At 37.1% G+C, this 68,541-nt stretch overlaps 9 protein-coding genes, 3 long non-coding RNA genes and 2 pseudogenes across 22 annotated transcripts in view; 4 read left to right on the top strand and 10 right to left on the bottom strand.

The window, feature by feature from the left end:
• Positions 1-2,175, bottom strand: part of LOC9311704 — a 3,007-nt gene extending 832 nt beyond the window's left edge. Inside the window, exons 1-3 of the mRNA XM_002877266.2 lie at positions 1,117-2,175; positions 843-905; positions 75-749 (exon numbers count right to left, since the gene is read on the bottom strand). Coding sequence (XP_002877312.1) covers positions 75-749; positions 843-905; positions 1,117-1,383 — 1,005 coding nt within the window. The 5' untranslated portion in view covers positions 1,384-2,175. The remainder of the gene's footprint in view (positions 1-74; positions 750-842; positions 906-1,116) is intronic.
• Positions 2,176-7,758: 5,583 nt separating this feature from the next.
• Positions 7,759-8,842, top strand: LOC9313382. Its single transcript, XR_002332135.1, has 4 exons — positions 7,759-7,896; positions 7,970-8,099; positions 8,195-8,465; positions 8,553-8,842. It is a non-coding gene; the product is annotated as an uncharacterized LOC9313382 (long non-coding RNA).
• A 426-nt stretch (positions 8,843-9,268) lies between these two features.
• On the bottom strand, positions 9,269-10,349 carry LOC9311705 (40S ribosomal protein S29). The gene is made up of 3 exons (XM_002877268.2): positions 10,194-10,349; positions 9,602-9,701; positions 9,269-9,513 (listed from the first exon to the last, which is right to left on the bottom strand). The coding sequence occupies exons 1-3, from the start codon at positions 10,253-10,255 to the stop codon at positions 9,505-9,507; spliced, it is 171 nt and encodes a 56-aa protein (XP_002877314.1). The 5' UTR covers positions 10,256-10,349; the 3' UTR covers positions 9,269-9,504.
• A 122-nt stretch (positions 10,350-10,471) lies between these two features.
• LOC9313383 lies at positions 10,472-11,666 on the top strand. Its single transcript, XM_002875591.2, has 4 exons — positions 10,472-10,796; positions 10,883-10,919; positions 11,244-11,327; positions 11,431-11,666. The coding sequence occupies exons 1-4, from the start codon at positions 10,506-10,508 to the stop codon at positions 11,481-11,483; spliced, it is 465 nt and encodes a 154-aa protein (XP_002875637.1). The 5' UTR covers positions 10,472-10,505; the 3' UTR covers positions 11,484-11,666.
• Positions 11,667-19,534: 7,868 nt separating this feature from the next.
• Positions 19,535-20,106, bottom strand: LOC110228614. The gene is made up of 2 exons (XR_002332083.1): positions 19,772-20,106; positions 19,535-19,669 (listed from the first exon to the last, which is right to left on the bottom strand). It is a non-coding gene; the product is annotated as an uncharacterized LOC110228614 (long non-coding RNA).
• A 151-nt stretch (positions 20,107-20,257) lies between these two features.
• On the top strand, positions 20,258-26,758 carry LOC9311707 (kinesin-like protein KIN-12E). Its single transcript, XM_021026393.1, has 21 exons — positions 20,258-20,697; positions 20,996-21,151; positions 21,244-21,327; positions 21,412-21,531; positions 21,615-21,728; positions 21,821-21,913; positions 22,332-22,421; positions 22,542-22,612; positions 22,687-22,761; positions 22,851-22,938; positions 23,051-23,109; positions 23,206-23,269; positions 23,361-23,426; positions 23,504-23,662; positions 23,792-23,896; positions 23,991-24,226; positions 24,314-24,383; positions 24,466-24,561; positions 24,682-24,741; positions 24,824-24,903; positions 24,986-26,758. The coding sequence occupies exons 1-21, from the start codon at positions 20,413-20,415 to the stop codon at positions 26,652-26,654; spliced, it is 3,840 nt and encodes a 1,279-aa protein (XP_020882052.1). The 5' UTR covers positions 20,258-20,412; the 3' UTR covers positions 26,655-26,758.
• LOC9311708 (putative F-box protein At3g44060) lies at positions 26,742-28,493 on the bottom strand. The gene is made up of 3 exons (XM_021026394.1): positions 27,474-28,493; positions 27,257-27,400; positions 26,742-27,171 (listed from the first exon to the last, which is right to left on the bottom strand). Exons 1-3 carry the CDS (start codon positions 28,374-28,376, stop codon positions 26,896-26,898), a joined length of 1,323 nt encoding a protein of 440 aa, XP_020882053.1. The 5' UTR covers positions 28,377-28,493; the 3' UTR covers positions 26,742-26,895.
• A 941-nt stretch (positions 28,494-29,434) lies between these two features.
• On the bottom strand, positions 29,435-30,918 carry LOC110228715 (putative F-box/LRR-repeat protein At3g42770). Its single transcript, XM_021026814.1, has 3 exons — positions 30,010-30,918; positions 29,786-29,929; positions 29,435-29,721 (listed from the first exon to the last, which is right to left on the bottom strand). The coding sequence occupies exons 1-3, from the start codon at positions 30,916-30,918 to the stop codon at positions 29,437-29,439; spliced, it is 1,338 nt and encodes a 445-aa protein (XP_020882473.1). The 3' UTR covers positions 29,435-29,436.
• A 1,453-nt stretch (positions 30,919-32,371) lies between these two features.
• On the bottom strand, positions 32,372-34,389 carry LOC9313384 (annotated as a pseudogene).
• An 88-nt stretch (positions 34,390-34,477) lies between these two features.
• LOC9313385 (putative phosphatidylglycerol/phosphatidylinositol transfer protein DDB_G0282179) lies at positions 34,478-36,230 on the bottom strand. Its single transcript, XM_002877271.2, has 4 exons — positions 35,897-36,230; positions 35,193-35,291; positions 34,917-35,077; positions 34,478-34,714 (listed from the first exon to the last, which is right to left on the bottom strand). Exons 1-4 carry the CDS (start codon positions 35,985-35,987, stop codon positions 34,607-34,609), a joined length of 459 nt encoding a protein of 152 aa, XP_002877317.1. The 5' UTR covers positions 35,988-36,230; the 3' UTR covers positions 34,478-34,606.
• A 4,004-nt stretch (positions 36,231-40,234) lies between these two features.
• LOC9313387 (chaperone protein dnaJ 3) lies at positions 40,235-42,790 on the bottom strand. Its single transcript, XM_002877273.2, has 6 exons — positions 42,462-42,790; positions 41,915-42,080; positions 41,685-41,826; positions 41,198-41,474; positions 40,902-41,100; positions 40,235-40,813 (listed from the first exon to the last, which is right to left on the bottom strand). Exons 1-6 carry the CDS (start codon positions 42,612-42,614, stop codon positions 40,485-40,487), a joined length of 1,266 nt encoding a protein of 421 aa, XP_002877319.1. The 5' UTR covers positions 42,615-42,790; the 3' UTR covers positions 40,235-40,484.
• Positions 42,791-43,770: 980 nt separating this feature from the next.
• On the bottom strand, positions 43,771-44,807 carry LOC9313388 (annotated as a pseudogene).
• Positions 44,808-46,594: 1,787 nt separating this feature from the next.
• Positions 46,595-51,427, top strand: LOC9311709. 11 transcript variants are annotated; one of them, XR_002331628.1, is made up of 13 exons: positions 46,595-46,960; positions 47,102-47,415; positions 47,502-47,631; positions 47,807-48,333; positions 48,619-48,749; positions 48,833-49,129; positions 49,419-49,497; positions 49,616-49,918; positions 50,097-50,246; positions 50,339-50,400; positions 50,481-50,773; positions 50,847-50,933; positions 51,027-51,427. It is a non-coding gene; the product is annotated as an uncharacterized LOC9311709 (long non-coding RNA). The 11 variants fall into 11 exon arrangements; XR_002331624.1 differs by having other exon boundaries at positions 50,484-50,773; XR_002331627.1 differs by having other exon boundaries at positions 50,512-50,773.
• Positions 51,428-66,330: 14,903 nt separating this feature from the next.
• LOC9311710 (UPF0496 protein At3g48650) lies at positions 66,331-67,729 on the bottom strand. Its single transcript, XM_021026962.1, has 2 exons — positions 67,536-67,729; positions 66,331-67,112 (listed from the first exon to the last, which is right to left on the bottom strand). Exon 2 carries the CDS (start codon positions 67,081-67,083, stop codon positions 66,481-66,483), a length of 603 nt encoding a protein of 200 aa, XP_020882621.1. The 5' UTR covers positions 67,084-67,112; positions 67,536-67,729; the 3' UTR covers positions 66,331-66,480.
• Positions 67,730-68,541: the final 812 nt, after the last annotated feature.

Consider the following 68,541-nt stretch of genomic DNA (forward strand, 5'->3'; position numbering starts at 1 on the left):
TCAACAAATGCATGACTAAATAAATCAAGAACAAAATATAGAAAACAAATGAAGCAAAGAGGAAGTAAACTAACCTTGAGTCTCTTGACCAGAAGCTCCAACTTGTAATTATACTTTGGTATATCATCTGCGAAAGAATCATATAAAGCCTCCTCAAGAGCAAGTACCACCTGAACAACATCCTTTCGGGTGGTCCCCGTACTTTCAGAACACAAGTTCTTAAGTACTACTTCTAAAAGCTCCACCAATATCTTGTCACGATCCAAATCACTGGATGGTAACGACTCTAACTTGTCCGAGATCGGCCTAGAACTCATTCTCTCACACTTCCTAACTAATCTTTTACGCCTCGGAATTGTAGTCATTTGGACTTTCTCAACGTCAACGAGATCACCAATTCTCGAAATCGTCCTTGCCACAAGAATATCAATCTCAAACTTTTGCTCCTCGTCAAAGCTTTCATCAGAGAACTTCATCATCTCATTGTGAACATTATCATAAACCATTTGCACGACGAAGCCGGAAGACTGAATACGGTTTGGAACTTGCTTATCATCCGGCACGAAATACACAAAACACTTGTACTTCACAGATTCAGCACACACTTCATCACAATGGAAACTGAAGAAAATTTCGCTTGAGTCTTCGGATTTCCACTCTCCAACATCTTTTTCTTCGATATCTTCTCTGCGGTAAAACCATTGCACCAACATTTTCACAAGTCCATCTTTTTCTCGTATATAAATATCCTGTCCAACAAACAATCAAAAAATCATATCTATTGTTAATTATGATATGAACAACTGAAAATTATATAAACATTTTTTTCATCTTTTTTTTACCTTGATGATCGCTATGTATTCCTTTTGGTTTGGGTTTTCTGGAACCAATTCCACAAAGTCTTCCTACGAAAAATGAAGAAAAATCTAATGTAAATGATACTACAATATAACTACACAGATAGAACAGAAAAAGAAAATATGTTACATAATGAATATCGTTTGTCTTATCACACAAATTTAAAAAATGTTGTATAACTAATCGTAACTCTTATTTTTTAAAAAAATAATTCTAGAAATTTTTTGTAATCAGTTCTTAAAACATAACAAAACTCACCAGTCTATATTCTTTGCCATGAAACTCGAATGTCTCGTAATGACATTTCTTGTTTCCTCCCTTACCAGTAAACTTAATCGGTTTGCCAATTGACTTCGCACAAGAATCACTCGGTCTCCAGTCGAACTTTGCTTTCTTCTTCACTTGCATGTCCTTACTCTCCTCCCTCTTCTGCTTTAACTTTGTGTCTTTGGTTCTTAACGTCGACAATGGAACATTGTCTTCACCTTCGCTCACAACCACTTCATTCGCTTGATGGATCGACATCTCTTTCGTTCACAACTTTCTTATGCGAGTCACAGTGAAATTATAAGTTACAAATCCGTTTTTCACCCTACAGTTGTTGAATCAGAAAGAAAACATTAATAACTATAAACCAATATTTATCATCAACAAAAAAAAAACTATATATAAACCAATATTATTCAAGTAGATTATTCATATTAGTCACTCAAATTTGTACCTGATTCTTATCCCACCAGACCAATGCTTGGATTGTCTTGGCTTCGTTTTACAAATAGATAGCCAAATATCTGGAATATGCTTTTCTCAGGCTCTTTCTTATGAACTGGTTTTAATAATTCTATCTATGCATTATTATATACTAGATTATATCAACAAACAATACTACAATACAAAGAATTTAGTTCATACAGTAAATGTGTTTTTTATTTTCCCATATTTAAATAGATGCATAATAAGAAATATAAGGAGGAAAATTGGGGAAATTAAGAAAGAGTTTTGAAATCACTAGATAATATCTATATAAAGTTTTATTTTTTACCTGTTAATAGCAAAATGAGAAAAAAATAATTATATAAGGGAGTCAACAACACATTTTCCATTTTTTGGTAAGTTAAATTACAGAGATTCTTTACCATTTGTGCAAGCGCATGCAATGTATTTGGTTAATGTTACCTGTACAGAAATAACGTTCTAAAATTGGATTATCACGAAGTCATATGTTTTTTTTACTTTTTAGATTGAACTCGAATTGTTTTACTTATACTAAATGACTGGAAACATCAAATAAAAGAGTTAAAAAATTATTTGAAGAATTATGAATGAATGAAATAATGCTATTGACGAAAACGTATGAGAATGCTTCCAGGTTATGGTCTAATTTAACCGGTGGTGAATATTTTATTTAGAATGTAGAGATAATTGGGTAGGAGACATCTATTTTTTGGCAAATAAAATTTTTGGTATATTGAAAAGAAGTCTAGGACAATGATATTCCCACGGTTTCTAATAGTTTGATGTTTTGGAGTTTTCACATATTAAGAACTCAATCATTGTTTAATCATTTTAACATTGTTTTTAATCTTAAATAATTTTAATAATTATCAACCAATAGTAGAGTAGTCGAAAAAAAGTTAATTATTTATAATCATTGTATCTTAAAGTTTACAATTTACTATTATAAATCAATAAAATAAAGAAAAATGCTAGAAAATCAATTTTTGTGGAACAAATAACAAAAGCTAGAACATCAATCTTTTAGGAATAGAGGGACTAATATTTAACTCATTTTCCTTTCCACTTTAATCTCACGCATCTGACGTCTTGTTTTCGTTTTTAATTTCTAACTCTTGAATGTTTATTTTTTTCTCATATTCATCTCTCTCTTAATTTTGTTCTAATTCATTCAAACCGAATAGAAAAACAGCGACGTGTTTACTATTCCCACTGTCGTACTAGAGAATTATAGAGTATATCTATTCGCCGGGAGATTCAACTTTTTAGATACAAATAGGAATCTACAACAATTTTCGGATCTCCACAAATAGATCTACAAAACATAGATGCAGATCTAAAGAAATTTATGGAGATGGATCAAGATTTAGATAAATAAACTAATAATACCAAAAGAAAAATTTTAGGGTGAAAAGTAAGAAGACGATGGAGCATATAGCCTATGCATGAAATAAATCGAAGCATGCTTTTTTCCTAGAAAAATATAAAATTTCATCAAAAATTCCAAATTAGTTAATGAATTTATTTATCTATAATTTTATAAGCTACTCCCTCCGTTTCGTTTTAGTTGTCGTTTAAGGTTTTTGCACACAAATTAAGAAAATCATTAAATTTTCTGTTTTACCTTTTATTAATATATTTTATAAAAAATTTCATTGGCCAAAACATTAAAACAGTAGGGATAAAACTAGAATTTTTACCAAACATTTGCATTGAAAACCTAAAACGACAACTATTATGAAACAACATTTAAATCCTAAAACGACAACTAAATTGAAACGGAGGGAGTATATGTCAATACACTTTCATAGAGTTATATATCAAACTATTTAGTGCTAGATTTAGTAATAGATTGCTACGTAATTAGGTTAGTGGTTTAATTTTTTTTTTAATTTTCATCCATACATTTTCGTTATAGATTCAAATTAAAGTCGGCCGCATTAGTAACAGACACTTTGTTCTGTCTATTGCGCTGTAAAGGTCAGTTTAATTGTTGAGCATTTATTAAATGTTAGATTATTTTTTTGGTTTTTCTTAAGGCCATATACTTTCCCCCCACGCGAAGATACAAAACATGTATTGGTTTTTTTGTAATAACTGTCAAATCCAAACCCCAAACCCTTTTTCAACCCTTATTTGGACATCATTAGAGAGAATCATCCCTAATGTCCTTTTCCTAATTTTATACTCCGTTTTTGTTTTTCACAAATTCACTCTAGGATGTATGTATACTTAGGGTTTTAGAGTCTATTAAAATAGGGAACTGTAATTTCTTTTTTTAGTTTCGGATTTTACGTATTGGCATAATTATATGATAAAGAGATGTAAATATTTGTAGGTTATGTAAAATGTTATTAGAATTAGGGTGATTGTTTCGAGGGTAAACATCATATCCAACGAGGATATAAATCATTTTTCGATGCATCATATCATCATATCTTTAATATGATGTTGGTATATATCGATTTGCTCGAGGTAGATGTATCGGAGTCAAGCGGCTTTCTACTCTGAAAGAAATTCACAGTATTAAAAATCCTGGTTTTCGAGCGAATTAATCGTAACGTCACAGTGTTACTATTGATGATCACGAAAATGGTTAACAAGGTCAGACGCTTTATAAGATCTTCTTTAACAAATAAAAGACCCATAATCCGATATGGATGCATCAAACCACTTTACTCTTCCTTAAATAATCTACGATAATTGGATTCACGAGATCTAACGCTGTTCCATTACGCCTAGAAAATCATGCAACATTTGGTTATTGCAAGAAAGGAAGAAAACTTGATTGACGTGAAACTTACATATGTGACCAAGCCAAGTCTGCTGTCTGTAATTCTTCCTACTGCTTATAATCTCAAGAACTAACAATGTGAAGCTACAGAAATTAAATTTCATTGAGAAATGGCCACGCCTTACATATTTGGGAGACATGTAACCCGCCGAAATGCTCAAGAAGATTGGTATATATATTGGCAAAATAATGGAGCACTCTTTCCATGGCGTCATTTGCATCTTTCCTGAGTTTGTGCTCGACAAGATAGAACCAGTTAAAAACACAAGAGCTAATTAGTACATGAACTATAGCCTAAATTGAGACACGGGTTTCGTAAAATCAAACTTTTTATTAGAAAATCTGTTTAGTACATGCACTTACAAGTTTCACTCAATAATTATCTAATCTCTCACGTTTCAAGGATCTAACTCAATCCACAAACCTCTCAAGACAAATAATCTCTTAGACCCCTTAAACGTTGAGCTTTGTCACAAGAAACCCAAAACCTTACTGTTTAAGAATTTTTTTGCTCTCTCTTGTGCTAATCTCTACAAAAACTTGGCACACTATTTAAAAACAATAAGTCGTTTGGGATCAATTAGTAGCACTGCTCTGCAACTCAACTCTGACCAAGGATCTTCTCTTCCTCTTCAGTTACGTTTTTCAAGCCTCCCTCTATCATATTTGGCGAGAGAGAAATGTAAGAAGACATGATGAAATCAGCTCACCTTCAACTCGCCTTACAAAGCTTATCGACAAGAATGTGCGGAACAGAATTAGCTCGATCAGAGACGTGGGAGACCATAGCTAATGCCTAATGCTCTGGTTCTCCACGCGACCTCCACCTTAATCAAATCTTCTCTGCATTTCTTTTCAGAACTTTACACTCTGTTTTCCTTTCAAAAATTTTAGAACAAACAAATGCATTTATTGTAAATAGTTTTTTGGTTGAATAAATTTTACATTCACTTCAAAAAAAAAAAAAAAACAATAAGTCGTGGTCATATAAGCGTAATTATTATTTAACGGATCAATACTAATCGTTAATGGAATTTGACATGTTTCCTTTTTCCACATGAAAAAGGAAATTTCTCTTCAAACTTCAAATATCCTCTCCAAACACTATCTCAACAACAGTCTATTGGATCATATATTGCCATGTATGTGTTGAGTTCCTCACTCCGGCTCCACGTCATTTAGTACATTGCTCTGTTGTATAACTTCCTGAGCTACTTGCCATTGGTACTTATGGGAGTCGAACGTCTTGAAGGTTTACTCAAACTATTATCATTCCATATAAGTGTTTATTGCCTTCACTATTTTCCAATGTTCTAAAAAGCGGTCTAGGCGGTCGCCTAGGCCCCGACTAGGCGCTAGGCTCTCATGCGACGCCTAGATAACCGCTTTGACCGCCTAAAACTACATACATCTTGTTTAATATTTTTTTAAAATTTCAATTAGAGTTTTATTTATATATATAGTTATAAATATTCTTATATTGTTTAATATAAATATAAATAAATGTTTTATCTAGTTTTTGTTTATAATTTTATAATTTTTAGTTTTATATAGATATTTTATATAACCTTTATATATAATATCATATTTATAATGTTTTATGTTATAAACGTCTAAACCGCCTAAAAAATCGTCTAGGCCCCGATTAGGCGTTCTAGGCGCTAGGCACTGGGTCACCGCCCGCTTAGCGCCTAGCGCTTTCTTGAACACTGCTATTTTCTAATTGAATCTAGTCAAAATCGGAATTTTTTTTGTTGAGGAGGAGTCAGTAATTTTACAAAACAAGAAGTTATATTCTTAAGAATTTTATATATATGTGGCTTCTGCTTCACATCTCTCTGATTTGTTGTCATATTCTCAAGAATTTCCAATGGTTAAGCTATAATTAATGACTACTCCTTGAATAAGATATAAGAATCCAAGGAATCAATGAGAACTTACGAATATAGAAGAAAGAAACATGAACTTAAGAGAATCAGTTAATCAATATGTCATTGCCTCCTCATCAATGCATCGTGTAATTGTAATCACATCAAGTTACAAGAAAAATGGCAATGAACAAGTAAGAGATGATACAACTTTATTCAGAAGCTTTTTTCTTGTTTTCTCTTCTTTCCAGTGAAAATAGCCATCAATTCATGTTTTGAGTTATCTTCTTCTCCGAGATTGTCAGAGAGTGTGGAAGCTTCTTGAACATTGCCCATACATCTCCCACAGCCATGCCGTCATTGGCTTTTTCTTCTATTGTTTAGTCCCTCAATAAGTAAAAAACACGCAGAGCTTGGAAAACTTTTAAGGTGGTCGGATCAAAACTCTCCTCAATGACCTCCTTGATGGATTTTTTGTATTTTTCTTTTCCATTGAAAGAGGTATTGAAGTTGAGCAAGGGGATTAACAACTCTTGAGGCACGCCTAGTTGTTTCAAAATGAATACATCTCGGATTATATTCTCCTGCTTACATGGTGGTGAAATCGTACTATCCGCCCGTAAAATGTCTCTAACGGAATCATTGTAGAAGCTGATAGAGCTTGAAGCTCCTCTGAACTGAAGAAACTGATCAAGTTTTGGGGGAATGGCTTTCTCAACACCATCTGCTACAAGATGGCGTGGATAACAAGTAATGTTTCTAGATATACGACAATGACTTCTAGTGAGATTCGACACGGAATCAGAATCTTCCTCTTCCTCTTCATCTTCCTCTAATATCAGTTGTGTAATTTTTCTAGTCCAACGATATAAATCAATGAGATTAGAGATTATAAAAGTCTCATTAGAACTCACGTGTGATGATGTAGCACTAGCAGAATTGGAAAAAGTAGATGCGTTTTGCTCTAATGATGATATCAAACTACACCACTTATGTAACTCCAGAGCCTTTCTTCCATGGCGTATCATCAGAGACCTCATTGAAATCGCGAGAACTCTCTATAAACACAAACTGCAACACAGAGGTTTCTTTCGAAAAACAATTTTGATAGAAAATTCTTTAGATAGAAGAAACCCTAGCCTATTTCTCGCTATGTCTCTACAAAGACAATCGTGACAACTAGGCTTCACCAAGATCATATATAAACCTTGAGAACTCTTCAAATCTCTTTACTAATTAAGAAGATCTAAGAAGCTTTGGTGTTTATATACACTTTTATCTTTTTCCTTTTGCTTAAAACACATTCCTTTTTATCTTGAGCTATTTCCTTTTGATTTAGGAAAAGGATGGTGATAAACAATGATATAGGAAAAGGATGGTGATAAATATGGGCTTAAATTCCAGGCCTAGGCCCAATTCTCAAGTAATCGGGACTCATTATTAACCCTTTTTTTTTTTGTATGAACTATGAAGTATGAAGTATGAACCGAACCCTACTCGTTTTGTCAGAGAGGGTTTCGATCACGACAAGTTTGTTTTGTATCAATCATCGTTCGATTCCAACTCTCAAAATATGCCTAACACTCGGATTAAGTCAAGATGTTTTGACGATCTCAATGATCACGAAAGACTTCAGGATAGGTAATATATCCATCGATTGTTCTTGTTCAATTTTGTTTTTCCCGATAACTCTCTGTGACTCTATAGTTTTCAGATTGGAGTGGGAAGGTTACACAGAGATCAAGATAAAAAGTGATGGAAATTGCCAGTTCCGTGCTTTAGCTGATCAACTCTACAAAACCTCGGATTGTCATAAACGTGTTAGACAAGAAATCATACAACAGGTAAATCACAAATCTCGAAAACTTTTTTCTAACTTCGCAGATTGTTTTTTTAACGTATGATGATGATTGATTATTGACCCTTTTTTCCTAATCAGCTAAAATATCATCCAAAATTGTACAAATGATTTGTTGATAAGATGGAATTCTCCGAGTATGTAAAGAACATGTCGAATAACTAAGTGTGGGGTGATGAAGTCACATTGAAAGCAGCTGCAGATGTTTATGGAGTTAAAATAGTACTCATTACATCGTTCAAAGATATCACTTCCACTGAGCTTCTTCCCAAGTCTCGAAAACAACCCGATAGAGTCATTTACTTGAGCTATCTAGCAGGGATAAATTACAACTCCATCCACAAAAACGAAGGTTTAACTTTCTCCTTATATATTGCTTGTCCTCTTCGTAGCAATATTTATCATCCTTATTAATTATTCGTATTGTTGGCTGGATTAGGTTTATATACAAAGGAGGAGACGGAGAAGGAGAATGGGAACGAGAAGAAGAAAAAGAAGAAGAACGATTTGTTTTCATGATCAGGACGATTTGTTCAAAATGTTTCTTCATAAGGTTTTTGGCCTTGTGGTTTATTGCTGAGAAGACAAATTATTTGGTCTTGATGATCAATGCTTTGTAGTTTGTTCTGTGTCTTGCATATAATTTTGTTACATAGGTAGAAAGTAGTTTAGACTATAGAGTTCTATGTAAAGTTTGAGATAAAGGAAGATGATGGAACACAATTAACTGATGATGAAGCATTTCAATTTCGTTACAATTGTTTTATATATGGCGTTTCAGCTACTTGTATTGAATTGTCCTGGTAATCGTAGGTGTTTTGGTTTTGTTATTGTTGGATTTTCAAGTCAATGATCTGCTTTCTTCCTTCTCTAAATTTTCACAATCTTTTGGTCTCAAGGATTTTGTTTTTTTGATAAACTGTCTAAAGGATTCTTTAAGAACAATTCATGATTTTGATAAGAAAAGTCAATGAATTCCACATTTTAAGTTTGGTAGTTTTGATTACGGGTCTCTTACACAAGAAACGTCTGTCCTAATCCAAATATCAAAAGTAATTGTTTGAAGCTTTTGTTGTGTCTAAAACAAGTGTTCTAAGAAGCCAAGATACTATTGCCATACGCTTTATCATATGGATATTTGGAAGAATCTTGTGATAGCTAATAACATGCAAATTATTGATCAAATTTGACTGACAACAAAAATACGAGAATAGTTAAAACATCATTGATCCAAAAAGATTATGCTTAATGAGAGGTACAACAACTTATAAACTCTCAAAATAACAAGGTTCTCAAAGTAAAAATATCAAAAACTACAAGAGCTTCAAAGCCAAACCCATCGATGCCATCATGTGTGTTTTATAAGCATCAATCATGAAGTTGGTGCTTGATCAACGGTACTGTAGAAACAGAGAACACAAAATCAGAATAAACAGATATACCAAAATAGAATGAAACAAACAGAAGTCGGTGGGATTGAAATTATACCTTGATGAATCCAATCTCCTTGGCGTTGCTGCGGAAACACTGTCTGCAGCAGTTCAATCCATACTTCCTGATCAGCCCGTGGGAGTTCCCGCACACACGGCTACATACATAAAACAATTGCATAATACAAAGTCAGAATCTTCAAATGCCAAATATAAGACATAACAAAGCTCACATACGGCTATATATATAGAGAAACCAAGTATAGCAATCTTATCATACATAAGTTAAATCACTATAATCAGCTACATACAAAGTCATAATCATAATCACATAGCTAATCTCAAATGGTGAAGACTGAAACCAAACATAACAATCTCATACATTAAGACAAGAATTTGCAAAATACAATTTCAGAAACTTGACTGCCAAATATAACACATAGCTAATCTCACATATAACCACAACACACAAATCATCAAAGCAAAATCTCTCTGTCTCAAAACACAGTCAGTATCAGATAATTCCCAAAACATAATCATAGAGGATAAGATCCATCATAGAACAAGGAAATGGTGTTCAAGTTCTATACTTGTAAGAACCAAACAAATCAAAGCAAAACGCGAGAGATAGAGAAAGATGATTGATTTACCATAAACGAGATCCAGGTCCGTACTTCTTCGGATGAGAGTTCCAGACATTGGAGTGACCCATTTCGTCGATTTGCTCACAGAGGAATAACAAACGGCGATTGAGAAACTCTTCAAAACCCTAGAAATTTTGGTCTCGATGAAGAAGGAAGAAGCTGATTTTTATAACTCATTGGTTTTATCGTAAATAAATAAATGGGCCATGTTTAAAAGGCCCATTAGGCCCATTAATGGGCGGATTCTTTTCTTTTTTCCTCTTCTTCATCCACATGTTCTTTGCTATGATCCTCTGAGTGTTTTTGTTTAATGAATCCATGGCCACTCGACCTCTCATCTCTCTGCAACTTCTTTCTTCTTCTTCATCTTCTTTGTTAAACCAAACACCACAATTTCTCTCTTATCAGAAACCAGAACTAATCAGCCAGCATAGAAAGTGGTCACGAACAAGTGCTCATCAATCCTCGGCTAGTCTCATCATTCACCCTTCAGTTCTCTTCCTAAGTAGCGGCTTCGATGGCGGTGGCGGATTCATCGATACACAGACTTTCATTGTTACTATCAGTCTCGTTGTAGCCATTGCTCTATCTCTCTTCCTTGGCTTCAAGGTTTCATATTGATTCAATGAGTCATTTACTTAAGAAATTTTAGTTGTTTTTTTTAAAATCTTTTAATGTCTTATTGATTGTTGCAGGGAGATCCAGTTCCATGTGAGAGATGTGGTGGAAATGGTGAATCTCTTTTTATTCTTACATGAAAATTTCATTTCTTGAAACTCTATCTCTATTCTTGCATTATGATTAGTAAATGATTAAATTTTTAGTCACCTAGAAGAATAAATCAGAATCCATTAGGTTATATGTAAGTTATCTTTCAAAAAATCCATAACTAGTTTTACTCTGTACCATGCTTCTCTTTTGATTGGATACTTATTTTATGAACTGTTCAATGGAAGTAAGTAATGGTTAAGATTATTGTTTCACAAGTATTCTCATTCCCTTTTCGAGACTAATTGTCTTTATAATCCTTTTTGTTTGATTGGTTTGCGCGAAAAGGCGGAACGAAATGTGTATTCTGCCTAGAAGGGAAGATGAAGGTTGAATCTGGGATGGTTAATTGCAAAGTCTGCAAAGGTTCAGGTACTTAATTACTTAACCATTTCTTAATCTTTTTTTCTTTTTTTGGTGCTATATGCAGTTGTTTCTTAATAACATATGAATAAGTTTTTTTTTGTTAATGTAGGTTTGATTTTTTGCAAGAAATGTGGAGGTTCTGGATATTCTCGCCGTTTATAAGTTAACTATTTTCAATATTCACATTGGTCCTTTGAACTATTATGATATTTATTCTAACTTGTTTATATAGTCATATAACAAAACTGTGGTGCATTTTCTTGTTTAATTGTCTGTCATCCACAGTTTATCAGTTTCACTTGTTACATCAGTTCAAATACGAGCAAGTGATTGGTACTAAAGAAATAGTTTCCTAGGCAAAATTCTAACGCAAGTTGATTCGAGGTACAAAAGATGTAAACTCATGAGCTTAGTTATGTTTTAGTTATTCTCTTCCTTAAAATCAGTCATATTTGGTTTTGATCAAGATTTTCCTGTTCATATTACCCTTATTGGAATAAGATTCTTCTCAAACATCAATATAATTTTCCACAATGTTACATTAGCCGGTATTTTAGAAGACTTGTTTACACATCAGCCTTTTTGTTTACTTGCGGGTACTATGAATTTAGCAGGCATTCGTTAGCCTAAGTACTAGGTTTGTAGTGGGTCAAATACGGATCAAAAATTTTAAAACCCGTATCTGATAGATGAGGTAGAAGGCATACCTAAAAGTTAGTGTAATATTTATATATTCTCAAACTAGAGACGACACACGACTCCAAGACCGAGAGAATGGATGTATAGATGGATGCACCTATCTTTACAAACAAAGTGATGCCCCATGCCCCACATAACTATTTAATATATGTATAGATGATTTTTTTTGCGCAAAATGTCAAAAAAAGCTTCAACTTATCGATTTCGTTAAAAAGGCTCAACTTGCATTTGACGAAATATATGTAGCTAACATTTATTGATTTCTCAATTAAATCGCGAATTTTTGTTGACTTTTCATTTTAATCGTTAACTTTGCCAAAATAAGATGATAAATTTGGAACAAAAATTTTGTTGGAGATGATTAATTTGAAGTTGAGTCTCCAATCAAATCGATTTCATAAGTTATTGCAAGATGTTATGATATCATGTTTTTCCAATCTTAGGTTCATTCACCATTCTAAAAGTTTCTTATTGTCTCACCCTAAATTCTCAAACCACCTTTTTAACTACAATATTATGGCAAAGGAAATCCATTTATCTGTAAGATGGTAGAGAAAATCTTTGTATTTTTTTTGTGTGTGTGTTATTTTTGTTTCTAAAATTTAATTGTTTAACTTGTTCTCCCATTGTTTTTATAATTCGTTGTAATTTATATTGAAGTTTACACCTTCTTTTCTTGGCCATCAACAGGGGCGGAGGTATAAGCATAACAAGGGGGTCAATTGACCCCTATGAATTTATAAAAATTATTTATTTACTTGTATATTTAGAAGCAAAACTCACAAAAATAGTTTAAAATTTGCTTATTGACCCCCACAAAAATTTGTTTCGAAATAAATTTTAGTCATTAGATAAAAATTGACCCCTATAACCATAATGGCTAGCTCCGCCACTGGCCATCAATCTATGAAGGATTATTACCAATATTCTTGTTCGATTTTAAGTAACTTGCAAATAGACGTAATATAGACCACTTTCAAAAAACTGTCAAAATTAATATTTAAAACAAAAAAAAACTATGCAATTGACCCTTTAAAAAATGTCAAAAATTAAAATAATAATTAGATGCAATAACCTTATCACACTACTCTTTTTTTTTTATATGAGGGGAACTAATCACCTTGTAACTAATGAATACAGAGATTTGATATTGTTATTAACTGCCCTAAATTCTCAGTGCGATGTGGTTTGTAGGTCATATGTGCCTATTGAATGAACATGAGTTTTTGAATATCAAATACGATACATATATTACTTCAGTGTTGTGGAACTGAGAAAATGAAGATGAAACTGTTTCAACAAATATTGCTGAAAAGAAAGTTGAAAGGTTTTTTGATGGAAATTTCTAAATTTATCATAGAGAGGTGCAAAGATTGCTATACACACTCAAATATATTTTAGGGTATGCATGAATTAAGATGGTCGTATTCTTTTTTTTTTGAGATGACTTCACGTTAAAGGATATGAAATTTGCTACAACTTTAAAACATTTGATTCTATTTTTCTTTTGTTTTTTTACCGTAGATGTTTTTTCTTTTAGCATGGAAAGTTAAAAAATATCTTTTTATTGTTTACAAAATACAGAAAACATTCCAAACAATCGTGATACGTAAATATAGAAAATTGAAACACATTCGATAAAGGGTTGGAAGTAACTCAGCTATACTTTGGTAGTCTTATAGGTAACATATATGATTTGTTAATTTCCCCTTTCATACATTTTTAGTGGCTATCAGCTTGATGCTGAAACTCCGGCATTTCTAATTTAAATAATATATGAAAATTCAATGTTGTTGAAAATGAATCTGAATCTTGTAGTTTTGTTGAAATCAATATATTCGATGCTTCTAGTAGATACTCATTACGCTCGGTCGGGAGTTTCACTCATCTTCTCTTCCAAAGTAATCGAGGAATACATGACGATATTTCTAAAAGCATGTATTCTTTGTAAAGCATGGATGAACAATTGTGGATCTTATTAGAGTAATTGGGATTGAAACTTATCGTATTTTTGTAACCAACTAATACATCTTTAAAATCTACTAGTAAACCAAAAGAAGTACGGAATCCAAACTAGAAATTCTAGTGAGCATCTTGGTGATGTAGAGGCTTCATATGTTTTTCTTAGAAAATCGAATCCTTCTTCTGAGTCGTTATAATCAATTTCGATGGCAACATATGGGTAGTGTAACTTCATCACAACTAACCATCTCCTCATTGTATCTTTAATAAAATGTTTGAAATGATATTCCTTTCTTTGTTCCTTACATGCGTCATGAATCATCAGATGTTCATCTCCAACATCAATGGATGTCAACATTGATTTGAGAATTAATCCTTCTGTTACCATATAAAACAGCATATCTCTAATCTACAACCATTAAAGTGAAACTTCTATAAATTAATATTCGATAAATTATTATCTCGTTAATTAATAACTTTCTCCTGTTTTAAATTGATAATTTGGTCCAAATATCACCTCTATAAATGAATAAAAATTATAAATTAATAAAATTTAGTAAAATACATTGATCTTAATATTATTATATATAGAGGTTTTACTATACTTGTTGCCTTAATTCTCTCTTTTTTACCAATCCGGATTCCACAGTTTTAATGGTATCATCTCGATACATAAAGGTATTCCAGATTATTGATTCGCGTTGAAAGACTTTGTGTAGATCTTGGATCATCGATCTTGTGTAGTATTACACGCTGAATTCCGATTGATGACAGTTGGAAAGTGGCGACTCCTTTAGAGTAGAAAGCAACATGATCTTAAACACCGTGATGGGTATAAAGTGGCTTGTGATGATATACCAAATCTTATTTCATCATTATAAAACTCAAAGTTTGATATACCTAGATCCTAGATTTGGAATTGAAAGTTATTTCCCGAGTTGAGGAAAGTGATGTCGCAATCAACGATTCGATGGCGGTTAAGGAGCATGATTTCAATCGTGAAATTAGGGAAGTCGCCTAGATCTACTCCAAGATCTAAGCCAGATTCTGGTCGGAAAGAGACTTTCACGGATGGAGAGAAAAAAGCAATGAAACAATGGAAGATTTGCATCAAAAAATAGTTTTGAGTATCATTTATTCGCCCAAAACTGTGCAAAAAGAATAAAGATTGAAAAAACTAAGTGGAAAGGAAAGCTGACCGACACCGGCCGGGAATGAGAGTTTAACGGAGAGGGTGTGACTGTAGGGATGCCTTGGAGAGATCGCCTCAGAGAGAGACAATTTTTTTTTGTTTTGTTTCAAAAGAAACCGTTTAAAATTCTTAATTCATGCTAGTTTAGCTATATGACCATTCATCATTTATCTATTTACATCTCTATTACAATCAATCCCGGCCTTTGATTGATACCTATGAAACATAGTTCCGGCTCTAGACAGATACCTATAAAACAAAGGTATTAAGCCTCGAATTTCCGAAGCCCATTTTGTGGGGAAAAGATTAATAAATTTTTTTTAAGGCCCCATTTTTTAGTCCCTTAGATGGAAATAAAATGATATAGGCCCATTTTTATTAAAAAAAAAAAGCGATTTGTTTTATTGTGTATAAAAAATAATTTAAGGCCCCATAATTAGTCAGATATAAAAAAATTAGCAGTTTTAATATTTTCTAAAGGCCCCAATTTTTTTTTATTAGTCTCTAATATTACCGGGTCAGCACTGATCACGATATATGTGAAACATTGATCACTTTTGCTCACATTTATGAGGTTAATTCAACGACATTTTGTTCAATTACACAAAGTTTTTTTCAATCATCATTAACTCCACTCTTTTATTAAGCTTCTTCTCCAAATATTAGTTTTAAAACTTTTTTTTTTCTGAATTTATTTTATATGCTATGAATGCGTATCGCATTTGATGTAAAAAAATTCATGATAAATTTTCGTACAAGAGTATAAACACAACTAGAAATAATGACATACCATGGAATTTAAAACATTAAACACGATAAACATTCACATATATATATATATATATGTATATCTTGTTTAATGTTTTATATACTCTATTCGACTTTGTTATAGATACTTTATAAATGGTATACCATGTAATATAATTTGTTAATGTTATACTCTATTTTAAAAAAATAAAATAGATTCAAAATGTTACTCTTAATCCGAAAGTAAAATCATAGAAAGTAAACAAATAAAAAATTCTAAACTATTGTTAGAGAGTTTTCAATAATCTTGTTGATTAGTACTTCATAATCTTGTAAAGTTTTCCAAACAATCTCTCTATTTTGATGATACTTTTCATGACCTTATTTTGTGAAGAAAAGTATAGAAAGTCATAAAACAACAACATAATAATTTATTTCATTAACAATCATAGATTCTTTTGTTGTAATTGAATAACACAAAAATTTTAGTGACTTTAAAAGTATGAATCTAATCACTCCAGATTTATGAAGATTTTATATTATCTTTTACAAATCTTAAATTAATAACACCAAACTTTAACAAATTTTTAAAAATTCTTGATTGAATAACAGCAGATTCTACATCTATACTAGTATTTTTGCAGTAACTTTGGTGACGGGTGGGTAAAAATGCTTCCGGATTATTTGGATATCCGACCCGTTTCAAAAAATCCTTCACAAAAAATTTGTTGGCTCGGGTTTTTATTTAACCCAACTCATACACCGGATATTCCATATTTAATAATTAAGATATTTAGAAGATTTGATTAAGATTTATAATTATGATTCTCCTATCATCTTTGTTTGATTTGTTTTTAGTTGTTTTGAATCATCATATAATACATAAAGTAAAAAAAAATCAATTTTTTTCTGCATATACTGTGATTCGAAATTTTAAAATGGACATATATTATTCAATTGACGAAAATGTGTGTTCAACGTTTTACATCGATTAAAATATTTAGACAATGATTCAGAATCATATCATAAATAAGAACATTAATAAGATAAATGAATTTTTTGGCCGGACGGGTTTGGCGGGACGGGTTTTTGAATCCACAATAATAAAAAGATTAAAATATCATTAATCCGCCGCTTCAATACGGATTAAATCCTTATTTTTTTAATACCACAAATATTAGACATATTAAATCAGTCTCATTTAGAAAAGATTGTATAAAATCAAAAATTGTCCCGTGGTATAATGTCCCGTGGTCTTAGAGGATGATATGATTTGTAAATTTTTATATATAATAAATAATCATTAAATTTTAAAATAAAAACAAATCACGAGACGAGTTAAGAAATAACGGAACGGGTTATATTTTGGAAAGGATTTATATGGCGGACGAACTTGAATCAATATCTTTAATACGGGTTAAATCCTCAGTTTATTAATAACTAGATAAGGACCTGTCCATCGGACAGGTTTAATTTTTTAAAAATTAAAATTAAATTTAACAAAAAAATTAATTAACAACGTTATAAGTGAAATTTTTCTTTCAAAAGTAAAAAAATATTTACTTTTTTACTGTTGCATTGTTTTTGTAACCACTAAAATTATTAATTCAAAATTATTTCGAATGAAAAATATATCACATAACAATAAGTCATATTATACTTATATGAAGAACTAAAATTATAAATATTCATCATAAAGTTGGCGAATGAAACCAAAGTGGTTTTGAATTAGACACGTTAAAAATATAAAGATGATAAATCGACTAAATCCCTTAGCCTTCCAAGCTAATGTTGCGAGATCGATTCCTATATACTTGATTTCAACGACTTTATGATCAATCAATAAAAATTGAAAAATTCAAAAAATTATAAGCACGATGATATATGAATCTTATATAATTTAAACATAGAAATTTAAATAAACAATTTTGAAGTAGTATCATTAAATTCAAAATATCAAAAACAAAGAAGAAGCATATATGGTTCTTATATTCAAGAATTTCAAATAAACAATATAAAACTTTACTTAAAGTCTTCACATATTTCTAATTAAAAAATAAATTGATATAAATAATGTAAATTTGTAATTTAAATCAGGACAATCTTACAATACTACAATCATAATTGAGGACAAACAAAAAACATAGTTAAGTAAAAAATATTACAAAAAGGAAAATTTTTTTGATCTCTCATATTTCTAATTGAAAAAATTAACTCAAATAAATCATATGAGGATTATTTTAATTAATTCATCACATATTTCTAATTGGAAAGGAAATTGAGATAAATAATATAAAATTTTAAATTAAACATGACACATGATAAAATTTTTGAATGATAACGGTTCATGATACTATTAATTACTAACTTTGAGAAACAAAAATATATCATATTAGTTATATAATAACGTATGTTTCTTTGCTAATAAATTTGCCTGATTTTTTTCTTGTTAAATTAAACTATATATTTTAAATATAAAAGCGTATAACTTTCTTATTATTATCTTTGGACATTTTTTAAATTTTTTTATAGAAATATTTATTATTTACAATTATCCTTATAATTATCGTTTATATTTTTAAAATTATTTAAATATATAATTACTTACAAATATTTTAATTTTTCTATTTTAAAAAAGAAATTTTTGTCTTACACGTGTCAAAATCTAAGATCGATAGATTTGCCACGTGTCATGATCCTATGAGTTATTAACTTTGAAAACCATACTTTATATAATAAGATAGTCTCATGGACTCGTGGTATACCGTTACTTAATAACAATTGTAAACTATAATATAAATAAATATGTTATAAGGAGATACAATTTACAATTAAACCACAAACTTTTAAAATATGTAAACTTTAAAATTAAATCATCCCGCGGTGTACCGCGGGTTAAAATCTAGTAACAATTAAAGTCATTAAAACTCCATTTAAACCACAAACCAATAACACCCCTTTAATGGCTATCAAATCTTGGAGAATCATGAATCATGAATTAATACAATACATTAATTCATTTTACATATGTGAATCTGTGTTGAGCTATATAATATATATTCATGTGTGACTATGTGTTGATACATTAATTTAGTTGATAATATTTTTTATCTGAATTTGAAACATTAATTTGATACATATGTGACTATGTGTTGATACATTAATTTAGTTGATAATAATTTTTTTATCTGAATCTGAACTTTATTCTTAATTCTTATCTGAATTTGCATATCTCCTGCACATTAGACATTAAATTTAGTAGCAAACAATAGATCTGATTTTTTGCATTCAATTCACTATAATGAAAAATATTGGAAGGAAATGGAGGCTATGAATGAAGAAACTAGATAAGCTTCTTCTAGTTCAGCAGAAGAAAGTTCAATTTTCTATGTAGATGAGCAGTTCCAGATTCAAGATGGAGAGAGTAGTGAGTTGGAGGAGATCATCTATCTTCAGAATTAAGAGGGCTACAACAAAGGTTACAACAACTATAAGCCAAATAATACCCATTTGTCTTATAGAATCACCAATGTAGCCAATCCCTAAGACCAAGTCTACCCTCAACAGCAGCAACATGAGAGCTAACCCAAACCGTTTGTTCCTTATAATCAAGGGTATGTCCCCAAGCACCAGTATCAAGGGTATGTCCCCAAACTAGTAAAACAACTAGTAAAATCATTGAGATGTAAACTCAAACTCCGATGAGAAAAGATTTCTTCTATTTCCTTCAAGTTAGAGACTTGGGAATCTGTGAAAGAGAAAAGGAAAAAAAAAAAAAAAAACAGCTTTCAGTGAGAATCGAAACTAGAACATTCCAGAGGAGGAGAGACTCGAAAAGACAAAAACCCACCACTGAAATTCGTCGAGGCTCGAAGATTCAAGAGGACCATAGCTTGAGATTGTGTCACATGTGAAGAAGATAGACAAATCTGATTTCGAGCTTTGATTGTGAAATCCTACACATAAACGACACCGGTTTGGCAAAAATAAATTAAGAAAAATAAAAATAAACGGATTTAAATAGATATTCATTTGAGATAATTAGGCTCCTCCATTTAACCTCATTTAACATTTTTCCACGTCTATATAGACAATTTTTTAACAATAAACCCATCTAGATAAAGGGGCTATTAAACCCATATTAACATCAGTACTCTTTTCTTTGAATTAATACATAATATCCGGTTCAAGTGTCCCCGGTTTGGTTCAATCATAACCGATGTAATCCTATTTAATGAATTAAAAAAATAGAAGAAGCGCAACGTTTGAGAAATCAAAAAGTAACGTTCCGATTAATTTCAAAAAACGCAAATAAATCTCAGCCGTTCATTAACACGCTCCCTTCACCCTCCGATCATATCTCGTCTTCTTCACAACGTTTCCTTTTGTCTCTCTCTCTCTCTTCCCCCTTCAGACCCAAATTTCAAATTTCTCTCTCTCTCACTGACTCAGTGAATTCTCATCTTCTCTCATCACCCAACCAAATCGAATATGCCGTTTATCTCCGAGACTGCTAGTGCCATCAAGCGCCGGTTCGGATTCAACGACCGTCCCGCTCCGTCGGAATCTCTCCGCTCTGTGCCTTGCACGCCGGAAGCTAGCACCGGCTCGAGAGAGAATCACACTCATCAGTCAACGGTTTTCTCTTCCGCGGTTCGAAGCATGCCTGAATTGGATGAAGATGGTGCGATTTGCGCTGGATCTGCTCAGATATCGAGGTCTCAAAGCTTTGAGTTCAATGAAGATCCCGCTTTCTGGAAAGATCACAATGTTCAGGTGAGATCTTCTATATCCTTTGGAGATTGATTGATGATGATTCGTGTTGATTTGATTTCGCCTAGCTTCTGTGTAGTAGTCACTGTGTTCTTTGTTAAATTGGTAGCTCTTGAAGAATCTTAATGTCAAAATAATTTTCGGATTTTGTTGTTTAACATATAATTAAGGACTTCACATTGATGAATTGATTTTGAGAATATTTTAGGGTTTTACGATCTTCAAAACTCGGAGTTCTGTTGACTTTTCTGGAAAAAGAAAACTAAGTTTGTTCTATCGTTTCTTGGAATGTTGAAAATAGGTTATTATAAGAACTCGTCCACTTAGTACTTCAGAGATTTCTGTACAAGGCAACAACAAATGTGTGAGGCAAGACAATGGTCAGGCAATCACTTGGATTGGGAATCCAGAGTCTCGATTCACATTTGATCTCGTTGCTGATGAGAATGTTACCCAGGTATTGCCGTTTGTTTCAGCGGTTCTTTATGCATTCTCTTTGAAGCTTAAGACTGTTTCTGAGAATCTGTTTGCTTTTATTTGTTCTTACAGGAGCAGATGTTTAAAGTGGCTGGAGTGCCTATGGTGGAGAATGTCGTGGCTGGTTACAATAGCTGTATGTTTGCTTATGGCCAGGTGAGGTTTATTTGTTCTCTGACTGTGAGTTTTATCTGTATTTACTTCTAGTGTTTCCAGTCTGATGATAGTCTTAATTTGCAGACTGGAAGTGGGAAAACTCACACTATGCTTGGAGATATCGAGGGAGGAACACGTAGACATAGTGTCAACTGCGGGATGACACCTAGAGTTTTTGAGTATTTGTTCTCAAGGATCCAAAAGGTTTGGTGCCTTAGATCTTTCTGTATGCATATGTTTTAGCTGTGAAATGGTGTGTTCTAATTTATCTGTCTTTTCTGTACCAGGAAAAAGAGGTCCGCAAAGAGGAAAAGCTACATTTCACTTGTAGATGCTCATTTCTGGAGATATACAATGAGCAAATCCTTGATTTATTAGATCCATCATCTTATAATTTACAGGTATACATACAAAATGTATCATCGAAACCTGTTATCTGAATGTTGTATTTTATGTGGGATTAACCAAATATTCTCTGCTATATTTTATGTAGCTAAGAGAGGACCACAAGAAAGGTATTCATGTTGAGAATTTAAAGGAGATTGAAGTTTCAAGTGCCAGAGACGTGATCCAACAATTGATGCAGGTAATTCATTTTTCTTCTCTTAGCTATTTTATATTAGGTGCACTTGGTCTGCTCTTCTAGGTTTTTCTGATTCTGACCTGCTTCCGTACTATTCTTCTTAAGTATAAAAGTTTGATCCTACGAAAGATTAAATTTCTCAAAATAACCTGTTATGTCTACGTTTAAGTTTCAAGCAAGTTTTAAGGAAAATATACTGTGAATTTGCTTAGTCAAATTAGTCAGTTTCCATGGAGAAGCTTTACACTATTTTCTTGAACTTCCATCTTTTCTTTTGCATTGATTTACTACTTTGCATGCTAGATGCTCTTTCGTTCCATAGTCAGAAAGATAATGCAAGAAGTAGTTGACAATTTGCTCATGTCATGCATTTAATTTCATAATAGCTTTCTTATGCAACTTCTACATCTTTTATGTGTAGGGTGCTGCAAACAGGAAAGTAGCTGCTACTAATATGAATCGTGCAAGTAGTCGATCCCACAGTGTCTTTACATGTATCATCGAAAGCAAGGTAATTAATTGCATTCAACTTGTTACTTGAGTTCTCAGGCTTTATTTCTGAAACTGTTATGATGTTTATATCTTTCAATTTCTCAAAGTAAAAGTTATCCTGACCTGTGTTTTCTATTAGTGGGTATCTCAAGGCGTAACTCATCATCGTTTTGCACGGCTTAATCTTGTTGATTTAGCTGGCTCTGAAAGGTAACATCAGCTATAAATTTCAAACATACTGCGCTTTCTCTGTTCAAGATATTCTGCTAACATCTGGAATATAGGCAAAAGAGTTCAGGAGCTGAAGGTGAACGCCTCAAAGAAGCAACCAACATCAACAAGTCTCTTTCTACATTGGGGTAAGAATACATCTTGCAGAAACTTCAAATATTCTAGTTTGGTCTTTGTTATACCATTTTAATGATTTGTGGCTACACTGACTTTGCAGGCTTGTGATCATGAATCTCGTAAGCGTTTCCAATGGAAAATCAGTTCATGTTCCTTATCGAGACTCGAAGCTCACATTTCTGCTTCAGGTAAAAAATCTTTTAAATGATGTCAAGCATGTGGCATAGCAGGAATTCCTGTATTATGGTTCTAGCACCCTAATTGCCGTGATCGTTAACCGTCCCTCTTATATATCTACAGGATTCTCTTGGAGGAAATTCAAAGACAATAATAATTGCTAATATTAGCCCATCTAGCAGGTAAACTGATACTCTGTGTTTGTTTATCAGTCCATGACCTTTCTGCCTGAAATATTCATTGGACTGTATCTCATGTTTCTGTTTTTGTATATTCAGTTGCTCACTGGAGACCCTAAGTACCTTGAAGTTTGCCCAGCGTGCCAAGCTTATTAAGAACAATGTAATGAAATTATTCCTTGCCACTGTTTGCTAAGTCATGGATCTGATATAGTTGCAAAGTTTAGTTGTATTAATTATATTCAACCCAACAGGCAATTGTCAACGAAGATGCATCTGGAGATGTTATTGCTATGCGGCTTCAAATTCAACAACTTAAGGTAGTTTTTTCGGCAAAGACTGTTGCTTTTAGTCTCCTATGAACTTGTTATTAAGTGTCTGAAATCGTATTTTACAGAAAGAAGTAACCCGCTTAAGAGGAATGGTAAACGGTGGAGTAGACAATCAGGACATGGACAATATCTCAATGGGTTGCCCTGCCTCTCCAATGTCTCTCAAGTGGGATGGGTTCAATGGATCATTCACTCCTCTGACAACTCACAAAAGGATGTCTAAGGTTTGAAATTGGATTTTCCCTGATAGGGAGTTTCTATAGGCTAAGCTATTGCTTTGTCTTAGGAATCTGATCTTTATTGTTCAACATTTGGTTTGTTTTTAATCATTTCCACTTGTATGGCTTTTGTAGGTTAAAGACTACGAAGTTGCACTTGTTGGTGCTTTCAGGAGAGAGAGGGAAAAGGATGCTGCTTTACAGGCTTTGGCTGCTGAAAATGAGGCCTCAATGAAATTGGTACGTTAGAAATAGATCCCTCACTTGAGATTCACATACTGTCGAAAATCTTTTATCATGAGTTCATAAACTTTTTGCTTTGTCATCTTCACAGGAAAAGAAAAGAGAGGATGAAATACGAGGGCTGAAAATGATGTTAAAGCTCCGAGATTCAGCAATCAAGAGTTTACAAGGTGTAGCTTCAGGAAAGATCTCTGTTGAAGGACATTTGCAAAAGGAAAAGGGTGACCTTATGAAGGAGATTGAGGTGCTACGTGCTCAAGTTGACAGAAATCAGGAAGTTACCAAATTTGCCACGGAGAATTTGCGATTGAAAGAAGAGATCCGAAGGCAAGAAGACTCTTTAAAACTCACCTACTTATGTTCCATCAGCTAGAAACAAATTTTTATTATGTTAATTTTTCACTTGCTACACAGATTGAAATCACAAGGTGAGGAAGGAGAACGGGATATCTTAAATCAACAGATTCAAGCATTACAAGCCAAGGTGAGTAATATATTCTGTCATTTCAAGACCTCAGAAGTTTGTTTACGATTTTAATTAGCATGTAACTTGAATCTATGTACAGTTGCTAGAAGCTCTTGACTGGAAACTCATGCACGAATCAGATTCCTCCATGGTTAAAGAAGATGGTAACATCAGCAATATGTTCTGCTCAAACCAGGTAAGGGCTTGTTTCTCTTTCATCTCTGCTGATGGTTCCTCACAAAGTCTGTTAATTTCTGGCACGCAAATAAGTTGTTTTCCTACGTTTTGACACTTGTTCTTGTTTTACTTTATCCAGAATCAGGAATCAAAGAAACTTTCGTCGATCCAAGATGAGAATGAATTCCTCCGGATGCAGGTTAGTCTTGCCTTGAGTCCGACTATTCAGTCAAGGTTTATGCAATTTGTCTAACTTTCTTGATTCGTTTTGTAAAATGAAGGCTATTCAAAACCGGGCAGAAATGGAATCTCTTCAGAAGTCCTTAAGTTTTTCACTTGACGAGAAAGAGAGATTGCAAAAGTAATTCACTGAACACAATATACATTTCAGTTTCAGGGTCAATTATTAAGCCTCAGCTCATCTCTTTGGATTTCTCTTGCAGGCTTGTCGACAATTTGTCTAAGGAACTTGAGGGAAGAATAAGATCCTCAGGCATGGTTGGTGATGATGATCAGATGGAGGTTAAAAAAATGGTTCAAGCCATTGCATGTGTTAGTCAAAGAGAAGCTGAAGCTCACGAGACAGCAATCAAGTTGTCGAAAGAAAATGATGATTTGCGCCAGAAAATAAAGGTCTTGATTGAGGACAACAACAAGCTTATAGAGCTGTATGAACAAGTAGCGGCAGAAAATAGCTCCAGAGCTTCGGGGAAGATCGAGACAGATTCGTCAAGTAATAATGCTGAAGCTCAGAACAGTGCTGAAATTGCTTTGGAGGTTGAGAAAAGTGCAGTTGAGGAACAGAAGAAAATGATAGGAAACCTGGAGAATCAGCTAAGCGAGATGCACGATGAGAACGAGAAGCTAATGAGTCTGTACGAAAATGCGATGAAGGAAAAGGATGAATTGAAAAGACTTCTCTCTTCTCCTGACCAAAAGAAGCCTATTGAAGCTGATTCTGATACTGAAATGGAGCTATGCAGGCAACTGTGTAACATTTCTTCTGAAAAGTCCACAGAAGATTTAAACTCAGCAAAGCTGAAACTTGAATTGGCTCAGGAAAAGCTTTCAGTCTCTGCTAAAACTATTGGAGTGTTCTCTTCGCTTGAAGATAATATTTTGGACATCATCAAGCTGTCAAAGGAAAGCAAAGAGGCCGAAGACAAAGTTAAGGAGCACCAGTATGAGTTAGGATCAATAAAAACTGTCTCTGATCAAACTAATGCAAGAAAGGAAGTTGCAGAGAAAAAGTTGTCCGCTCTCAGATTCTCACTATCAAACTTTGCATCATCAGCAGTTTACTTTCAACAGCGAGAAGAACGGGCAAGGGCGCATGTAAACGCATTTTCCGGTCATCTAAACCAGAAACATGAAGAACTCGATGTTCTCCGTTCTCACAAAAGAGAAATTGATGCTGCTATGGGTAAGATCCAACAATCCGAGGCAGAGTTGAAGAGTAACATTGTAATGCTGAAAATAAAAGTGGATGAAGAGAACAAGAGGTATGAGGAGGAGAGTGTTCTTTGCACGATAGATAACATTGAGAAGATCAACACTCCTCAGCGTAACGCTCTGCGTACAGGCAAAGCCACAGATTTGCTGAAATCCCAGGAAGAACAAACAAAGCTCCAATTCGAGATGAAGCTTTCTCGGGAGAAGCTGGCTTCGGTTAGAAAAGAAGTTGACGACATGACTAAGAAGTCTTTGAAACTAGAGAAGGAGATCAAAACCATGGAAACAGAGATAGAGAAGAGCTCAAAGACGAGAACTGAATTAGAAATGGAATTGGAGAACACAATTCAAGAGAAGCAAACTATTCAGGAGATGGAAGAACAAGGGATGACTGAAATACAAAACATGATACTCGAGATTCATCAGCTTTTCTTTGAATCAGATCTGAGAAAAGAAGAGGCGATGATCATAAGAGAAGAGCTCGATGCAGAGGAGTTTAGAGCGAAAGATGTGCACAAGAATATGATCGAAAGAGTCGAGAATGCGTTGAAGACACTGGAGAATCAGAACAATAGCATATCAGGCAAGATTGAAGAACAAGTAGAAAGTGTTTTGGGATTAGTTCACGAAGCTACGAGGTTGCTTGAAGTGTCTCACTGATAGAAGTGACTTGAGTCGTACATTAGAGATTCTGATTGCTTGCTGTGTATGAAATATTAAGCCATTTCTTTTGTTAGAAGCTCTAAATATTTTATTATGGAATCTAAGTGAGATCTCAAAATCACTCCTAAGAGAGGAGTAGATTTCTCATTCACAGCATAAGATATATGTATCATGAGGGTAAAGGAATCACAACTAACCAAACACAAACATGGTAACTAATAAGCTTGGATGATGATAATCACAGGACTTGTATCTTGAGCTTGGATGAAGATGAAGCTGTGGGAAGCTTCAACAGATCCTCTGTGAGCCGCACTTTTTTGGGGTCATACAGTGTAGGTGCAACGTTAACTTCCACAACTTCAAGACACTCCATATTCAGTAAGAAATGGCTTATGTGTTTCAGCTCTGTTTCACTTCCTTGATACTGCATGATACGCAGAATCTTTATTTGGTTATTCAAGGGAATTGGAATCCCCACAAACTGATGCCCTATAGATGTGAAACTATCCAGACCCTGAAGCATGGAGATGAGAGACTACTTTAATGTCATGCCACAGTCATATATATAAAGTAAGATTTGTTCATGGTTTGCTTCATACCGAGAGAATAAGATTTTTTAGGTTTGGAGAACGCTCTAGCAGAAGAGGCAGAAGCACTTTCCAACCTTGTCTTTTACTCGAAAACACTAAATCAACGAGGTTGTTGAACACGGGTAATTCATCTTTGCAGCATACCAAAATCACCTGAAACACACACAATGAATGTTTTCATGTTTCTAACCAATAAGATGATGAGAGACCATACACTGAAACTCACTTTGACAGTCGGAATAGTCAAGTGAAGGGTCTTGACGTTACGTATCCCACTGATGAGATCGGTCACATCCGCGTCACTTTTCACCTGGCGATAATCTTTTAAGAAATGAAGGTTCAATGTAGCTTTTGCAACTGAATCCAATTGACAACGTGGAGATTTACGCCGAGGATAATCAGAGTAGTAGAGGTCGGCAACATTAGGTGTGTCAAGTGTAAGAATGCTAGATTGATCAACATAATAACTACTATTAATGGTAACTGAGAGTTTCTTAATGCTTTTGCTGGATATGACGTATGAATGTCCTGGATAATACTCGTAATGTATGGTTAAGTCCTCAAGTGCAGGGCATGCAGCGAGAAGCACATTAGATAATTGATCATGCCTAAACCAGAAGATTGAATCAAGGAGGAGAACCTTTAGTGCTGGGAGAGATGTATCCGGAGGAAGTCTTGGGCAGTCTAGTCCTGTTCCCAGTGACAGCTTAACTAGTGTTGTGCTGGTGAAGACTTTGGATGGTATAGAAAACTCCCACCACAATTTAGACTTTACGTGTAGATGTAGATGGAGCTCAGAGACACCGTGTTCCAGGGCCTTACATATCCATCGGTCAACGTTATGTTCTTCTTCTTCATATATTTCAGTATGTTTAAGTGAGAACTTCTTTATATGTTTACCGCCTTGGAAAGCCAATGAACTGTCTACAAAATCATTGAAACTCTTTCGGATATCTTCGGGGCGCTCGGAGATGGGATCGTCAAAGTCAAGATTATCACTGAGAGTAAACAGAGTCCTCCACCTCTTTGAGAGAAGAGAGGTTGAAACAGCTTGTTTCGTGGGAAGGAAGGATAAGATATGGACAAGGAGATCATCTGGAAGACAATCCATCGAAGCCACGCAATCCATAGAGACAGACTATACAAGCTAAAGGTGAAAGCTTTTAGAGGTTCAATTTAAACCCTAATTGAAGTTTCAACTTTCAAGCTTTCTCTCCGTAGATAGATACAAAAACCCTAAGTGTTGATGAACTTTAAGCTTTCTTTCGAGAAGATAGAAAAATCATTCATCAAATTAAAACCAAAAATACTAAACTTACAGGATCGGCAACTTTAGATTGTTTATATGGTTTTGCCCTCGGTAGGGTTTTTCTTCAGGGAAATTGTCAGAAAATTATATTTGTGTTGAGGGTTCAAGAAAAGATGAGATGATATATAAATGCTATATCTGGTTCGGTTCATTGTGGGAAGCCAACTTCTCTCCGGTTCACCTTGGTTGCTTCTGGTTACAAATCGGATCTTGTTGGGTCCTAACTCTCAAGTCGGGATCTTCTTTGAATAATTCACTTCTTACCCATTATGACTTTCTTTTATTTTGATTACGGTTTATGATTGTGAAAAATGTTGATTTTGTTTTTTTTTTGGTCTGTCTCATATTTGATGTGATCCTTTGGATCCTGTTAGCATCTACAAAAACTGTCGTTGATGTCTTGTTTTTTAGGTATAATGACACTTTGTGGGTTTGCTACATTTTTTTCAGTTTCAATCCCGATCTTGTACCTGTTGTATTTGGTACTTTGGGTAATTTTTAGTTGAGATATGAACAACTTTGATAATGATAGTGAGCGTAACGTTGTTTCTTAGGACCCAAATTATATTGTGATTTCAGAAGAAAAAAAATTACACGAAGGTCACTGAGGCCCTAAGAGCCTTGCGAGGCCTATCCTTTGGTCTACAAAAACTTGAAGAGAGATTGAGACCAACTTTAACTGACTAGCTCTTTCTCTGTGGGCCAATTTCAGTACTCATTAAAGGAACCAAAGTGTCCAAGAAGCAAGAGCTTATGGAGCAATATAGCTCATAAACCCCTAAACATGGTGACTCATATATAAGTTGTTTTTTCTCGTTTTTATGATCACACACCATGGTAAATCATAAATCCCTAAACAAAAAACAAACTTACTATATGATCACTTGACTTGTATATTAAGCTTGGATGAAGCTGCAGGAAACTTCAGCAGATCCTCTCTGAGTTGCATCTTTTTGAGGTCATCCATTTCAGCTGCAACGTAGACTTTGACGACTTTAAGACACTCCATTTTCAATAAGAAATATCTAATGTGTTTCATTTCGCTTGGATATCCTTGACACTTCATGATACTCAACATCTTTATTTGGTTATTCGGAGGAATTCGAGTAAACCGATGTCGTCTACATGTGAAACCATCCAGACCTTGAAGCATCGAGAAGAGAGACTACTTTAATGTCATGTCACAGTCATATATATAATATATGATTTGTTCATGGTTTGCTTCATACCGAGAGAACCATAGTTTTAAGGTTTGGAGAACGCTCTAGCAGAAGAGGCAGAAGCACTTTCCAACCTTCTTTTTTACTCGAAAAAACTAAATCAACAAGTTTGTTGAACACTGGTAGTCGACCTTTGCAGCATATCGAAAGCACCTGAAACGCACAAAATGAATGTTTTTATGTTTCTGACCAAAAAAAAAAAAGATGATGAGACCATACACACAAGTACTAACCTCGACTGCAGATGAAGTCAAGTGAAGGGTCTTGACATTGCGTATCCCACTGATGAGATTTGTCACATCCGCGTCATCTCTTAAGAAATGAAGGTCCAATGTAGCTTTGACAAGTGAATCCAAGTTACATTGTGGAGATTCACGCCGAAGATAATCAGAGTAGTAGAAGTCGACAACATTCGGTGTGTCAAATGACATAGTGAGAAAACGATCAACATAATATCTACAGTTAATGGTAACAGAGAGTCTCGTAATGGTTTTGCTGCGTATGACGTATAAAGGTTCTGAATAATACGTATTATACTTGTGATGTATGGCTAAATCCTCAAGTGCATGGCAAGCAGCTAGAAACACATTAGAAAATTGATCATCCTTAAACCAGATTGAATCAAGGAAGAGAACCTTTAGTGCAGGGAGAGATGCATCCGAAGGAACATTTGGGATGCAAAAGCTGGATCCCAATGACAACCTAACCAGTGTGGTGCTGGTACAGATTCTGGATATGAAATGTGTGTATGTATCTATGCATAGATGAAGCTCAGAGACACCATGTTTCAAGGCATAACATATCCAGTGTTTAAAAACAACCACGCCACCAACACCAAATATTCGTTTATATTTTAGTGACAACTTCTTTATATGGTTACCGCATTGCAAACCCAATGTTCTATAAGCGAAATCCCGAAATTTCTTTTGAATAGCACCCCTTTTCTTCCATGAATCCTTTTCATGGTGCAAAAAGATGGGATCGTCCAAGTCTAGATTAGGACTGAAAGCAAATAGAGTCCTCCACCTCTTGGAGAGAAGAGAGGTTGAAGCAGCTTGTTTTGTGGTAAGGAAGGATAAGATTTGGACAAGAAGGTCATCAGGAAGACAATCCATTGAAGAAGACGGATTCAACTGTTCCATATCAAGAAGCTTCGATTTTGAGTCTTTGTTATTGATCAATTTGCTGCCCGGTAGGCTTTTAGGTTGTTTATATAGTGGATGATAGTGAAGCTATGGCTAGGGTTTTTTATGTAGCATGTGTAAGATATGTATTTCATTGTTTACTTTAAAGTTTTAACCACATGTCCAATGAAATTTAAAACCCCAAAACCCGAAAGGGACTTACATGATCAGAAACTTCTTCCACACGTCCCATATCAAGGTTCGATTTTTAGTTTTTTATTTTATTTTGGGTCTCCAGCTCTGTCGAGTTAAGATTATTGTTTATACGTTTTTGCTCTCGATAGGGTTTTTTGCTCTCGATATTGTTTATAAGTACTCGTTAATCACACACTAGTACTTTAAGTCCCACATAATTTAGAAGCTGAAAGCACAAAGATGCAATCAGACAGGACGTCTCATAGCAGAATTTAAGAGTTTTGGTATGGACATGAATCCCAAAACGTGATCTTGTTGGATGTTTTAAGTGATCGTCGGATCTTTTTTTGAATATTTCATGAAGAATCTATTGTTCATGTCATATTTGCTTCCTTGTGTTTTAGGTATAAATGACATTTTGCTACATTTGTTCTGTTTCATTCTTAATCTTGTATGAGCAACTTTGCCAAGTAAAGATAACTTCTTAGATAATGAGTGTAACATCCTACGACCCAAACTCTTGTGATGGCAAAGTATGTACAGGGACGAAGTCACAAGAAAAAGTTACGTTAGATGATATCTATATAGGCTCACACATGACCTCCTCCAAATGACAAGATTTTGTAAACTAAGCGTAAGTCTAAGCGTAAGTCTAAGCCTAAGCCTGATCCTACATTGGTGAGTGGGTTTTTGTTTTGTACTTAAATGAACCAGAAAGCATAAAAAAAAACATCATTGAAACTTTGAAAGAGAGATCAAGATATGTGGCCTCCAAAATATCTGCCTTCTCCTTTATTCAGCTGAGTTTGTAAGTCTCTGCTCCAAGTCATGCAGCTGTTGCTCCATTTCACACACCCGGGCACATTTCTTCTTGTTTCTTCTCCAACCAATCCAACATTAAATCTTTTTTTTTTCAAACATTAAATCTTACATTTGTATATCTCGCACATCATATCGACATACATCTACACATCTAGTTTTTATATATATTGACGTCTAGCAACAGGCCCGGCGGAGAGGGCAAGCCAGTGAAGCCACCGATTAGGGTCTCAAAATTTTGAGGGTCTTTTTACCTAAAAATTTGTTAAGTTTTCTTATATACAATAATTTTTGTAGGGCCTTTTAAAAATATTGTGGGTTTTTATAGACAACTACAACATTTTTTTAAGGGTAAAAATCTAATTTAAAAAAAATAAAATTAATAGACTTTAATTTTGCATAGGGCACCCAAATTGATCGGGCCGGCACTGTCTAGCAAGAACATCAGAGTTGTCCCTTTTTTTTTCTTCTGGTGATTATTCTTTAACAGAAAGACACTCATAAAAGGAAGCAAAGTTGTTCAATATAGCTCAGAAACCCATTAACCTGGTAAATAATAAGTTCTTTTTTGCTCGTGTTTATGATTCGCACCATAGTAATTAAATCATAAATCACTAAAACATAAAAAAAAAAAACTTAAATGACCTGTATCTCGAGCTTGGATGAAGCTGTTGGAAACTTCAACAGAGCCTCTGTGAGTTGCATCTTTTTGGTGTCATCCATTTCAGCTGCAACGTAAACTTTCACCACTTCAAGATATTCCATATTCAGTAAGAAATGGCTAATGTGTTTCAGCACGGTTGCACTTCCATGATATTGCTTGATACTAAGCATCTTTATTTGGATATTCAAGGGTATTTGAATCCCTACAAACCGATGTCTTCGTCCAAATGTGTAATTATGTAGACCCTGAAGCATCATGAGGAGAGACTACTTTAATTTCATACCACAGTCATATATATATATATAAAGTAAGATTTTTTCATGGTTTGCTTCATACCGAGAGAACCAGATTTTTTAAGTTCGGAGAACGCTCTAGCAGAAGTGGCAAAAGCTGTTTCCAACCTCTTTTTGTACCGGAAAACACTAAATCAACGAGGTTGTTGAACACCGGTAATCCACCATTGCAGCATATAGAAATCACCTGAAACACACAATGAATGTTTTCCTGTTTCTAACCAAAAAAGAGGATGAGACCATACACACAAGTACTAACCTCGACAGCAGAAGAAGTCAAGTGAAGGGTCTTGACATTGCGTATCCCACTGATGAGATCCGCCACATCCCTGTTAAATTTCTTATGCGCTTGTCTTTTTCTAAGAAATGAAGGTCCAATGTAGCTTTGGCAAGTGAATCCAATTGACAACGTGGAGATTTATGCCGACGATAATCAGAGTAGTAGAGGTCGACAACACTAGGTGTGTCAATTGATATAATGACGGGAGAATCAAGATAATTATTAAATTTAATGGTAACAGAGAGTTTCTTGATGGTTTTGCTAGATATGACGTATGATTGTACTTCATATTTCTCGTGATGTATGGTTAAGTCCTCAAGTGCAGGGCAAGCAGTGAGAAATACATTTAACAATTGATTATCCGTAAACCAGATTGAATCAAGGAGGAGAACCTTTAGTGCTGGGAGAGATGTATTCGCAGAAAAGCTATCAATGTATTGTTCTGTTCCCAATGACAGCTTAACCAGTGTTGTGCTGGTGAAGACTTGGGATGGCAATCCATAACCCCACGAAAATTCATTTTCTATGCGTAGATGAAGCTTAGAGACACCGTGTTCCAGGGCCTTACATATCCAGCGGTCAACGTCATGTTCTACTACAGTATTTCTTTCAGTATGTTTAAGTGAGAACTTCTTTATATATTTACCATTTTGGAAAGCGAATGAACTGTCCACAAAATCATTGAAACTCTTTCTGATATCTTTAGGGCGCCGCCAGGAGATGGGATCGTCAAAGTCAAGATTATGACTGAGAGAAAACAGAGTCCTCCATCTCTTGGAGAGAAGAGAGGTTGAAACAGCTTCTTTCGTAGGAAGTAAGGATAAGATTTGGACAAGAAGATCATCTGGAAGACAATCCACTGAAGCCACACAATCCATAGAGACAGAATGGTTCCTGAAACATGACAAAAAATAAAAAAGAGAGCGTTCAAGACAGTGTATACAACCTTAAGGGTCAAAGCTTTTAAGGTTCAATTAAAACCCTAAAGCGATATACTGATATACAAAGACTTACGATCGGTAACTTCTTCTCCGCGTCACAAATTTGGGGGGTTCAATTTTGAGTTCTTTTGTTTTTGGTGTCCTACTCGGTCAAATTTAGGTTGTTTGTTTATATGGTTTTGCTCTCGGTAGGGTTTTTGTTTAGGGGAATTGTCACAAAAGGGCAAAAAAAAAAAAAAAAAAAAAAAAACAAACCCTTTTTCCTTGTTGGGTTCGAATAGGGTTTTGAAGGAAGAGATTATCTTTAAAAAAGAAAAGCTTTTCCGGTCTAACTTGATTAGTATCTTGGTGGCCGCTAACTTGCGCAGTGGAAACGTTAGAGAGATTGGTCTGTGACTCTGTTTCATATAGATTAACTCAAGTCTCAAAAGAGCATTCTTTATTTGGACACCACAAAAGTAAACGAGAGAGAGAGAGAGAGAGATTCACAAAGACGCAATTTACACCATAAAACTTAACTAGCAAAGACCGCGGAACCTATTGTGATCTTGAATTTGAAGCTGATGCACGTTAGTCTTCCGCCATTCTTGTCGTTGATTGTCATCTTAAGCGTGTAAGTGCCCTGTTTAAAAGAGACTTATAGTTAGATCAGAGAAGCCATTCTAATAGGATAATGAATTTGAAGATTACCAAATGAAAAATGAGTCTCAAACCATTGTTCATGAACATTACCAGCATGTTCTATACAGTATACAGGTTCACACATAATTTTCGCATATAGATTTCTGGATAATAACTAAGCAAAGAGTGTTAAGAAATCTTACAGGTGGTGTAATTGAGGGGAGTGTTTGGGAATGAGAAAGCACAAAGCTGCCTGGTGCAACCGGGCAGGCCGTCTCCTTGCAGAGGTCATGAGTTTCGGTATGAACAGGAATCCCAAAGTATGAAACCCTGATCACTACTTTTCCTCCAGAGATGTCTTCGCCTGTTCACACACCGCACACAAGATTTTTTCAAGAAATGTCGGAAGAAAAGAATGTTCTATATATCTAATAGTGCAGAAAACAAGGAAGCAGGAAGATCATCAAAGGGAGATTCACCAGTAGAACCCAAAATCTTAAATGTTGCAGCTTCACCACTCACAACAGGGTCAGGAGAGATCTTCACACCCGTGACCTTAACGGGATCGAGCCTCTTATCTACAAAAGTGTCAGCAACAGTTTATGAATAAGATTCAGACTTAACAATAATACCAAGGGAAAATCCAGTTCATGACAAGCAAAACAAAAGACAAAGAATCTGTGTCATTGATAAACAAACATGGTAAATCGAAATTCTCCTGCAAAAGAAAAACTTAATGCAGTTCAAACAGAGAGAACAACGCTATTAACTGAAGTTTCTCTCTTCTGAAAGGTATTGCTAAAGCTGTAATAACATAACCAAGAAAGAAGAGAACAAACTGTATTTAGCATCTACTGAATTTTTGTCTGAGAAAAAGGCAAATTTAGTCACATGTTGCAAGACAATCTTTTCAACAGTAAGATCCCTTACTCATTACTTGCTTCAAGATAGTTTTCTTGACAAACCAAAAAGGTTTTCTTGAATAGATCAGACTAAGGTTACCCTCAAAATTGAAAGCAGCAGCAATTAGTGTTAAATCGAAGCATTGCCCCTATAAAGATTCAAACTTTAAGGAAAGTGAAGTGTTTTAAACATAGACAAGACTGGATTTATCCTACCAACGACCCAAAAAGAAACCCCTAATCTGATAGAAGACAAAGAAAGGAGAGTTTTGGGAACAAACCGCAGTAGGAGAAAGAAGTTGCGTGTAAAGCAGGTAAGAAGAAGAGTGATAAGAGGAGAAGAAGCAGAGGCTGAGCTTGAGAAATCGCCATTGATGAGTGATTGTAGATGAAAGAGAGAATTTGATGAAGATGAAAGAGTTTTGGGTTGTTTTGAGTCTTTTGACACAGAAATGGAATCCAACGGTCTCTGAACACATCTAGCAAATCTAATGGTTCTAAATTTTTTGATAAGAGAAAATGTTTTTTATTTAGTTGTTTTGACTTTTTGAGAAATTAAATTTTAATTTTTTATTCGTTAGAGGGTTTAGAATTAGGTGCACGTGGCTCATTACTTTTTTCTTTTTTTTTTCACTGAAAGATTTCATTATATAATACAAAGGACGTATACAAGGGTGGAATGCGTTTTTGGAATACGGTTTTGAAATACAAAAGCCGGCGGAAAACAAAGATATCCCCGGAAGCTAAAGCCCGATACACGGGAAACATAAGATAGGACTAAAGTCAAAAAGTTAAGCTCTCGAAATCATCGGGAAAGTCGGAGGAGAACAATAGACGCGGAACTAAGAGCTCAAAAGGCGCAGACTAGAAGAACTAAAACCGCAAACGGAGTAGAACCAAGGATAGAGGAAACCGCGAAGAAATAACCCAACTAAAAACGAATATCCCAAGAAAAGAAAGCCACAATCGCGAATCTTAATCTTAACCACCTAGTCTTCTACCGAACAAGTCTAAATCTAGAACTTTGCATCCCCACAAAAGGTTAGTCTTACAAGAACAGACAAGGAACAGACCACGAGAGAAAACCTACTTATTATTCTAAACTAGAGGCGGTGGAAAGAGACAAACTTAAAAGATTCAACGAACAAAGAAGGGATAAAACGAAAGCTATCCAAAACCTAGCCAAACACGACCAATCCCCGGAGCTTTCATGAGATAACAGAGAGCAAAACCAAGACCCCAACTAGTCCAAAGACAAAAGCCAACTAAACCCACCAACAACAACTACCACAAGCCAAACACAACCATACAACTATTAACATCCGAAAAGAGAAAAGCGAGATAAGCGTAAACCCGACAAGGACCAGAAACGAAAAGCCTCTGTCACCTTGCAACCACCGGCAGCCAAAAGCTGACAAAGCCACAACATATCATCCGCTGCAGAAAGCCACAACCCAAAGACACCACCACCAACTCCTGAAGCAGAGATCTTCCGCCACCAATTCCAGATTCGAGAACCATGCCTCTCCTAATCACCACCTTGATAACCATCGCTATCCCTCCACAAAGTCGATTTCGTTCTCGAGAAAACCAGATTTGGGAAGAGACAAAATTGAAGTCCATGCCGTGACGAGGAGAGGAATCGCCAATCTAAAGCACCACCCAACTCATCCTCAAGCCAAAAGCTCCATCGCAATCGAACCACCGCAACCTAGAAACCCATCTCGCCTTCTCTATTCTTCAATCAGAACCGCAACAAACTGAGAACAAAAAGCTAAACTAAAGCAGAGACGATGTGACCGGATCCGGTGCTAGGAGAGCCACCGCGATCCGGCCACAGAACCAGAAATTTTTCTCGGCGGCTGACTTCTCGAGAGAGAAACAAAACTAGGGTTTTTTACAAAAGAGCAGCCCCACGTGGCTCATCACTTAACTCGTTCTAAACAGAGAGAAAATAAGAAAATACTAGATGTTAACCCGCGGTACACCGCGGGCCTATATTTTTACTAAATAAAAAAATTAAAATTTTTAAGATAATCTATAGATATATAGTATACCGCATAACGATATTTTACAACTAAAAATCAAAATTTTAAGTTATATTTGTTTTGTTTAGTGTTTAAGATTGTATAATTATAGTTTGATTATTAATTCTAGGATTTTATCCGTAGTATACCATCCCGTATTAATATTGATCCAAATCCCTCCCACCATATAATCTCATCCCGTGAAATTAAACATCATTTTGTAATTTTCTTTTTAATAATAATTTTATTAAAACATTTCCTAAAGTATTATTTGGCTTTTATATGACTAAATATTTATACGAATAAGATACATGTTATTAAATTACTATCCCAAAGTTTAAAACTAAGTAAGTTTTATTAGTGGGATAAAATTTATACTCATTACTTATATAATTTATTATTTAATCTGAATATAATAAAGTTTTCTTTATTATATAATTGTTTGATAATGCTATATAGTGTTATATATGTGTGTTATAAATGTGTTAAAATAAACCAAAATGTGTGTTATAAATGTGTTAAAATAAACCAAAAAGACAAAATTTCGAAAGACAAATTAAATTACTCTAATTGTATAAAAAATAGTCAAATAATGTCTCATGCTTTACCTAAGAAAACAGAAAAAAAAAAAAAAAAAAAAAACTCGAAAAAAGAAAACTAATTTATGTTAAAGACGTGTAATTATGTATTGGGCCTTAATTAGGCTTCACTTGTCTTTTCTGTATTTTACCCTTTGGACTTTTAATTGAAAAATCTATGAAAAAACAGAAAATGTTGCATTATAAAATAAAATAAAAATCTCTTTTGAGAACCTTCTCGTCTTCTTCAACCGTTCTTATATGTTTCTGATTTTGGAGTTTTTATGTAATCAAGCTACTTTCACACCCAAGAAATGTAAGCTCAATATGATTATTATTGGTTTGAATACAATAAAAAAGCAAACATGAATTTTGTCAAATCAAGTATAATATATGAAAACAAATGGATGATACCTTGTTCACTGTGTCTATTGCTTTTAGTAAAATGGTGCATTCACTTAATGCACTTTAGGCTAAGCTCTACTAAATAGTCAAACATAAGATCATTAGCCAAAGTGAAAGTGAAAATATAATAAACGTATATAAAACAAAACATATAAATTTTTTGAGTCAGAAATTTTAATAAAGTACTCCAGCAATGGCTTTAGCTGAAGAATCTGCCTATACAAATCAGCAGCTCTACTAAATAGTCACATATAAGGTCGTTAGCAAATTGAAAGAATAATAAACGTACGTATAACACAACCAGAGTTAGTCAAATGAGTAATTGCCTGTTTTTGATACAAATTGGTGTCTCTATGTTGGTCTTCATCTTTTGCAGATATTTTATACTCTTAATGGCTACAGTCTCAAATATAAAAAGAGAAAAAGATGTCAAATATACTTCTTTTGTATAGCTTAGATATACACTTTGAAACATAAATAGTTTTTCAACTCACAAAATCTGACATTCCAAATCTGTAAGTGGAAAATCCATATTATATAGAAATTAACTTGTTACCAAAGCATCTAGCATTGAGAGTAGTCGTAACTCATCACCAACATGATCGACCACAAAGAATCTGCACACGAACAAAAAAAAAGTTAATAATATCCAAAGACTCTAGCGATGTATATGAACAAAAGAATTGATGAATATAAAAAAAGAATTGTATCTTTTTCCTCAAATTTCATAAAATGATTGACGTAGAAAATTCAAAATAGATTTATTTCTAAACGTATAAACAAAAATTCAAAGTTTAATCGAATCCAATTTCAAGAAATTAAATCAAACAACACATTAAGATTAGAAATTGGAAAGTTAAAGAATGCAACTGGTGTTTTGTGTGTTCAGAAGTAGTAGAAACAATCAAGTATTTATAGAGTTATGATAGGTTAGTAGGGTTTTGTGTTAGAGAATATCCAAAATCTTGATTAGCAAGGCGTTGATATATTCGAAAATCTTTAAATTATCACAAATCTAGAATATGCTACATATATTCCTAACCATTTTAGGATAATATCTTTAAATATCGTTTATCATGAGAAAATTTCCTAAATCTTTTAGGTGGATTGAATACGGAATTAATATAGTTCATTTTATTTAGGCAAGAAATGTGAATTGCAATTATTAGTTTAGATATATTATATATATTTCCAATTTAGGTGTTAATTAAGAATTAATGTGGTTTTAAGACAACATTCCTAAAATTCCTTATCCAAGATCCGGATAGAGTTAATCCCGAATAAAACCCGAATCCAAAAGACTTTTTGCAAAAATCCCCTGTAAAAATGTATATGTAGATTGTGACGTGGCATTAACCAAGCCACCACATCAGTTGTGACTGTGAGCTATGGTTTTAAAAGTCTATGGGCTTTAAAGCCCATCTAGCAGATATTATCACAACCACAGACCCCAAATCTTGGTGAAACATGAATCAATTATTTAATATCATCTTCTAGACTACTAATATACAACACAAGGCATAAATTTGAACATCTTATGACTATAGTGTAGCATTTGTAATGCGTATTTTAGCACACAATCATTGAACTTTTAAATTCGCATCAATATAGAAAAAAACACAGTATGTATTCTTAAACATTAAATTACTACATATTATCAAAACACAAAATTGTGTAATAAGGCCTTAATTTTAAGAGTCAGAGAAAAAAGATAAACAAGTTGATGTTCCACCGAAGTGGGCAAATTCTTAAACCGTACCAAACTCCCATAAGACTCCAATACACTTAGAATGAAAAAGCAAGAGACAAATGGTTGGAGCCAAACCCATGTGGGTAATAGTCTCTCTCTAAGGAGTTACTTACTGCTGAGCACATTGCACCCTTTGAGCACCACCCGGATGGTCATCATCTTCATCGTCATCGTCATAAGCCTCTCTTTGAGCTTGTGCCTTCCTCTTCATTTCATCCTCAATGTTGACATCGTGGAGCGTGGTCTCCTCGCATTCATCTATCTCCATGTCACTCAATTGAGTTGTTGAGGGTTTAGGCAGCACAGCTTCCAGTGCTTTGGTTTGATCAGGGCTCAGCGAGTCTGGGAACTCCACTGTGAAGTGGATGTAGAGCTTACCCTTCATGAATGGCCTCTGGTATATCGGCATTCCTTCATCGCTAATTGCCTTGTATGAATCTGTCAAATACATCATTATGAGGGACATGTTTCAATCAGAGACAGATAACTGTAAAATCAGATTATTACAGTGGGTCTGAATACATACCAGGTTTCACGACCTCCCCAGGATTAGATTTAATGAGAAGATTTCTGCCATCCAAGTGAGTCAGAACAAATTGGAAGCCACATAAAGCTTCTGTTAGAGAAAGTGTGTGCTCCACAAAGAGGTCTTCTCCCTTTCTCTTGAACTTCGGATGCTCTTTCTGCTGAAGGACAAACACTATATCTCCAGTGACAGTGTCGGGCTGTTCCAACACAGAAACATAAAACAAAAGGTTAGTCACCAGAAAAAAAAAAAACATATAGTAATCAAAGCTGGAGCAAATGTCTGAGAGTATATACCGCTTCATCTGCTTGTCCTTCGAATGTGATCTTCTGACTGTGTTGCATTCCCTTCTCAACATTCACTTCAAGCACCTTCTTCTCAGGAATCACCTTGTCTCCTTTGCATTGCGGACATCTGTCGCGATCATTGATTGTCTCACCTGTTCCTTTGCATTCATTACATGCATGCTGCATCTGCTGGATCATTCCAGGTCCGAGCTGCCTAATTGACACCTTCATACCAGAACCTTGACATCCACCACATTTCATGGAGGCTCCAGATTTTGACCCCTTTCTGCAATAATAAACAAAAAATCACAAATTCAGAACCTTTTTACCATCTGGGGTCCGAAAAAGTTGGCATTTTCTCGATCAAACTACAACAATTAACTAAAGAATTATTCTGAGATAAAGGGTTTCTGTCAAAGCTTCAGCTAGTTCATATTCTTATGAACATAGCTACACTGAAAATGTAAAAAAATGACGTCGAGTCGAATGTACTAACCCGTTACACTTTGAGCAGAGAGCATTCCTAGAAAGTGAGAGCTTCTTCATTGTTCCAAGGTAAACATCCTCAAGAGAAACCTTCAAAGGATGAACAACATCCTCACCACGCCTCTGCCTCCTTCCCCGGCTGCTACCACCATCTATTTCATAACCAAAAAAATTCAAATCAATGAAAAGCAAATCCTCAATTGTGATATCAGAGAATAGACATTGACTAAAGAAACTCACCTCCAAAGGGGCTTCTACCAAAGAAGGATGAGAAAATATCAAATGGATCATGTCCACCTCCTCCACCACCCATTCCTTCCTTGAGTGCATCCTCTCCATACTGGTCATAAATCTCACGCTTCTCCGGGTCACTAAGAACTTCATAAGCTTGAGCTAACTCTTTGAACTGCAATTACATATATGAATTACACTCCAATCAAAATCACAATTCACACATAACACCACAAACCAAACTCATACACTCCAATTCCTAACAAAGGACCCAACTTTAACCACTCAATTATCAAAACAAGACACACCAATCCATTAGTATCAACACAAAGCTCAAACAAAACATCTAAAGCGTCTTGGTCCACATAAAAAAAAAAAAAAAACCCTAACTTTCCTTCAGCAAAACTCTTTTAACTTTTTTCAGATCGGATCAAAATTCAAGATTAAGAAACTCACAAGACAACAATCAATCGAAAAATCGCAATCAAACGAACAAAACCCAGATCGAATTTGACAAAATCTAAGCGATAAGGAAATGGATCTAAGAATATTTCACCTTCTCGGGATCTCCACCCTTATCAGGATGGTTCTTGATAGCAGCTTTTTTGTAAGCTTTCTTGAGATCTTCTGGTGATGCGTTCTTAGGAACACCTAAGATCTCGTAGAACTTAGTGTTGTCGCTCTTCTTCGAGGGTCCTCTACCGAACATCTTTTCGCCGTTCTAACGAAAACCCTAGAGATTGAAGGGAGAAAGAGAGAGAAAAGAGACTCTCTTTCGATGGAGGAGACGAAGAAGAAGAGGTATTGTTTGGTTGATGTGGCTGCTGTTTCTGTGAGAGGACTTCTCTCTTATGAAGGCTAATTGCGTTTGCTTTTGTTTGAGGTTTTGTGGAGTTGGATGGAACTCTCTAGAACGTTTTATTACTTTCTTTTTTCCTTTTTTTTTTTTCTCTTATAAACTATTTTTACATATTTCTTTTCTAACAAGAAAAAGCCCATATGAACAAAAATTATTAATTTTGTCGAAAATATTTTTATTGAACAAATGGAAAACTATATTAGGAAAAAACGAAAAGAAAAAAAAATGTAAATTGAAGATGTTCTGTAACGAGTGATATGTTGACTTTTTTTTTTTTATTTCGACATCTTTTCTTGACAATTTTTGCTTTGTTTTATATTACAAAATAATGGTCTATAATCTATACAAGTACATGACATAATAACAAATTATAACATTTACGTAAGTTTTATTTAATGCTTTTCACATGATTAGAAATCTCAGTAATCGATTCCAAAAAAAAAAAACTAATTAGGGTTTTATTCGTTGAAGTAGAATTTTTTTTGTTTTGATTAAGAATCTGATAAGGATTTCGTTGGAGAAAAGAAAGATTTAACTTTGTTTTGTGATGAATATTATTTTCTTAAAACTTAAAAGGTATTTTATTTTGTATTTAATATTTTGTTTTGTGAAAAAAAAATAATCCATACTATTAAATATTAATTGAGAATGAAGTATAGTATTTTGTCAAGCCATTTGAACCGTTTTCTAGAAAAACGGCTTACCCTATTATTATCATGTTTGACAGAAAAAAAAAATTGAATCTTACCTTTCAGAGAGCCTGAGATCATCTGTATAAGGGTTACCATCTGAGAGTTATCGTCAAATCCGTGCATCCTCTGCTAGTTATCGTCAAATTTGTGATTATCTTGTAAGAATGGATATAAATTATAATATATAGCTAATGTATATTATTATAAGAAATGTGTATGTTTATGACAATAATTTAATAAAGAATAGCGTTTTGAGGTTATGTTAGTTAATAATTTTAACCATATCCAATGATTTTTTAGTAATAGTTTGAGACTATTCGAAACTAATTTATCATAGTGAGTGATGGAATTGGAACATTGGAAGTGGTATTAACTTAGAGATTTACAATCAGAGCAGCTATGAAGAATCTGCAACAAAGCGTCAAACAGTGCTTGGGAAGTTTCGCAAAGCCTTCGATCTCGAGAATAGCCATTTCACGGTAGATAACTGCGTAAGGTGCTTTGTATAGACCATCAGGATCTCCAATATCAAAAGCAGTCCAAAACAGCCAGAATGTGACAGGAGCGATTATGCAACCCATTGCTGTACCCAAAAGTTGAGTTACAAACATGGATTTTGCAGATGATAGTGTGAGGTAACCTGTTTTAAAATCCTGCATGAGATCCGCTACAGTTGAGACGATTGACATCATAATGCCACAGGCTGCTAAACCGGCAATGACTCCACCATTATATCCGTGAGCCCAGCTCCATAAGAATTGCAAAAAGCGAGACCCGAGGCAACTAAGTATGAACAGAGGACAAAGTACCATTTCAATGGTGGGAATAACAATGGGATTATAGCAGTTGAAATGGCTGCAAGACCCACATAACCAGAAACCGCAAACTCGAGGGGTATACGGTCCTTGAGAAATATGTCATCTCTTTTCTTCTTCTCCCGCATTAATTCTGAGGTCTTACTTTTATCTGAATTAAGAATGCAAAACGAACCTCTTAAGAATATATTTGAGACAGACGTTTTCAGTATGGTCATGAGAGGCACCTTATTAATAACTCTTACTATAACTAACAGATAATGCGATAGATGAAACAGAAACATATACAGTAGATATTTTGCACCTAAATTGTCGGTAAACACAAGTAGGTGGTGTTGTTTGGAGCTTTTGTTGCAGATTTCCTTCACAGTGACAATAATGATCTTAATGAGGTTGTAGAGACCGTCACCAAGGATGATAGCAATGGCGATAAAGACCTATAAGTATGGTAATGATATGAAAAACAATCAGCAATCACCACAAAGAGAATACCGACGAAACTCATCAACTTACATTAAATTCTTCCTACTTGATCTGTTTATTGTACCTTATATCAGTTGGATACCAGTCCCCAGCATGCTGTGATATAAATGGCCAGAGAAAACCCCAAGAAATGATAGCACCGAGAAGGACCGAACAGTTCACCAAATGGGGACATATCATACCACATCCAATAAAAGTAGGACTGAAATCAAAGTAAAACCTGCGCAGCAGAATTTAGGGCTCGTTACCAATTAGATCCACATATATAAACATTCTCATTTACAATAGATTATTGTTAAACTGTACTAAATTGGTTAGCTTACGTGTTCTTGAATAGCGTCAAACCAAGTGTGGGAAAGTGATCAAACCCACATGCATCTCCAATACCACTGAAGAACCACTTGAAGCAACTCCAAACTAAGCTAAGGCTCAGCTATTTCCCAAGACATTTAACTTGGTTTTTGAAGTGAATGATATTGGAGATAAATATTTAGTGAAACTCAAGCTATGTTTTGCAGGGAGGTGAAATTGATGATGAATCTCTGACAATTACCCTGCAAGCTCAGCTCCAGTGTTGTAGTGGAAACTGTTAATCAACATCGCTGTAGCGGTTGCATATGTAAGCTTGTAGTCCAAAATCATCACCTCAGATACACTATTGAATAAGGATCAAGAGATCAAACAATAGTGTTTTCTTGGATTATTGGTTTCTTAGACAGTTTTTGATTACAGTATTAAGATGCTACCCCTTGCGAAGTGGAACGAGACTGAAGAGACCGAGAAAGCTAACTACAAATAAAAACCCAGTCATCCACCACAATCCAGGGTATATAACATCTTCAGGATTGTTTCCAGGATAATCAGAACCAATGAGCTTATATGTCCTATCATCCATAGCTATCAAATACCAACCAAATCCTCCTGAAAAAACAAGAATTCAAGAAACTATATCAGATTAGGCACAATACATATCACTATCAGAAGACTAAAAAATCACACTTGATCATCATCAATCTCGAATAGCTACAGTTCCCTTCAGCAAAGTCATCAAGTGGATCCATATTAAACTTGCACAGTAGCTAGAATAACTTATTATATTTTGAATGATTCTCTCATCATCAACACACAGGAAACTAAACGTAATCAAATCAAGAAGATTAGTATTGACCCATTTTCAAGCAAGTAACGATTTTTACCGCTAATTTAGACAAGAAGCCAATCCACGACTTGACGAAGAAGAATCCGAGAAGGCCAGCAGCTACATTAAGCGAATGAATGATTCCGATTGTTAGATTGAGTTTATGTGTAATGATACAGAACAAAATCCCTAACAAGGCGCTAGAGATTAAGCCTCAGATCGTGATCTGGTCTTTCCACTCGGGTACATCTTTATCGTGATCTAGATTCGTTTCTAGTAACAACAATGTCTCTGATATCTCCCTTGACCTTGGAATCTCCGTCTCAATAACTACAAAAAGCTACTTCTTTTCCAAAAATTGAGAACTCCCGGCGGATTTCACCGGAACTTTTTGCGAAAATAGTCAGTCTGATTTTTTCAGTGATTCCTCTAGTCTCAGAGAAGAGCACCATTGGCCAAGGAAATGGTAGTTGATGACGAATTGGTTACGTTATTAATTAACCAATTTGTGTTCTTCAATAAAACCAAACCAATTTTAAACTAAACTAAACGGTTTAATGCGAACCAAAAGAATCAGTTTTGAGAATTTGGTTTTGTGAAATTGGTTTGGTTTAATTGAAGAAACACTCTTCAAAGTTCAAACGGTCAGAAAAAATCGAAACGAGTGATATAACTCGCGTAAGGCGTAAGCCTTGGAGACCAAGAGTCTTTTAAATTCACAAAAGTTACCAGTTTGGATTTCGAATTATGACCGTTGGGGCTCTCAGACGCTCTACCAAATTCTAACATCTCCATCTCCGGTGAAGTAATTGAGAAGCTGTAGAAAAGCGTCGAGCTTCCGTTGTCGTCGATCTCAGCGAAGAGGAAAGAAACGAAGCCGTTAGAGAAAGATCTAGTGCAATAGGAGGCGATGTTGAAGAAGGAAGATTTTTTGAAGGAGAAAAGACGAGATCCTGAGGAAGAAGAAGGAGAAAGCATTGATCGTGTTCGCCAGAGAGACTTCCATCAACGGTAACAATACTCGTTATACCTTCAGGATTCTTTTCTGGTTAAGTCCCCATCGTTAAGGTAATCGAGATTTGATTAATTTTCTTAAAGAGATTTTTGGAATTTGTATAATGAGAATTGAGTTTTTGTCTTGTTCACAATCTAATGGATCTATTGTTTTTTGGAGGTTTGAGTTATGATCTATCTCATTTCTAATTACAGCTGAAGAAAGAGGTACTCCAACTACACGACAAGTAGAGCAAGCTCGCACCGAGATTGAGAATCTTTGACGAATGGTTGGAGAAGAAAACAACCCGAAAAAGAGACACTATCAAAATTCTCAGTAGAATTCAATGTCTGTTATATTCACTTCACTTGTTAGTTTTACATAAAGCGTAGATGTTATGTCACTACCAAATATTAGTATGTCTTTGTCCAGGTTCCGATGGAACATCAATACCTCAAGCTGAGGGTGTCCCGTACAGGGGACTCTGAGAATACAACACAAACTAAGTTCACTGCTCCAATATATCCCTGTCTGCTTTGCTTTTGTTACATTCTTTTATATATCCGGTAAATTTCTTTGTATTTTGTGATAAAAAGTTTTAGTAAATATTTGCAGCGGGAGTTGGCCAAACTGGAAAGTGAGTTGAGAAGCCTGGTTAGGCTTCGATTGATTCTATCACAACTGCATTACTGACGGAGAAGGACCTCGAGGTTGAAATTGTAGCTCGATATAATCCAATCACCAGGTTAAGATCTTAGGAAATAGGTTTTACCATGGCTTCACTGTTATAAAAATCATCTTCTTTGCTATTGCAGTTACACTTATAATTTCTCTCTGCATTTATTAATTTTCTTGTACACATTCCAATTGACCTATAATTTTCTGGAGGATGGAGATATGATCTATATCAATTCTTACAGCTAAAGAACGAGGTATTCAACGTAGCACAACAACTAGAGCAAACTCGTACCGAGATTGAGGATCTTCGACTAATGGTTGGAGAAGAAAAACAACCAGAATAAGAGAAAATATCACAATCAGTTGAGTTAAATGTTTGTTATACTCACTGTTTCACTGCCAATTATTAATTTGTCTTTGTCTAGGTTCTGATAGAATATATCAATACCCCAAGCTGAGGGCTAAAGATGATAAAAATGATTCAAACTCGAGGATTCATGATCTTCAGAGGATGATCAGAGCTCTGCCACTGGTGGTTAAGCCACTATGCAGAGAGCTACACAGTTGAAATCTTGATTTCACTGAACGAAGTTAACAATTATTTTAATTATATTCCACAAAGTTTGATGCTGATCGTTTGTGTCTAGTTAATGCAAAACAGTTTATGATTTTTTCCTTTTTCATAGTCGTGAGTACGATCCAAGTGTTTGCGTTTCCATGTTATAATACCTTAAATGCAAACACAAAGAAACAATCAGCCTAGTTTCAGGTGTGCTTTTTCTCTGTGTATTACTGGCTGCATCATGTATTGCTTGTGTTGGCCTATTTTGATTGTATTTAGTAACTAATTTTGATTTGGGATTATAAGCAGAAAGAGGAGGCTTTTGTCTCTCTTATTCTGGAAATTTGTCAGTATCCCCTTGAGTAAATTTGTATCCTTGCTTTTTTATGGAACTTTCTATTTAAGAAAAAAAGTAAAACTGAACTATTTCAGTGGAGAACTGTTTTGATTGTAAAGATAAGCAAGAACACTGACTCCATTCTGATTTTGTAGGAAGCTAAAGAATCTATGAAACGAGAGGATAGCTGCTTTAAGAATAGGAGGAAGATCTTGAGACGCTTAAGGTGGAGCTCAAAAAAATGGAAAAGATGAATGACATCATGCCCTTGCTAGATCTACCTCTGGTAATCTACTTATTCTACAGTTCAGGTTCTGTAAAAATGATTCAAGATTATTTTTATAATCTGGCTAATCACATGTGTTGCAGAGCTTGTTGATGGTTGGCTAGCTTTGATTAATATGCTTGATGGAAGTTTCAGCTTAGTTTTCAGACCAATTTTCCCCACATATTACTACCAAATTTTTTGCATAATTAGTTCTTTGAATCCTCGCTTACTTGGTAATGCCTTGAGATATAATAGTAATTACAAATATGTTTACTATGTTCCTTTTCCATAATTACTACCTTATGGGAGAATTATATGTTTTTCTCATGTAGCCATGAATACCAGGTTACCATGGAAACGTCCTAGTTACATTGGAAACAAATTGGTATGTCTATAAGGTAAAAGAAATTATAAAGGCCTATAGCTAAAACAAATTGGTATGTCTATTTCAGTAGAGTTAAATGCTGCTATATACACTAGTAAGTTTTATAGAAAGCATGGATATACTTTTACTGCCATTTTTTAATTTGTCGTTGTCCAGGTTTTGCTAGAACATCAATACCCTAAACTTGAGGGTTCGTAGTACATGGGACTCTTAAAATACAACACCACTAAACCCTATATCGGCTCACTGTTCTAGTATATTTCCAAGATCAACTGAATAAGAGAAATGCTTCATGCTTTCAGATTTCAGGGTAGAGTTTGAATCAAGTAGCATTGCTATGCCTGGTCAGAGAAGAGAGGTCTTCATGGTATCCGGCCCTATGTAAACCCTCTTTCTCAGATATCTATTCGTCTTTAAAATTTTGCTATCTTGTGACGAGATGTTATGTTTCCTACATTTTTATAGAAATTTATTAACCCATCCATTGTTTTCTTGACAGGCTGGTGAACTTATTCATATCCAAGCTTGATCTTGATTAAATGATTATCCTTCTGCTGAAAGAAAGGAAGCTTCCAAAGATTATTGCCGGCTATGAACATAACATAGATGAGATAAACACAATTTTTCTTTTCTTTCTAATTTGATCAAACTTTTCTATTAGAAAATTTGACTTAAAGAAATATCTTCCAGGTTGTTTAAGACAGATTTAATCGCCTTGATAGCCTTATAAACTCCAATTTTTCGGGAGCAAGAGTACTTTGCAGTTCTGGCGACACGGCTACCTAAAGATCTCAGGAAAATGGTAAACACTCATATATTATTCATAATCCATTTTCCGTTCATGCGTTCTTTGTTTCGAGTTTCAAGTTTTTAAAGCTTTTCTTATAAAGTTCTTTATCAGCTAGGATCAAAGTATAAAGAATTTGAAATTATCTCCAAAAATTCCCAGAGCGCTGATTTCCTTTGCATACTCTTAAAAGGCATTCGTGAGGCGATTTCCCATATTCCCTTTGAGACCTACGATTATGTGTTGTGCTCTTTGAAATGTCTTCTTTTGGGTCCACTTTTGGCGACATGCTCATTTATTATCATGTAATGAGGAAAAGAGAACCTTGTGACATTTTGTGAAGGTAGTAGAGAAAGTTATGCCCTTTTTGAAGAATATCTATCAGTAGAAGTAATATATGGTTCAATAGTTAACAACCACCTTTGTTGTTATCAGTTATATACCAGGTCATGAGAGAGAAAAAGATTTCCGCTCACTGTTCTATTCATAAATTAAAGGTGTGTCTTTTCAATTATGTCTCAAATACTATCATTTTATTCTATGTTTGTTGCCATTTATGTGACTGTTAATTTTGCAGCAGTTGATTTTGTTCATGATCTTTCCCACAGAAGAACAAAAACTAATTTGTAGAAATGGGGGGCTCTGAAGTTTCAGTAACTAGAACAGTTTCAGCTCCTCCTTTCTTCTGGTGGGCCTGGTTTTCTTCCCATCACATACATCGTTATTGGAAACAAAGCTGATATTGCTGAGAAGGACGGAACAAGTGGAAGTAGTGGCAATCTTGTTGATGGGTTGACAAGCATGGTCTGCTTCCCCATAGTGATGGACTTCCTCTCTGAGAACTTCCCTTGCAATGGTGGTCTCATAATGGTAACCATGAATACATAACTAGTTCTTAATAGTTATATGGTATGTTATATAATATTTGTGAGACTATGTATAGGCCTTCAAGGAAACTAGTTATGACAAAGAAGCTTTGAAATGATATGAATAAGACAAATGCAGTTTCTGCGAGTATAGTAAGTGCCAGGTACTTGACAGTTGACACATCATGACTGTTTAAAACAGCTTAGATGTTGTAGTGTCTACCTAGTCTGGTTTCATTTCTGGATTTTTGTCTCAGTAGGGACGAGGACCAAGCGCAGATTAACCACATGTTCAGGAGCAACGGTTTAATGAAATGGCTGAACAGACTGATGGAAATTCTGAGGATAACTATTGGAAGCTGCGTTGGTAACTCCTTTTCCCTATGGCTCTGCTTTTTAACCGATGGAAAAGAGGTTGATACACCGCCACGCTGATACGAAAAACAACAATTGAGTTTTTGTAAGACATAGAGAACAAAGGAGCCTTAAAAGATAAGAAAGTGATTCATGTTTCGCAAATGTTACTGTGTGGAATCATTCAAGTGTTATTATTTTATAATTTTGATTTAGTTATATAATGAGCAAATTAGCTGGGAGACAAGGAATCAGAGAGAAATAAGTTTTTTAGTAAAATCCATAACAATGATAATTTTAGCCACTTTTTTTTGTCCATTTTAACCTCACGCGCCCCACCATCTCATTTCATAGTCAACCTATTACCTGAGACAAATGAATGATTTTGATCATTTTTCGAGATGGAAAAGCGTATTTTTTAACTCTACAAACTTAGCTAGCCAAGATATAATTGTTTTCGTTTACTTTTCTCGAATTTTTGATTGTCTATTTATGTTAATAGTGCTCTATTTTTCCAGAAAAAAAAAATATTTTTGCTCTATTCTTTCTCTCTTATCTTTTTGAATTATTAAACATGATTGAGTTTTGGAATTTATCGTAATTGATTTTTCATTTATTCAAGATTTATCATGCATCTTGTTAGTTTTTGTCTCTAATAACAGATTTGCTATAGACGAAAGAAATTGTGATTACATTTGATGATTCGATGACGTTGGTTCAACGACGGAAACCCGCTAGCGATGATGAAATTTAATCAGTATTATTGGGATGACGAATCACACCTAAGATGTAGTGATGACTTGATAGAATTTGATGCAGATCTGGTGACAAGTCGATGGAATCCGGCGAAAATTCCGGTGACAATTCGACGAAAACAGACGAAATCTTTGAAAAATCCGACGAAACTTATGATTCCAATGATATTTTGGTCTCTAAATAACGCTCTATATATGTGTTTACATGTATACAAAGGTTAATAACGCTTTATGTACGTGTTTATATGCATATAAATAAATTTAACCCTCTATGTACATGTTTATGTTATGCCCATGTTAATAACGCTCTATATATATATTTGCATGTATATATAGATCGAATAACTTAATACTATAACTATTTTTAACGCTTTATATATGTGTTAACATGTGTACAAATGTTAATGACATGTAATATATGTTTATAGCGTGCTAAAACTTCTCTAGTTAGAGAAAACAACGATTAATATTAGTCTCACTGTCAATAAATGTCTACTTGCATTAAATATATGTCAGAACTAAATGCTTTTGGACAAAAAGTCAACTAAGTTATTTTCACGCGCATGATAATATTCAAGACTGGTTTTTGTGTAATTTTTTTGAACTTTAGACCCAATTTTAAAGTAGTTTATCCATTGTTTTAGACTATTGTCTTTTAGCTAATTTGCTCTCCCAATTTTGTCTCTGAGCTAAGCACCCAATTTTCAATGTGTGAATAGAAATGTTTTTATTAAGAAATAAAAAAAGACAACAAATTAGACCACCTCCAACAAGGGGCTCTTACATAGGGCTCTTAACAATTTTGATATACAAAATAATAATAGAATATTATAAGGGTTCTTAAAAGAGGAAAGAGGGTGTGTAATATTTCTTATTTAACAGCCCATTTCTCCCTTTTTAAGAACTATTTCTCATTTTTTATTTATATTTTATTTTATATAATATTTTGTAGATCTTTCTAATATTAATGGTTCAATATGTTTTCTTTTTGTGCACAGATATTCTTTCTCTATTGCCAAAAACATTTATTAATCAAGCTTCCAAATTTTTCTCATTCTCTAAAACCTCTCCAAAGATTAGTGTCATTTTTTTTTTTTTTTCATCTACCAAAGATTAGTGTCAATAACATAGGAAGGCTTTTGGTTTGTGGAAAAAAAAAACTCATTAACATTTTGCCATGATGTATGGTGTGGAAGTCGAAACTAACACAATCGAGATTTGTCTAGGGTTTTAATTTAGGGATACGATTCGCGAGAATTCTCAAAGAACGACAGAATCAATTGATACCAAAGATGGTGTTCTTGATATTATTAAGAAAAAGATGACTTTGATCGTACAAGAGTTTGATCGTAAAAGAAAAAGATGTTTGTGCTGTGAGAGCTTTGCGTAGTGTAAATTCTAGAGCGATCTTGCTTGCCCCTCTGCGAGAGCCTTGAGTCTCTTTTTATAGGGGTGGTAAACCGCCTCTCCAGCGATATTCTCGGAAGATTTCCATTTATCTTGAAGTCGGCTTAGAATATCGCGGATTTTGGATAGTTTCCTTATTCTTCGGAGTTTCTTGGAAGATTTCCCGATTTGAGTTGATCCTTTGAGATTCTTCCTTATCATTTCCGGGTCTATCGGAAATGATCCTTCTTTTTCGGACATGACGCCTTGCTTGGAAATGATACTTTGAAGACGAATATTTACTAAGTCTTTGCCTCGGGTGACGATGAAGACTTAACCTCGGGTAACTTGATTAATCGGCTTGGAGATAAGAGATGCGCAGCTCGGGCTTCCGAGGGAAAGCGGCTTGGGCGCACAGAAGGAGCCAGCTCGGGCATCCTGGCATGAACCAGCTCGGGTACTTGAAGAGAGCCGGCTCGGGTTCACAAGCTGGCTAGCAGATCCCGAGCAGGCTACGGGCGTTTCCCGAGGCGATCGTTGTACTGGCCCGAGGTGAATGGCACCTTGCACCGAGGTGATGGCTCGTTTCCTCCGAAGTGGTTGGTACGATTCCCCGAGGTGATCCTCAGAAGTTCCCCGAGGCGTCCGAATCCGGCTCGGTGCTAGGGATGGAATCCGACCCCAACAGTTAGCCCCCCAGCTCGTTGATTTGAGGAGCAAACGATGAGCTTCACGACTGTTAGTCCGAGCCGTTTTAAACTTTGTTCCGAGCCCGTCCTTGTATCTCGCAAAATTTTCAATGTTTCAAAGATGGTTAGTGTCCTTCGGTGATTCTGATTCTCTTGACGATTCGAATCCCTTTGACGCTTCATCTTCTTCTGGCGCGTGTGACGGTTGAGATTCTACCTCGAGAAGTGGAAGAGTCCTCTGCTGATTCTCGAGACCCGTGCGGATGCGAAGTATCTTAATGTTAGTCACGCGCACCCGACGCGCCTGAGACTTGGGCGGATGCGAAATATTATTAAACTCGTGCGTGCCCGACGCGCGAAAGCATTCTATAAATATTCGACTCCTACTTCATTTCCTCATTTCGCAATCTGCAAGGAAAAATTCTAAGGTTCGCTTCTTTTCTCTCTGATCTTGATCTCTTTAATTTCCTTTGCTTAGTTTTACTTTCCGTCGTTCCTCCGCCGTGCTAGATCTTAGATTTGTATTTTTCTGATTTCAAAGTCTTGTTTCTCCGATTCCTTTCAATTTACCCGAGGCAAAAGATGTCACTTTCCGATTCGAGCGATTCGTCCCGAAGCAGACACATTCCCGTTCACGAAAGGAAGATGGTTTGGAGCAGTCCCTCGGAAGGACCCGAGGCTAGTCTTTCAGATCGCTCCGAGCCGAATGGAGATAGCGCAGCGGGATCGTCTTCCGAGGGCCGAGATTCGAGCCGATTTGTGGCTCGGGAAGATTCAATTGCGAACGTGGCTCGGGATAAAGAGTTTCCTGATGACCCCGAGGCAACGTTAAACGAGAGGAGGATGCGTCCTCCGGCTACGGATGAAGCTGGGGGTTCTTGCTGGAAGGACGTTCCCGAACCGCCTTTGCTCCTTGTTAAGGCCGAGGCGATTCATTATGACTCCGACGCAGAGGCAAGAATGCTTCGGGCCAGGATGCAAGCGGCTAAGGCTCAGCAGCAGAAGATGAAACGAGCCAGAAAGGTTAAAAGGCCTGACCCTCCTGGTTCTACGCTATCCACCGAGGACTCCCTTAGAGATTTGAGAGCTCGGTTCGGTTTCAGCAAAGGGGTCACTCTAAGGCTTCCAACCCCGAACGAACGAGCTGACAATCCTCCCGCGGGGTTCTTCACGTTGTACGAGGGGTTTTTTTATTTCTGCTTTCTGTGGTTCCCTCTTCCAAGGCTGATCGTTGAATACCTATGGTCGTTCAAGATCGCGTTAGCTCAGATCTCGACTCGCGGGTTGCGACACCTTGTTGGGATCTTGGTGAGGAGTTTCGAGGCGGATAAGGCCTTATCCCTCAGGCATCTGAGGAATTTTCTAGAAATTCGTCGTAACCCGGGTCCCTTAGAGAGATATTACATCTCGCCGAGTAAGAATAAGAAGATTATCGGCGGGTTCCCGAGCAAAGATGAGAAGTATACTGATCACTTCTTCTTTGTCGCGATAGATGAAGACTCTGTTCCCGAGGACTGCCTCGATAAAATTGTTACGAAATGGGGCATAATTGGTAGTTTATCCGAAGCGTTTGAATTTTCTTTTGTTGAGACTTGATCGATTTATCCTAACCCCATTTGCTTTTATTTTCAGATCGCAATCCGACGTTTCTTGAGTTCGTCCCCGAAGACCTTTTGGACATTCACGAGGAGTTGGCTTCCCGGAAGTGTCACTGGTCCAAACATTTTATACTCACTACTCCGCGGCGTGTCCTGCTCGTCATTATCATCCTCTTCGGATCACCGATTAAGCGGTTTCATGGAGATGCAGAAGGCAAAGATGACGCTGAGGGAGAAAAAGGCTGCAGAGAGGGAAGCGGCCGAGCAGAAAAGAGCCCTCGAGGCGATTTTCAAACCTTTGACCGAGGGGTCTGAAAGGCTCGAGGCATCCAATCCGCCCGAGGCGGATAGCAGGCCCGAGGTGGTTTTTGGCCCCAAAGGATCTGGGGTTGATCTAGCGGCTACTTCGGTTCCTCCCGAAGCGTCTGGTGATGTCCCAGCTGGGGACAGTGGAGTTCAAGCTCCCGAGGTCGAACATACCGAAGTCGTGGTTGGCTTGGCTGCTGGTAGACAGGCCAAGTCTAAGGGAAAACGTCCTCGGGGCGAACACTCTACCGAGAAGAGGAAGAAGTCGAAGAGTGATCACAGTAGCTCTCGGCCGATTTACAAGGACAAGGTGGCTTCGGCCAACCTTGTTGCTTCGTGTGCATGGCCGCTGTTGATGGGCCCTGAGAATTTGGCCGAGGCGGAAATATACGCCGAGACTTCGGCCAACTTTCTAAAGGTAATTGTTCTTTGAGCTTCTTGTTTCGAAGTACTTCCGTTCCTGACACGTTTTGCCATTTTATTCCCAGGCTTTCTCCTCGATGAACACGCTGGTCCGTTCTTACGAGTCTACGCATCGCCAGCACGAAGCTGCTAACGAGCAGTTCGAGATAGCCCGCGCGGAATCGGAAAGGAGAGTAACTGAGGCGACTGCAGCGAGGCGAAAGGCCGAGGCTTTGGTTACGGCCGAGCGGGAAGCAAGGCAGAAGGATGCCGAGGAGAACGCTCGAATTCGGCAGAAAGCCAAAGCGGAGATTGAGCGCCTCAACCGTCTGTTTGCCGAGGAGAAGTCCCTTCGGGAAGCCGAGGTTGCCCGAGCCAGGAAGGCTGCCAAAAGGGAGGTTACCGAAGAGTTCGCCAAGATGTTTCAAAACGATCGAGGCGAAGCTGGAACAGTTCGACCAGGTCGCTGATCGATACATGTACTTCTCCCTTGCTAAGGCTAACGCCGAGCTGATTGCCGAGCTTGAGGGGGGCGAGACGATCGAGGACGAAAAGAAAGAAGTGGAGGCATGGCAAGAAGAGTTTGGGGATGCCGAGGCGGAGTACTCTCAGCTTGCGGTCGAGCTGCTCGAAACTTTGAAGATTCCTCCGGTGTCGCCCGACTCCGTTCACGATAGCCTTGGGAATAGATCGGTGGAAGGTGAGGCGATCGAAGTTGGAGTTATCGATCAAGCAGGGACGAACCTGGGCTCCGAGGCTGCGCTTGTTCCTGACGAGGGGCTGGATAAATGATCCCGAGGCGTCCCTTCTTTTATGTTCTGGACTTGTTTTGATTCTTCTCTCTTTTTTTGTAAAACTTATGCCTGGACGGCTTTATCCATTTTGAATGCATGTTTCTTTAAATACTTGAATTGTTTTGTTCGTCTTGAGTTGCTTCCGAAGTAAATTCGGTACCAGTGTTAAGTAACTGGGTTTCGTAAACATGACTTGTTTATCGAGAAGTTAATCTTTTCCGAGTCGTTTTAACTTCCGAACCGAGAAAACGAATTATGCACCAATGTTGTAATTGGGTTTTGGTAAAAATGAATTTCGGTTCAGAAGTTAACTTTCAGGATTATTTTAACTTCCGCACCGTGATGATGAATAGCGTACCAGTGTTATGGCAACCGGGTTTCGGTCGTGTGGGACTAATCTTTATCGGTTGCGACCCGAGCTGATATAGTCGATGCCAGTGCTTAGAAGCGGACTGGGGTACCAGTGTTGAAGTTAACTGGGTTTTCCGAAGACAATTTATTTGGCAAGATATCTCCGACCGAATTGTCTCGAATGCTTATATAGCGCGTTGTAACCGAAGCGGTGAAATGAGATCTCTGTTCGTGGACGTGGCCATCGTCCGAACGAACCGTTGGCTTTGTGGGTCGATAAGGAGACCGTAAAGGTTCCCGAGATGAATTTTGGGATAGATGTCGAGGTGGATAAAAATGAAAATCCGAAGGGTAAAAACTTAGAAAATTTGAAAAATTTAGTGGGAGTATATGTATACGGACCCACTCCCCCCTTTTTTAATTAGGGGGGGTAGCTGAACTCGTCCGAGGACGAGCTGCCTACGTACCCTTTTCAGGGATCAAGCCACCCCGTAGTTCAAGTACATGCGTACCTTAGGTTCTTAGCGATAATATTTCCTTAGATGCATTGCGTTCCAGGATCTGGGTACCGCTTTGCCGATCATGCTGACGAGTTCGTAGACGCCGGGACGGATCACTTTTGCGATCGTGTAAGGTCCTTCCCAATTCGCGCCGAGCTTACCAGCGTTCTGTTCGGCGGTATTCTAGAAAACTTTGCGCAGTACGAGGTCTCCCTCGTGGAAACGGCGATGCTTCACATGAGAATTGTAGTACCGAGCTGTAGCATTCTGATAGTTCTGCATACGGACCAAAGCCAAATCTCTTCTTTCGTCAATTAAGTCTAGTTTGTCCAGCATCATCTGAGTGTTGGAATTTTCCTGCTCGGGGAGCATACGTCTTCTTATTCCCGGGATCTCGGCTTCGGTGGGAATCACACATTCCGTGCTGTAGACGAGGGCGAAAGGTGTTTCCCCTGTGGCCCGCCGCGGCGTGGTTCTGTGTGACCATAGTACTCCTTCCAACTCGTCGGCCCAGCGGCCTTTCTTCGCGTCGAGGCGTTTCTTTATTCCGTCGAGAATCGTTTTGTTCACCGCTTCTGCCTGTCCGTTTCCTTGAGGATACCGAGGCGTAGACTTGCTGAGGTGGATTCCATATTTCTCACAGAATCCCTCAAATCGAGCCGAAATGAATTGCGATCCGTTGTCTGTAACGATCTCGTAAGGTATCCCGTGGCGGCATATGATGTTCTTCCAGACGAAGTTCTCGACTTGTGCGTCTTTGATGCTGGCATAGGAGTCCGCCTCGATCCATTTGGAGAAATAGTCTGTTAGTACGAGGACGAGTTTCTTCTGCTTGGAGTTGTGTAGAGGTCCGATAATGTCCATGGACCAGCGCATGAAGGGGTAAGGCGAGGTGATGGAAGAGAGGAGCTCAGCGGGCTGATGAATGGTTGGTGCCTGTCTCTGGCACTTGTCGCACCGTTGAGAAAACTTCTCGCAATCTTTGACCATCGTCGGCCAAAAATATCCGTGGCGTTTGATCTTTATAGCTAGGGCTCTCGCGCCAGAATGGTTTCCGCAAGATCCGCCGTGTACTTCTTCCATGACTCTCCGAGCTTCATTTCCTTCGACACAGATAAGTAGGGGACCGGAAAATCGCCATTTAAAGAGTTCTCCATCGATCAGAGTATACCGAGCCGCTTTTGCCTTAAGATTCCGAGCTGCCCATTTTTCAGTAGGAACTTCTCCATCGGCTATGTAGCTTCGGATGGCTCCGATCCATTTGGCTTCGCTTCCGTATTCGGGCTCAGTTGCGTCCGTAGTTTGCTGGTTTAGCAGTTCGATATCCATTGCTATTATCTTCGATGCTCGGCTTTTCGATGAATTCAACCGGTATGATTCTCTTCAGATTTGGGTCGGAGGTTGAAGCTAGAGCAGCTAAGGCATCAGCCAATGTGTTCTCACCTCGTGGGATTCTGGTTAACTCGAACTCTCCGAACTGTTTCGCCAAGTCTTGCGTGAGAGCAAGATACGCTTCCATTCGTTCGTCGCGAGCCGCGTATTCTCCATTGAATTGATTAGCCACGAGCTGGGAGTCGCAAAAGGCTCGCAGCTTGTTGATCTTAAGTCCCCGAGCCAGCTTAAGTCCTGCTATCAGCGCTTCATACTCAGCCACGTTATTAGTCGCGTCAAAATTTAGCCGAAAGGATTGTTCAAGGATTTCACCCTCTGGCGATGCTAGGCGGATTCCGACGCCAGAACCTTGTTTTGAGGATGAGCCGTCGACGTGGAGGATCCAAACAGCGTTGGGTGACTCTTCTCGGGCGTTCTCTGTTGGCAGCTCGATGATAAAATCGGCCAGGACTTGAGATTTCGCGCATGTTTTGTTCATGTATTCGATTTCATACTCGCTGAGTTCTACTGCCCACTTGGCCAGGCGTCCCGATTGGCTCGGACTGTGCAGGATAGTTCGGAGTGATACGGGCGCCATGACGACAATTGAGTGAGACTGGAAGTATGGCCGTAGCTTCCGAGCTGACATTACTACGGCGAGGGCGAGCTTTTCAGTTTGCGGGTAGCGCGTTTCCGCGTTGGTGAAAGTTTGCGAGACATAAAATATCGGCTTCTGCTCTCCTCTGTCTTCCCTGACTATGACTCCACTTATCACTGTATCACAGACTGCGATGTACAGAAATAATGGCTCGCCCGGGACTGGTTTTGCCAAAACCGGTGGATTAGCTAGATACTTCTTCAGTTCCTGGAAAGCTTCTTCACAATGATCGGTCCATTCGAATTTCTTGTTTCCGCGCAGAGTATCGTAGAAAGCCAAGCATTTGTCAGTGGATCGCGAGATGAATCGGTTCAAGGCTGCGACTCTCCCGGTGAGACGTTGGACTTCGCGCTTGTTCTGCGGTGAGGGCATGTTCAGGAGGGCATCAATTTGCTTTGGGTTCGCCTCGATGCCACGGTGAGTTACGAGATATCCTAGGAACTCACCCGATTTTACTGCGAAACGACATTTTGCCGGGTTGAGCTTCATGTTGTGCTTGTTGAGCTGGCGAAAACAGTCGCGTAGATGGGCTATGTGATCGTTTTCTTCGAGGGATTTGACTAGCATATCGTCGATGTAAACTTCCATCGTCTTCCCGAGCTGCTCGGAGAACATCCTGTTGACGAGCCGTTGATATGTTGCGCCAGCGTTCTTGAGTCCGAAGGGCATGACTTTGTAGCAGTAAATACCTCGGTCTGTGATAAATGCTGTCTTCTCGCGATCGTCGGGATGCATGAGAATCTGGTTGTATCCTGCGAAAGCATCCATGAACGATAGCAACTTGTTCCCCGTAGTTGCTTCCACTAAGCGATCGATGTGTAGGAGGGGAAAACTATCTTTAGGGCAAGCCTTGTTCAGGTCGGTGAAGTCGACGCAAACTCTCCACTTGCCGTTCTTCTTTTTAACCACGACGGGATTCGCTAACCAGTCTGGATATCTTGCTTCGGAGATTGAACCGATCTTCAGGAGCTTTTCTACTTCGGTATTCACGGCATCTGCACGATCCCGACCCAATTTTCTTCGCTTCTGCTTGATGGGCTTGAAAGATGGGTCAACATTCAGCTCGTGGCAGATTACGTCGATGCTTACTCCGGGTAGATCTTCAGCCGACCAGGCGAAGGTGTTGATGTTCTCTTTGAGGAATGAGATGAGCTCGGTTTTTATCTCTTCGGTTAAGTCGCTACCGATTTCCACGCACCGTTCAAGCCATTCTTCGTCGAGGCTAATGGAGATTACAGGATCCGAGGTAGGCTTCTTCTCCTCGCGCGCCTCTTCAATCTGTAATTGCTATAACTGTTTAGATATAGCCTTTTCTTCACTCCGGCCAAGTTTTGATTTCTTGTGGTCGGTCTCAGCCTTTGCTTCAGTGACAGGGTTTCGGAGTTTGTGTGCCGCCATGAAACACATCCGAGAATTCTTCTGACTGCCCCAGATCGTTTTCACGCCATTGGGGGTCGGGAATTTGACACAGAGATGATATGTTGAGGCGACAGCTCGCATTAGATTTAGCCACGGCGTTCCCATTATGACGTTGTAGATGGTAGGTTGATCAGTGACCGAGAAGTTGACTATCTTTGTCACCCCGCCGGCTCGGACTGGTAATTGGATGGTTCCAAGCGTCATTAAAGTTTCTCCTGAAAACCCAAGGACTGGCCTCGGGGTCGGAGTTACCTGTGACATGTCGATGTTCATTTGTCGGAGCGTCTCGCAACAGATCACGTCGATGGTGCTGCCGGTGTCAATTAATACTCGGTAAATATCATGGTCTCCTATCGCTAATGTGACGACGATTGGATTGTTATGAGGCATGTCGAGCCCGTTTGTCTCGCTTTCTTCGAATGTGATCACGTCGTTAGGTCGATCAAAGCGTCTTGTCCAGTTGCTAGGCATCTCAGCTCGGCGTTGATAAGCTTTGATTGCCGCTACGGTGTCAGGACAGTATGGCGATCCACCCATTATGGTGAGAACCTTCTGCCGCGTACCATCTCGGTCTTCGTCTTCCGTTCCCCGGGTTCTTTTCTGAGACTCCTGGTTCCTTGGTTCGGGGTCTCTTCCCGGGTTGGTCTGCTCGGGCTCTGGCTCTGGCTCGAGGTCCTTAAGAGTGACGTTCGTCCCGAGCTCTCCAGCTAGGAATTTGGTTGCTAACTTAGCGCCGAGGCTTCGACATCTCGAGGTATGGTGGCCGAAAATTTTGTGGTGTTCGCAATATTCTTGATCATTGCTCGGTGGCTGATCCCTTGTCTAGGTGAAAGACTCTCTTCCTCGCCCACGGCCTCGGCCTCTGCCGCGGCCTCGGCCTCGGGGCGTGTCAATCTGGTAGTTATGGTATCCTAAGAAATTGCGCCCTTCGTGATGCGTATACGTACCGCTCTCACGCGTCTTCTTCTGGACCGGAGGTGTCGCTTGGGCTTTCTCGGTTTTCTCGGCTCGGGGCACCGGCTTCGTTGGCTCATGCCTCTTTGCGAGCAGCGCCATCTCTTTTTCGTGGGCGACAAAATCCGAGGCTCGATGCAGCGCGTCGCGAATTGTTATCGGTTTAGACAGGTTCAACTCTTTCCTGAATTCTGACTTGTACCAAAGAGCTTTCTTCAAAGCCGAAAGAGCGGCTACATCCGTAATTCCTTCGACCTTGGCTAGCGTAGATTTGAAGGTTGTGAGGAAATCTCTTAACGGCTCGGTGGGCTGTTGAGATAGGGACCACAGGTCCGCGTCAGAAGTTCCGGGGTCGATGAGCACGGAGTATTGCTTGAGGAACAGTGTCGACAGCTCGTCGAAACTGTCAATCGAGTTACGTTCCAATTTTGAAAACCACTCTAATGCTGGTCCTTTGAGGTGTTCCACGAATAGTAAGCATAGACCTGCATCCTTCTCCCCGGGCTTGAACCTGGCTCGGGCCACGGATATCACGAACGATTTAATGTGACACTTCGGGTCGGTTGATCCGTTGTAAGAGTCGATTTTGAACTTCCCCAGATTGGACATCGTCGTTTCGGAAATTCTTTTGGTGAAAGGCGTATTCCGAGATTCTTCCAAAATTCGGTCGATGTTAGGTGCAGAGGATGAAACGCTATGTATCTGGGTTTTGACGAGCTTCATATCAGCTTCCGCCTTGGCTAGGGAGGCTCGGATGCGCTCGTCTTGCAAATCATCTGGCTCGTCCGTCAAGTCCACTGCGTTTGGCTCGGTGGGATCATCTTGGTTCTCGCGTCTGGCAGGGTCGGCTCGGGTTGCGACTCTGGTGTTGTCGGTTGGTGTCGCGAACGTGAGTCTTGTTGGGTTGATGCCAGGCAAGTCCCTCCGAGCTCGTGGCGGCCGAGTCTGGAAACGCGTGGTTTTTGGTTGCCCACGTGTTGCGATTTCGTCGACTCGTTGCGCCAAGGTTTTGTTAGCTTTCTCTTGGTCGTCAACTTTCTTCTGGAATTTAACCATCAGGTCTTTCAGTTCGGCTAGGGTCGCTATAATCGTCGTATCGGCTTGAGGATTTTGAGGGTTCGGAGGGTTAGGGTTCCCTCCTCCGGCTGGTGGTGTCTGACGACCATCTTCGTTCATCGTCCTTTTCGGTAATCGAGTTCTGCGTCTTAGGGTAAGAGAATTCCCTAGTATTCCCCACAGACGGCGCCAAACTGTGGAAGTCGAAACTAACACAATCGAGATTTGTCTAGAGTTTTAATTTAGGGATACGATTCGCGAGAATTCTCAAAGAACGATAGAATCAATTGATACCAAAGATGGTGTTCTTGATATTATTAAGAAAAAGATGACTTGGATCGTACAAGAGTTTGATCGTAAAAGAAAAAGATGTTTGTGCTGTGAGAGCTTTGCGTAGTGTAAATTCTAGAGCGATCTTGCTTGCCCCTCTGCGAGAGCCTTGAGTCTCTTTTTATAGGGGTGGTAAACCGCCTCTCCAGCGATATTCTCGGAAGATTTCCATTTATCTTGAAGTCGGCTTAGAATATCGCGGATTTAGGATAGTTTCCTTATTCTTCGGAGTTTCTTGGAAGATTTCCCGATTTGAGTTGATCCTTTGAGATTCTTCCTTATCATTTCCGGGTCTATCGGAAATGATCCTTCTTTTTCGGACATGACGTCTTGCTTGGAAATGATACTTTGAAGACGAATATTTACTAAGTCTTTGTCTCGGGTGACGATGAAGACTTAACCTCGGGTAACTTGATTAATCGGCTCGGAGATAAGAGATGCGCAGCTCGGGCTTCCGAGGGAAAGCGGCTCGGGCGCACAGAAGGAGCCAGCTTGGGCATCCTGGCATGAACCAGCTCGGGTACTTGAAGAGAGCCGGCTCGGGTTCACAAGCTGGCTAGCAGATCCCGAGCAGGCTACGGACGTTTCCCGAGGCGATCGTTGTACTGGCCCGAGGTGAATGGCACCTTGCACCGAGGTGATGGCTCGTTTCCTCCGAAGTGGTTGGTACGCTTCCCCGAGGTGATCCTCAGAAGTTCCCCGAGGCGTCCGAATCCGGCTCGGTGCTAGGGATGGAATCCGACCCCAACATATGGTTTCGAATTGCCATCGCACTCCCACCTATTAGGTAAAAGCTTAGGATTGTATGGGACCATTTATCTATTTTGATTTACAACAAGTCTCATTTTGGGCAAACTCCATCTCCGAAAAGGTTGACCTGAATGTTGGCAATACCCAATGAGTTTTTTTTTTTCTTTATATATATATATATATATATATATTTAAGTTATGTGATGTAAAACAATATTGAACAAGATCAGAATTTTCATGCCTTAGTGCTGGAGCTTTGTTTTAGTGAAAGTATGCATTAATTTGAGATATATATCTAAGTACTAAAGTCTAACTTCTAGAAAAATGACAAAAAAAGAGTTGTCAATTATCTAAATGCACACTACTATAGTCTCTTATATCTTGGTATATTCTGGAAAAAAAAACAATGTACAATAGTTTACTTTGAGAAACCATTTCATTTTTTAAAAACAAAATAAATTTTAATTATTCCCACGCATCGCGTGGATCTCCTTCTAGTATATATATATAGCAACAAAATCAAAAGTCAGTCAACCTTGAAAGTGTACGCGGTCGATCTTGTTAACTTGGATCAGAAAAATCAACGTTGTTACGAAGATTCAAGGCAAACAAATTCAAAACGTTCTGCGTATACACCAAGTTTAAAATTAGCATCACGAAATTAAATTTAGCAGCTTAAGGGGTGCATTTGTTAAGATTAAATTTAATCCCACGAATATAACATAGTAATACTTAAAAGCAAAATTAAGGAGATAACACATATCAAGATTAAATACCACATATCAAAATCCTAATTAATTAAGAAACCTTGACTTGAAACATATCAAAATCAAGAGAAAATTACTTGAATTTTGGACAAGAGAATGTCGAGATTACTTGTGTCTCTGATCTACAAGTATTAGGTATTGGATAGTTACAGTTATAAACTTGATATATATAGCAACAAAATCAAAAGTCAGTCAACGTTGAATTTGAAAGTACGTGGAATAAATGTCGATGATCTTGTTGGTGGTTGGGACTCATAATGTGGAGCAGAAATCAAATTCAATGTAGCTACGTACGATTATAACTACTGAAATCAATTGTCAAAAAAGAGAACTCATAATCTGGAGAAGAAAATACAATCTAGTTAAGATTATAGCTACTTAAATTAAATAGTCAAGTCAACCTTGTAAATGTGTGACAAAGAATCAATCTTGCTACACGAGATTTTGAATCGAAACTTACTTCTTCTTCTTTCAATCTTATACAGTATAAAAATATCCTTGTCTTGGGCAAACGTGAACCCAAAACATGCCCCATTGGGCATTAAAGTCATGTTCTGAACAACGAAAAGCAAAAACATTAGCCGTTACAGAACTCTGTTCATCAAAGTCTCGACCTTTCTTAAACTGTATAACTTTAGAAACTCATTATTCAAAAATTTAAAACATGGGTTTTGCACACAACAAACATCAGTATAAAAGGCACAACAAACATCAGTATAAAAGGCACACAACAAACATCAGTATAAAAGGCACACAACAAACATCAGTATAAAAGGCACACAACAAGCACCAATTAATATGAAGATAGTCACCACTCTCCTTTCAACGATGACTTGTTCGATATCGTGTTCTTCGAACTCTGCATCGAGAGATTTTCGGACATTGATGACCCATTGAGCTTCGTCTTAGCTATGTTGATCAGTTGGTTTTCTAGGCAACATGATCTTTCATTTTAGAAGCAAAACAAGATCTTGTAAGAAGAGGAAACAGTTTTGTTTTTGGCAGTTTTGATTTCGTCACTCTGTTTCAGTTGTATTAAAACGGTCTATTAAGTTTCATCTTTGTTGTAGTAATAAAACGGTCAGTTTCGATTAATCCTCATTTACTTTTTATCAGTAACATAATAAATGAGATTTGGATACAATGCAATGATCATACAAGTACAAAGTAACTCATTATTCAAACATTCAAAATATGGGTCTTGCACACAACAAACATGAATATAAAAGTATTACCACATAGTACATTGATAGTTACCACTTTCCTTTCAATTAAGCTAAATTGCTTATGTGTTCCAGAACATCAACTCTTCCCTCAGCGACCACTTTGCTACACCTAGCCACATTTGTACCAACTTCCTCGATTTTGTCAGCAAAACCTTCAACATCCTTAATGATTTCTTGCATCACAAGTTTCACGGTCTCCTCTTCTCTTTGCTCCACAGCATCATCTACAGTCTCCAAGATCGGCTTGATCCTTGTTATTAACGTCTCAACTAGGCTCTTTATCGTCTTTGCCGATTCGATGTTGAGTTTTGCATTTTTATCCATCGATTGAAACAAACCAGTAAGTTTCTTGTAAGCAATCTCAGAGTCCTCGAGCATCTCAGTGACCCATTTCCATAAAGGTCTAATACTCGGTGTTGCCACTCCAATCACAACCTTAGCTGCTACCACAAGTGAGACTGCTCCAAGATAAATCCATATGGCGAGAACAGAGAAAAGTGCAGCCGCGAATCTCCTGGATTTCTTGTCATTCTTATGCTTCTTCTCAAGCTCTAGTTGCATGTCACGGGACTTGTTTAAAAGCATAAGATGCTCGTCGAAGATAGCCTTGTACTGAGTCGTGAACTCGTCACCAAAAGGATCTCCCATAGCTTTAACCTTATTCAGCTTCTCTAACGTTCCCGCGTACTTATTGTTTCCTCCAAAATCCGTGTCCCTCGACTCTCTTTCAAACTGTCGGATCGCAAGTCGAATGTTGAACGTGGTGGTTTTTGCGTTCGCGACGTATTTCTCGACGGTATTGAATAAATTCAAAGTCTTGTTGGTACGATCTCAAAATAGAGATCAACCACAGACTTTACTTCTTTGTTCTTCGAGAAATCATATTTGCTTTCTTTAATGATCTTGACCACATCTTGGCTTGAGACACCTAGAAATTCGCTGATCTTGATGATTGAGTCCTCCTTGGATGGTTTTCCAGTCTTGCCTCCTCGACCGGTGACCGTTTCCATCAATTTGTTCATTCGTTCGTGAAGCACAGAAATATAGGATCTGAGCTTTGGATCTTCTTTGCAAGCGGATTTGCAAGAACTCAGGACACGATCAGAGATAATTCCAACCAACGCCGCCATTGATATTATACTGGAGCTAGCCTGGAAAGGAAGAAAATTAAAGGCAAAGATTTCAGAATATTTTGCATACACCAAGTTTAAGTAAATATCACTGGAAATTAGCAGCTTAACAAGGGTCCATTTGTTAAGACTAATTTAATTCCGTGAATATAACCTTGTAATACTTATATAACAAATATCAAGATGAGATGAGGTTGAAGAAAGAGAAATTACTTGAACTTGGTTACGAATCTTGCTCAAGACAGGAGAATGTTGTGTGTCTGATCTACAACTGTTAGGTAATGGATATTACAATTATATAAGCAAAAAAACAACTAAAGTCAGTCAACCTTGAAAGTACGTGGAAAAAATAGTCGATCTTGTCAATGCGGACAGAAAATTCAACGGTTAACGATTTTATTAGAATTCAACCTTGTAAATAAATGTGTGGCATAGAGTCAATCTTGTTGTCACATCGGTTTAGAAGCATAGAGCATGTTTATCAATGAACTTCATAAAATATCATTAGCATTAGTTCTATTAATAGTTTATTCTTTGAGAAATTAACGGTGTCAAATAGATCACTGAGTGATCCAAATCAAAGAAAAATGATCCCCAAAATTATTTTTTTAATTGATTTAAGTCTATGATACTCTATAATATCATGACTAAACATGCTCTCTTGAATCGAATCTTCCATGACTACATAATAAGAAACAACTTTGTTTTTGGCTGTTATAATATCGGAAAAATGTCAAAAAAATCATGAACTTTCAAATTTGGGAAAATTTCGGCCCAAATCCTACAGAAGCTGAGCCGATTCAAATCCGCAGCTGCTGCTTGACTCAGTCGCCGTGACCGCCGAAACGGAATTCTTCTCTTCCCCCCACGAGTTTTAGCCATCATCAGTCGGAATTTCAACAGAGGGAAGCGAGAGAGAGATTGGGATTCTAGGGTTAGAAAATGAAATCGAAGCGTCTAAAATGGCGAGTCAAAC

The sequence above is a fragment of the Arabidopsis lyrata genome, assembly GCF_000004255.2.
Source record: "Arabidopsis lyrata subsp. lyrata unplaced genomic scaffold ARALYscaffold_5, whole genome shotgun sequence".
NCBI lineage: Eukaryota > Viridiplantae > Streptophyta > Magnoliopsida > Brassicales > Brassicaceae > Arabidopsis > Arabidopsis lyrata.

Excerpts from the sequence above, each read along its gene's own strand:
- LOC9311708 (XM_021026394.1), bottom strand. The coding sequence starts at position 28,376 with ATGGATTGCGTGGCTTCGATGGATTGTCTTCCAGATGATCTCCTTGTC. Across the intron at positions 27,401-27,473 it reads TGACTATTCCGACTGTCAAA|GTGATTTTGGTATGCTGCAA; the intron begins GTGAGTTTCAGT and ends TGTGTGTTTCAG. Across the intron at positions 27,172-27,256 it reads TAAAAAATCTTATTCTCTCG|GGTCTGGATAGTTTCACATC; the intron begins GTATGAAGCAAA and ends TCCATGCTTCAG.
- LOC9313387 (XM_002877273.2), bottom strand. The coding sequence starts at position 42,614 with ATGTTCGGTAGAGGACCCTCGAAGAAGAGCGACAACACTAAGTTCTAC. Across the intron at positions 42,081-42,461 it reads AGGGTGGAGATCCCGAGAAG|TTCAAAGAGTTAGCTCAAGC; the intron begins GTGAAATATTCT and ends ATGTAATTGCAG. Across the intron at positions 41,827-41,914 it reads TGGTAGAAGCCCCTTTGGAG|ATGGTGGTAGCAGCCGGGGA; the intron begins GTGAGTTTCTTT and ends GTTATGAAATAG.
- LOC110228715 (XM_021026814.1), bottom strand. The coding sequence starts at position 30,918 with ATGGAACAGTTGAATCCGTCTTCTTCAATGGATTGTCTTCCTGATGAC. Across the intron at positions 29,930-30,009 it reads TGACTTCATCTGCAGTCGAG|GTGCTTTCGATATGCTGCAA; the intron begins GTTAGTACTTGT and ends TGTGCGTTTCAG. Across the intron at positions 29,722-29,785 it reads TTAAAACTATGGTTCTCTCG|TCTCTCTTCTCGATGCTTCA; the intron begins GTATGAAGCAAA and ends ACATTAAAGTAG.
- LOC9313383 (XM_002875591.2), top strand. The coding sequence starts at position 10,506 with ATGGCCACTCGACCTCTCATCTCTCTGCAACTTCTTTCTTCTTCTTCA. Across the intron at positions 10,920-11,243 it reads TGAGAGATGTGGTGGAAATG|GCGGAACGAAATGTGTATTC; the intron begins GTGAATCTCTTT and ends TTGCGCGAAAAG. Across the intron at positions 11,328-11,430 it reads CAAAGTCTGCAAAGGTTCAG|GTTTGATTTTTTGCAAGAAA; the intron begins GTACTTAATTAC and ends TTGTTAATGTAG.
- LOC9311705 (XM_002877268.2), bottom strand. The coding sequence starts at position 10,255 with ATGGGTCACTCCAATGTCTGGAACTCTCATCCGAAGAAGTACGGACCT. Across the intron at positions 9,702-10,193 it reads GGACCTGGATCTCGTTTATG|CCGTGTGTGCGGGAACTCCC; the intron begins GTAAATCAATCA and ends TTATGTATGTAG.
- LOC9313385 (XM_002877271.2), bottom strand. The coding sequence starts at position 35,987 with ATGGCGATTTCTCAAGCTCAGCCTCTGCTTCTTCTCCTCTTATCACTC. Across the intron at positions 35,292-35,896 it reads AACTTCTTTCTCCTACTGCG|ATAAGAGGCTCGATCCCGTT; the intron begins GTTTGTTCCCAA and ends ACACTTTTGTAG. Across the intron at positions 34,715-34,916 it reads TCCCCTCAATTACACCACCT|GGCACTTACACGCTTAAGAT; the intron begins GTAAGATTTCTT and ends TCTTTTAAACAG.
- LOC9311707 (XM_021026393.1), top strand. The coding sequence starts at position 20,413 with ATGCCGTTTATCTCCGAGACTGCTAGTGCCATCAAGCGCCGGTTCGGA. Across the intron at positions 23,897-23,990 it reads ATGAGGCCTCAATGAAATTG|GAAAAGAAAAGAGAGGATGA; the intron begins GTACGTTAGAAA and ends TCATCTTCACAG. Across the intron at positions 24,384-24,465 it reads TTCAAGCATTACAAGCCAAG|TTGCTAGAAGCTCTTGACTG; the intron begins GTGAGTAATATA and ends ATCTATGTACAG.
- LOC9311710 (XM_021026962.1), bottom strand. The coding sequence starts at position 67,083 with ATGGGAGATCCTTTTGGTGACGAGTTCACGACTCAGTACAAGGCTATC.